At 37.7% G+C, this 64,712-nt stretch overlaps 1 protein-coding gene across 1 annotated transcript; it reads right to left on the reverse strand.

Moving 5' to 3' along the window:
* Positions 1-22,868: 22,868 nt before the first annotated feature.
* On the reverse strand, positions 22,869-60,619 carry HTR7 (5-hydroxytryptamine receptor 7). The gene is made up of 3 exons (XM_027460065.3): positions 59,594-60,619; positions 32,765-33,511; positions 22,869-23,488 (listed from the first exon to the last, which is right to left on the reverse strand). The coding sequence occupies exons 1-3, from the start codon at positions 60,118-60,120 to the stop codon at positions 23,452-23,454; spliced, it is 1,311 nt and encodes a 436-aa protein (XP_027315866.1). The 5' UTR covers positions 60,121-60,619; the 3' UTR covers positions 22,869-23,451.
* Between the last annotated feature and the right edge of the window lie 4,093 nt (positions 60,620-64,712).

Genomic DNA, 64,712 nt, shown 5'->3' on the forward strand with positions numbered 1-64,712 from the left:
CCATGCATCTGAATGGCTCTAAGGTAGAGGGACAGCCACATAATTCCTTGTCACTGGCTTTTCCACTACTCATTATTTTTACTTCACAAAGCAGGGATTAGAAAAGGTGGATGAACAGAGCAGGAGGGAAACAGCATTCATTGTGTATGAAATTTCCCAGTTATTTACAAGAAGAAAAAGGATGAGTTGTGAACACACATGATTCTCTATTCGCAAAATTGAACCTGTAGCATGTTGCATACTTACATGTACAGTCCTAGTAATGTAGCTTTATCAGATGGAAGCCTGCAATGTTTTCTGCTCTGAGATGCCATGTTTTGCCCATGGTAATCGTGCTGCAGAAGGGCCAGATTGTGCCTGAAATTGCTTTCTGACCAAAAGAGAGAGGACAGTTTAAAATAAAGCTTAATATTCTTCTGAAAGTTGTGTCAGCAACAGTTGGACTGTTTCCATCTGTATTTATTTGTTGCTGGATTAATTTTAGATGTGCTAAATATGGATTATGTATAAAATGCTGTTTTCCTGTTTCTGTTATAGCTGCAATGGGCTCCCCAGTAAATGGTGTTCTGGGAGTTTCATGGTCCAGCATGCAAACCTACTCTGACAGTGCTGCTAGCCCTGGGAGCAGGAAAGAAAGATGTATTGAAACCTAAAAAGTAACTATATGTTCATTGAAAAAGGATATTCATGGTTCTAAAGTATCAGTCGGCTGGAAACGGGGGAGCAGCCATGAGCACAGTCAGTCCCCGTTGGGTCCTCTGCTGTGCTTCATCCAGAGCTGGATGTTGCTAGTGATGTGCTGGGCATCGTTTCCTTCAGCAGGAGAGCTGAAATAATTGAGTTCCAGAATGTGATGAAGGTGAAAACAGCAAATCTAGTTTATTTTTTTATACTTTACCCCAACTATTTTCTGGTGGCTTTTCCATGGCTGTAGAAATAAACTGATGGCTGCATGATAAAGATTTATCTTCTGGTAACTGTGGTCTAGTTTTTCTGAGTTCCTCATCTGCTGCTCAATTAATTAGTGATGCTAAATCTCTTGCAATTTACACTGCTCAGTAATTACTTAATGACTAAAAAATACAGGCAAAATGGGAAACTAGGACTTTTTGTTTTCCTTTGATTGAAAAACTGGAAATCTTATTTTAAAAGAAAAGCACCCTTTGCTGATAATGTTCTTAGAAAGTTGTATAAATGAAGCTAAAGGAAGCAGGCCATCTTTTCAAACTTGGGACCTTTTCTAGCACTGCTCCATCCTTGAAAAATGTGCACTTGTGAAGAGTAAATACTACTGATTTTTTGAAGGCACTTAATTAAACTTTTATTATGCATCGCTGGTTTTGTTTTTAAAATCAGCCTTTAGTGTGTGGAACAAGAACAGTTTCAAGTGGTTGGTTAATCAGTGGACTAACATTGGTGTTTAAAATCTCTGTGCTAAAGCTGCAGGGTCAGATTCTTTTCCTAATGCTAATGGTATGCTCTGTCCTTCTCTTAGGCACCAATATAATTTTGTGTGTGCCTCTTTCTTTGTTTGTTTTACCATTCTCTGTTTCTGAACACAGAAGTAGAGAGAAAACACTCAGAAAGGAGTTTGTCCTTAAGAAGGTGAAGTATTCTTTGCTCCAGCTAATGCAACTCAGGCAATGGGTTTAGAGGAAGGATTTCTTTTCCACTTCTTTACTCCAACATGGAAAAAAATGAAGGCTTATATTACTTTCTAAAAGATTAAATGATGCTTTCTGCCTCTGCTGTAGCAAAACGACTGGAATGGAGAGCAGACCCCAAATGATGTAACCACTGACTTTTCCTGGTGGAAAGGGGACACAGCTGTTTGACTGTCACTGCCAGTACAGGCTACTTACCATGGAGACGTGTGCTCTTCCCTATTTCTGCTCCTTTGAATTAGTTACATCTTTGGGCCCTTTTCCAAACATAAATCTGCAACCCTTGTGTCCCTTCAGCATCACATCTATTGCAGGCAGGCCTTATTTTTCCACTTTAGCTTGTCAGTATGCTGGTGCTGTCAATCAAACCTGGTATTTCAGCATAAATCTTCAGTATTGTGCAGAATAATTGCAAGCAAGAGTTAAATTTTAGTACGCCTGATAAAATTTTTATTCTGTGCAACTTTATCCCTGTGTCTAAACTTTGTATTTCAAATGTAAATTCTAATTAAATGTTGGAAAAGAGAACTTACAGCCTGCATTGCAAGGTAACTATGCACTGAGCTGAATAACAATGAGAGGAGATAAACATTAAACTAGTTTCTTCAGTTAGCAATGCTTCCTATTAATGAATGCTAATGAGTCTCTTCAGACAGTAGCACCCACAGTTGCATTTATATGCATTTTGGGCAAAGTACATATCAAAGTGAGAGCCATATTTCTAATGGCAGGTAGAATAGTAATATTTGTTTTTCATTTGCCTTCTACAAGTTTTTAAAAGTGTTTTCTTCTATGGAGACTGTAAAGTTAGACCTGTGCCCCCTCACGAATCCTTGGCTACTGCTCTTACACAACACAGAAGGCCACTTGCCCTGCTGTGCTCTGTGGCAGCTTTATTAGGTGTGAGGGCTGTTTGCTTATGAAAGGCTATTGCAAGTTCAGACCCTACCGATTTGGGGTTATGCAGGATGAGGAAAAAAAAAAGTATGAACTATATGGTACTAGCCCTACAAATATTTGGAGTAGCCAATTGTCTGGCCAGAAATCCTAAGTACTTATGTTTGCAGAATTAAATGTGTTTATAGTGTAATGCTGAATATAATTCCTATGCTACATTGCAAAAATAGTTTTATAGGTTGCATTCCTCATAACAAGAATGCCTTATATCATTTATTTCCATACAAATGCTGATTACCATTTGGTTACATAAGGAATATTAGTGTATTTTTGGGAATACCCACTGTTTCTTGGATATGTGAGATTTTACCAAAAGCATTAATCTAGACTGGCTAAAATATTATGCCCAGAAGTCCAGTTAGAGAACGAATGTTGATTATGTAGGAGATCATGCCATCAGCTGTCTACTCAGTATGCTGAAGATTGTGACTTAGAAAAAGTAGAAACTATTTTATATAATTAGACTCTTTCAGGTAGAAAATCAGAAGTACAAATAGATGAAAAGTGAGCTAATGAAGATTAACAACTCTGTTCTTCCCCCACTTCTTTTTTCTGTCACATTAAAATTGTTTTCCCACCTCCTTGCTGAAGCTTTACTCTCTTTCCTAGGATATTGTTGCTTAGATCACAACTTAAATTTACTCTTGTTGAAAGGCCAGTGTATCAACCTCTGCACTGGGGCAGTGTCGTGAGTGTTTCAGCATTTGGCATTTGACCATTGAAGGAGTATCACTACTATTTCTTAGTAAGTGGACACAGAGTCCCTGGGAAGAAAAGGAGACACTGTTTTCACTGAGAATTGTTCACAGTTGTGCTCTCAGCTGCTCCTCACATTCCCCCAGGAGATCACTATAACAACCCCATCTTCTCCTTAAGCAGTAAATGACTGTTTTTCATCTCCACAAGTCTGTAGGTGAACTAAGTATAAGAGACTGTCAGGATGTTTTTAAGGCAGCAATTCTCGGGCAGAAAAAAAAATAATATCAGGAGAAAAATCATGAATTTCTTATGTGAAAGCATCCTAATGGTGAAGCTGATATGTGGTCAAGAAAGACAAAGGATGCTGTCTCAGGGTACTCAATTTCTTCTTGGATAGCTTACGTGCTAGAAGGATATAATGGGCAAAGATTCATAGGGGTAAAAGGGCAACCAACACCAGGATGAAATGAATCAGTGAAAATGGTTTCAGAGCCATTGTTTTAATTAGAGAGGAAACAGTTACTAGGGTCAAGTGTTTTTTTTTTGTTTGTTTGTTTGTTTTTTTAAGTAAGTTGCAGTAGCTTAAGTATAATATGTCTTGGAGGTGTGGCTGGAGTAATAAAAATAATACTGCATTCATGAGAGAGACACAGGTAAAGAAAACCAACAAAATCCAGGAAAAGTCACAAAGTTGAGAGGGATGGTTAAAGTTATGAATTAAGTGGAGAGTAATTAAGAAATTCCAGGACAATTATAATCAAGGATTTGTGACAACAGATTTTTTCCTCATCTGCAATGGTGCAGTTGGGTCACAAAATTCCCAAAGTTGATCATTTATGAAATGTAATCTCATTACCAGAAGAATTTTGTCTAAATCTGCACTTGTGACATATACAAATGAATTTACATCAGACATCTAAAGTCTGTTTGACTGAACTGATTGCCTATTAGTGAAATGTTAAGACTGCTGTGAGAAGAGTAGACCATAGTTTACAAAAAAAATAAACAAAAAGCAGTTTATCTGAAATATTTTAATGAAGGTTATTTAATTTCAGCACATGCAAGCTGATTTCAAACATATCTAATTGTGAAATATGTTTGGGAAAGGGATGATAGTAATGCATCACCTTGTCACCTTGATTAGAAATTATTTCTCTACAGGAAAGTTTTCCTAGCGGAAAGCAAAAATCAGTTTCCCAGTTATGGTTATTACATCCTGACAGATAGCTCTATCAGTGCAGAGTAAGTTATGTCACTTGATTAGCAAAGCATAAGGAAGTACTGAGAGTACTATATTTTAATCTAACACAAAGATATGGATCATAATAGAAGCAGCAGGACTGATCCTGCTTCTGTTGGCATCCAGGTAGTGTGACATCAGTCACTACAGCTTATTTTATGGAAGACGATAATCTGGCATGTTTTCTTTTACAGTAAGACTCAAATAGCACATACAATTATATACTTACACTCTTTATTGCATTTTGCATGACCAGTATCCAGCCTCCTTTATCAGCAAAGAAACCTCTTGCTTTCTCAAGGAACCCACATAATTTCATGTGCTTAACTTCATGGTCACTGCTGGTTGCTAGCTTGACGGTCACTCCTGCCCAAATGAGCTGTAGGCTGCCAAAGTTTAAATCTGCATGCAAGAGAAAATTTCTAGAAAAGCACCTGAATGGTGTTCCCTCTTGCTGAATACAGATGGAAGGCACAGGACATCCTGGAGTATTTGATGAGATCAGAGAAGCACCTTTTGCATGTCAGCTGAATAGGGCAAGTTGGAGAGAAGGAGGATTAGCTTTTAGATGTGTTCTTACTATAAAAAAAAAAAAAATAATAAATAATAATAATAATAATAATAATAATGTCTTCACCTGCCTGTGTTAACTCCTGTAGCAGTGTTATCTCTTAGCAATGCTGTTAATACTTGCATTTGTTTTTTACTGTAATGTGTTTTGACTTATGTTACATAAATACATTTGGGTTTTGAAATTTGGAAAAACCCACTGTCACAAACTCTTTTTGCATCTTACGTTTTCTGAGGGGTTTTTAACATCTTGCAGAGAGTGAAACGTTTCCTAACCAAAGGGAAATGAGACCCATGTATACTGTACCTTCTAAAATGAGAGCATGTATCTGCGTTTACCTGTGGATTGGATCCTACTTCTGATAGAAGTTCATTCTTCTTTTCTTTTATGATTTCTTTTACATCTTCCTGTTTGTGTATCTATTACTTCCTAATATTCACAGAATATTCTATACCTTTATCATTATCATGCTGTTAGAATTCAGGTATTTGTCTGAGTTCATATTTTTTCTTTATATTGTATTTTAAATTTTATATATTACTGGTGGTTAAACTACGTACAGGAATGTTGCTCAGAAGTTTGAGTGAAAAATGTAACAGTTTAAATTGCAGAAGGAAGTTTTTCTGGAGGTAACTGACATAATGAAAAAAAAAACAGAAAGGTGCAACAAATTTTTTCCTTATAATAAGGAAAAAATATAAAAATACATACATTTATAAAAATAAAAGTGCTTCTTGGACCAGAAATGGATTCCTAGTTACTTTTTGCTGTGTTAATGCAGGCGGAAATCCACAGTTATGGTCTCACATACAAATGTTTTTACATTTTTTTTTTAAGCCTTTGAAATAAGACGCTCAAAGAAAATATCAAAAAATAAGAAATTGTCTTAGATATAGCCATATTAATTCTCTTGTCTTTCCTCATTTGTCTAATAGGGCTTTGTTTCATCAAACCACTTGAGCTCCACTTAGTCTTATTGATTGCAATGAGAATGACACATGATTAAATGCGTGCTTATATGCTTTGCTTGCTAATGAGGCAATTAAACATATGCTGGAATAATTTACTGAAGAACAGTGTTCTTTTCCTCCTTCCTAAATATGGGAATGTCTGTGTACGATACAGATGTCATTCTTATACATAATATATCATACACACACATGCTGCACACACAACACTACTCAGGTGATCAGCTGGTAGAACAATAAATGCTTTTAGAAATTTCCCAGGACCAAGTTGTCTCTGGACTGGAGTTCTGCCTCACCAGACCTTTGCAGCATGAGCCTTTTGCACTTTCATGAAATGACGCATGCCAGACCCTCTAGAAAGGATAGTTTACTAAAGCTGCCTCTCTTGGTCAAGCCAAAAAACAATATTGGATACAAATTCAGAATACAGTTCTGTTGATCCGTAGGTTTTCTGGCAGTTGGAATGGACTATTATAATGGTGTCAAACTTTACCATGTTTGATAAGGTAATCATTTCTCATCTCATCTTCAGATAGGTTTATTTGAGGCCCAGTACCTGGAGGTATTCTGTAGTCCTGAGAAAATGTAGGAGATTCCTCTGGCAAGCCTGCTGTTTTCATTTTGGGAAGAGCTGCAATTTTATTTCAACTCCTTTCTTGCCTCCAAATCTCCAGGTTCCTGATACTCTGCATCAATTTTCACACCTTTTAAATCATTAATTTTGCCATGCTGGTTTCACTGTGTGACCATATTTTTCAGTCATATTCATCTAAGTGTCTGGTCTCTTTTCAGTTCAAATTGCATTTGTTTCCTTGCTTCCATCATGAGTTATACTCTTCTATGCACACTCTTTAATTTCAGGCCTCATTTGCTTTATCCCCATTGATCAATCATATGTGGTACCTAAGGTACCAGCTATAGCATATATATTGCCATCCAAAGGCCCTATAGCATTCATAATCAAGGATTTACTATACCCTGTAGTCTACCCTATTAATTGAATTAAGTAAGGAAGAACATTTGATATTTAATACTGTGCATTATCCTGCTCCATTTTACTCCAGGTATTGCTTATTTTTCAACAGTCATTCATAGTGGAGGGACCTGATGGATCTGTTCCACTAAGATTATATCCATGTAGACATGAAGTTGTGCCTTGGATTATAACCCCTTGGATATAATAGCCCTTGAAACAACAAAACATGGGTCATTGTATCTGAGGAGGGGGTTAAAGCTGCCCAGGAGGAGCACTAGCTGTACGACTGTGGTGGGTGAGCATGCTGGCGCAGCTTAATCATGGTGTCACTACCTGCCTTGCTGTGTGGGAATGCATCATTTTAGTTTGCATTGCTCAGTGTATTTACCATGAACATCTTCAAAATGAGCCATTTGATTCCACCCAGACTTTACTTAAGAAAAGTTTTTCTATAAACTGCTTGGTGTACTTATTGTTTGCAACCTCTATCTTTACCTGCTTTTCCCAGTCTGCCACTTCTGCACATCTAGCCACTCAGGAAGCACTGCACTTGAGCTGATGGTGAAGTTTGAATCTGGGATTGTCAGCACAAAAAGCCCCCAAATATGTGCTAAACTTGAAGCACTGAGATCCAAGGACACAAAAAGCTCAATACAAGAGAAGGTGAATGAGGATTTTGTTAGTGTGATGGCATGCTAGAAGAGCATTTGATGTGGTCACAGTTTTGGTCAAGAGCACTCCTTATGATTTAAAAAATAACAAAAGTACTAATTATACTTCAAGGCTCCAGGGGGTATTTACCTGTAGCTGACATTATGTATGCTGACAGGAAATTTAAGTACCAGTTGTTACTATTAGTTCTGCACCTTCATTAACAAATCAGAAATAGGTACCTTTGACTGAAGAATGGTTCCCTAATGTGATATAAAACACAGTGGAGTAAGAAAACAAAAAAGGAAGTGTTAACAAACTAGCCATTTCAAAAGCTGTTTTTCCAGAACACTATTCATTCCCAAAGAGAATAATTATGTAGCTTGCAGACAATTCAATTTGGTGTCATCCTTCAAAGTAGCTCATGTTATTGTTACATACCTACATTGAAGGTACTGTTTTAGTACTGACAGAAGTTAAAAAGCTTAAGCAAATGCCCATTTTGTTCAGTCATGCAGAAAACTCTGGAACATAGGCTTATCAGTTTGTGTGGCTCTGTATTGGAGTAACAGTGCAGAGCACTGAGGCAGGTTTTGATTTATCTCTGAATTTTCTGGTAAATTATGTACAAATTCCACATTTTTCCTGCTCTTAAAAATGGGGAGTTTCGGTCCCCAGCTACGTGGGGGATATTTCATGCAGACAAATGAGTTTAGCTTTAGTATAACCCTCATTTACAGACTACTGATTCCTTCGCTATATATAACTCAGTTAAATAGAGATAGTCTATAGTCAAATATATGACTCAGTTAAATAGATAACTTCAAAGTGGTGTTCTTTTATGGTAGCTGTATGATGTGAGGAAAAAAAAAAAACACTGTAGGGTGATCTGTCTTTTATCTTCAACAGACTATGAAGAGTTTGTTCTGATGCTGTTCTATCCTAAACAATGCTTGAAACAGAGTGACAGTGGAGCAAATCCTTTGCCTGAAGCCGGTAGTGTTAGGTAAGAACACGCAGTTACTTTGTGTGTTAATGTGGTAAATAAAATTTAAAAGAGCATAAAAAGCAAGCTATATAGACCAGATTACAAACTTAAAATTATGCTTCCCTTAAAACTAAATTATAATTGTATCAGTGACAGCCTATGTTCCATGTTCACTGCCACTTTGCATTACAGACGGCCAACTTGCTGATCAAGCTTAGTCTTGAACGACAAATCTGACATCACAGTGTTTTTAACTGCCAGGCCAGCTTCTGTTAAATACGGTTTCTCCCACAAATGCAGACAAAATGTTTTATTTTGAGTTTTCTAAGTTAAATACACTGTAAAAACAGGGAAGTTTCTTTTCCTTTTTAAGTCTATGGATAAAGCATGTGAAGAGTTGTTACCTCTAAATTCTGAAATAATGAAGGACAGAGAGACCAGGAAAATGTTAATTCAGCTCATTAAATACAGGTCCCATTACCATAGATTAATAAATCACTTAGTTTTTGAAGTGCAAAGCACTTCTAATCCATTCTCCTCTGTGTAACAAATCAATTATAAAATAGTATTTTTCTTCAAATTTATGAACTTTGTTTCCATTCCAAAGCAGTTTGACACACAACACTAGTTAAAACATCCTTAATCTTTAGGTCAGATCCATTAATCTTTAAATAGGAATGTCATTCACCTGTTCAAAACTTAAAGTTTAAGACTGAGTACATGTGCATTAATCTATATAACTTCTTGAATATCTATGCAAAGCAGCAAAGGCAAATATGAAGTTTAAAGTAAAGGCTGCAAATTAATATGTACTAATAATTTCTTACTCTTGAGACTTAAATTATTCCTTTATAACAAATGACAGAAAGTACAATACAAAGACTAAAATTGGTATTTTAAAGGTTTTTGCTTCCTAATTTAAATATTAAATAAATAGGTGTTTTAAAATAAAACGGTATAATGGTATTGTGCAATCACTAAAAATTGGTTTAATTGCCAGGTTTTAGAATCATTTTAAAGAGAGGGTGAACTTCCAAAATTTTATTTTTTTGTGCTGAGTCATTCTCATGGCAGACAACGAGGATGTGTAGGAGGGGAATCATTTTTGCAGATTGTTTTTTTGTGACCTCTCATAACCAGCATAATCTGGAACTTTCTGGTGGCTGCTAATATGATGTTCAGGATGTAAGGATGCAGTGAGTTTGCCGCTGTACTCAAGTATGCAGTCCACAGCATATTTTATCAGTCGCAGGCCAATCTCCTTGAACTATTTATGTGCTAGGAAAATAATTATAATGAAAAAACTGTCTGCTCTGGTTATCTCTTCCTGTAACAGGGAGAAAATGAATTCTGCAGCTTCTGTAAACAATGGCAGGAACAAGATTGCTTCATAGATCCTCTTGGATTCAAATTAGCCAGCTGGCAAACATGTTTGCATGGCACCAGCAACAGATACAGCTGTTTGTTTCTGCTACGGTCCGCAGAGGGTTGATGCACTCCAATTTCTTTCAAAGCTTTTGCTAGCTAGGAAGCAATATCCTTTAGTACAAATTAAAAAGATTCAGATATTCATCACATGTCATTTGAAGGACAGAGATACCCGTATGATTTTGTATCAAGTAATCCCAGGGTCATTTTCTCAAATAAATGCTTGATCTTCTCTGTGTTTTATCAGAACTAGTCAGTCTTTTCTACTATTTTGTTCAATGAACTACAGTTACAGACTGTAACTTGCAGATAAGAATTTGAAGCCTAAATTGAAAAAAAGTGTATCTGTGTGAGATGCAGTTTAGGAAACTATAGCAGATAAAGAGAAATATGTCTTTGGAGCTCATTCAGATAATTTTTCTTCTAGGTATTCATTTTGCAACCTGCTGTATTGTTTAACCAGCTGTTTAGGTAGGTCAGTTCATGGAAACTGAGAAAATCTGATCTCTTTACAGCCTCTTGTATGTGATGATATAAAAAAAAAAAAAAAAAAATCCTATTTCATCTTGTCAATTATCTGGAACGGTTCTAAAGGGAGGATTTTAAAGGGTATAGTGTTCCTTTGTGGCAAAAGAATAATTTTGAATAACATTTTAAATCTTGCTTTGATATAAAAGCTTTTATGTTTAACAGTCTGAAGATTTTTTCACCCAGAAAACTCATCCTGGAGGAGAAAAATAAGCAACCATGTTATAAAAGTGGCAGACAAGTCTCAAGTTTTCAATATTTTATTTTGATATTTTTGGAGATGTTACCCAGACTTACCATGCCAAATCAAAGCTTATATTCTGTGAAGCATTAATATATGATATGCAGCAGCTATTTTTCCAGCTTCAGTTATGCACTGTGAAAGCAATTATTGCCAGCTAAACTTATGTGGAGAGCTAGGAGCTGGGGATCAATTCACTAAGACAAATCCAAATACTGAAATTTACCTCATTTCTGGTACGAGTTCCAACTGCTGAGCACTACGATGCAGAACCTTCTTCATAAGACCTCACTGAAGCAAGTAATATCACATCAGTACTAATGTAACAACTGAATAAGTGTCTATAGTCTAAAGCCCTCCCTTGAGGTGATATTTTTCAGGATATGCTCAATGCATATTCATAGCACATGCTCAGTTTTTGATTAATAGGCAAAATATCAGTGCTTTCTTATTAAAGTTTTGTGAAGTTTGAGCCATCACTTAAATGCCAGAGAACTTCACTTTTGCATTTTGAGAATATATTTATGTATTGCGGGACAGTCTTTTTAGCATGCTGTGCTAAACAATCAGAACATGATTGTAACATCTCAGCCCTCTCTAAGCTGGGCCTCCTCTCTGGGTTCCCTCTTTGGGTTTATCTGGCCTGCTTTCTTCCTTGATGACCATCTATCTGCAGCAAATTTGCCTCCCACTCCAATCTGCCTTTTTTTAGTTAGGAAATCTTCCTTCCTGTGTTCTCGCAAAGTGTATAGGACAAAGAGATCCTAGTCTTGTTGAGGTAAAATTGAATTAATAAATAATCTTAAGTTAGATAATCTTTAAAATAAATGTGTGGTTTCTCTTACATGGCAAATGTTAACTTTTGATCAAGATAAAAGACACAGTAATTGAGCTATAGTGTAAAGGAAGATGTCCCAGCTTACGGGCTCTTGCTTTATAGCAAGTCGGTAGGACTGGATATTTGGGTTGATTTGAAAACAAGGACATTGAGAGAACAAGTTAAACACAGGAACAAGTTCAGATAAAAGGTTTCCAGGAGAGTCCTAAAAGATAGAGTTGAGAGTTTGATAAGAAATGTCAACGCTCTACAGGGTTAGAAGAAAACCTTGTAAAAACACATTGAGAAACATTACAAAGGAGGGAACTGTTAAGGCAAAGGCAAATTTCTGAGTGGAATAGATGCATTCATGTAAGGTGAAGTTATATGGGGAAAGGTATTTATTGTCAGCTGTTGGCATGCCCTGAGATGCAGAGTAATGTATTAAATAACAAATAGCTGCTGGTTACCTCAGCATAATTTTGCATAAATTAATTTTCTCAGTTCTTGAGTAATCCATAATGGATCAAAACTTCTGTATCCAGTTGGTAATTTATATGAAAAGCTAGTGGACATATAACATTAAAGTCTTTGAAAAGTAAATATGAACTCGGAGTTCAAACAGTGAGATGAACACTGAATTAAAGGCTTTAGGCAACTGACTTAAATATACACAACAGATGATTTTGGTTTTCATCTTATAGAAGTTGACTATATGCAAATAATTAGTAACAGTGGGGATTTATCTTTTTTAGCATAACTCCAAAATGCATCATAACAAAGGAGTTACTACTGTTGCTAATAGAAACATGTCTTCAAATATGTGAAAAATGAAAAATTGCAAATAAAGATTAAGTCACTCTCTGGTAAGTTACATAAATGAATATAATCATTCACTGTAAAACATCATTTTTAGCCCTATGCTAGTTGCACAATAGCTCTGCATACTTAATAATTTTTACCACATCTTAGTCAATCCTCAGAGAGAACAGTATATGTTTTCTCTTAGTTAATTAAAGCTGGTAATATAATATAATATCCATGACTTCATCCACATGTTTTTGCCAGCACACTGAAAATAGTTGTATCAAATCCAAAGTAGTGCTTAAGGCTTAACTTCTTAAGTTAATCTTTATGTCTGAAATGAATTGCCTATATTAGACACATAGGTTTCTTCTACAGAAAGAGGGGGAAGTCTGGGTTACTCAGAGTAGGGTTGGAAAGCAATAAAGCCCCCTTCAGATAACCAGTTTAACGCTCTGTGCTACATGCTTAATACTGCTTTTGGAACTGGGATATGCCTACTGTGTTTGGGGTTCATTCCTAGAGATGGCCTCTGTACCGTTTTCTTTCACAGATCTCAGTGAGGCTCTTTATTTACTTTGAAAGAGCAATTATATTCTGAGCATTTTATTAAAAAAAATAAAAATTTTATTGTTTACAACACTCACAAGAGACAGTCCTTACCTTAAGAGTTCCTTACCTTGAGGGTCCATACCCTGAGGGAGCTGTTCTTTAGCTGTTTATTGATAAAGACCCTATATACCAAGGTCTTCTGATTTGGTGTTAGAATGGTTTCCCCTGCTGCTCTGAAAATGATGCTCTTTTACAGGAAAACCATTTGAGATCTGTGGGCCAAATAGAATCTCTAGAGGCTTGATTCTGCAGGATGGGATGATGGAAAATCTGTCTGGGAAATTGTAAACTTAAGTACTGGCTTCAGCTCCCAGAATTTTGTCCACAACATTGATTGCACATTTACAGTACATCCACTGGGTAAAAACTAAAGTATAAACAAATATCTTAAATACTAGGATACGGAGTCAAGTATCCCTTCACATCCATTTGCTGCAGTTAACATTGAACTACTTTATACAAAGTGCCTTCAGTGGAAGGGGCAGACAATGCTTCTGTTGCTCTGTATGGCCTGGTGGCTGGAGTGCTCAGAGAGTAGGAAGTGTGGGTTTGATGTGGGTCTTGATGCTAGATTTTCCTGTGCTGAATAAGTGCTCTGACCACCTTACAAGAAACATAGATACTACAGCTGTCACAACTGTTTCTAAAAGAAGGTGACCAGATCTGCATCAGGTAGTGCTCATTGGATTGGTGACTTGGGCAAAGGTTGGTTTGTCCATACTGTGCGTCTCTGGCTCTGCAGCCCTCTGGCTCAGGAGGTGACCTCCTTGCCTTGCAGGAGCTTACAGCTAAACAGGGAAGTGGCTATTCAGAGAAATCTATGCTGTGGTGGCAGCCACGTGGGGCTTTTTGAGCATGGTTCTAGAAATATTTCTTCCAATCCCACAAACTTTTCTTTTACATTAAGTTTGGATGGAGATACCTTATTCCCATTCAAGAATTACTATCTACTGGTGATACGTGTGGCAAAAATGAAGCTTATTTTCACTTTGTTCTCCCAGTAATTGCAAAGCAAGCTTTTCTGTTCGTAGGTCTTGCTGGTTTGAAACAGGTAACAGCTATTCTGCTGTTTCTCTCTCTTCTTTCTCCTTGCCCTTACTGTCATTTCCAACAAACTGATCACTTTCCATCTCTTAATCTTCATAACATTTCATGTGAGAGGTAAGCTTATAGTTGGACTTTTTCCTCCAATGATTCATCTATAAATCATGATAATGAATAAAATAATTTTATTTAGCTAATTGCTACCCCATTGTAAGTTGTTATTAAAATTTAGTTTCCTACCAGCAATTACTCCTCAGAAATCATATTTTATTCAATCTGTAAATCTACTGTGCCATTCACAGTGCTATTATACCTGTGACATTGTAATGGCAAGAGTGAAAATCAAATCAACATTCTGCTGACAGAATAAGAGCAGTAAATGTCAAACTAATGAATATAGAGTAGGCATATGCAAATGGCCTAGGAGAGCAGAGAGGTTCTTGGCATTTCTCATTTTAAGCATATATCAGGCTAAGTTTCATCATGTGAAAGAAGCTTATGTGGTTCATCTGCCCTGGCTATAACTTCATATAAAATGATTTTGAGACGGGCTTCATATTCTTGCTAAAAATTAAGTGATGATTAATAGATGTCTAGCCTGGCAAGAATAAATAAAGGGCTGTGATAGCACAAGGATTCCTTTCTATTAAATGGCATAACAGCTAGACTCACAAGGACTGGAACTGGAAAGAGGCTTTGGGGCTCTGCTCCGTTTTGTCCAGCTACCTCCTCAGAGGGACCTGGATCAGTCCTTTAGCAAGCGGCATTTCTTCCAGAAGAGAGTGTTAATTACAATCAGGTGCTCCCTAGAAAAATATTTGGTGACCTGACTTGGCGAGTGAGTCTGTAGATCTTACTGAACTGTTACTCCCTGGGGTAACAGTAAGTCTGTGTTTTGGGGGCAGACATGCCCTGTGCCGTGCTCCAGTGCTGACTGGAGCAGAAGGTGTACTGGCATGGAACAGAAGACATGTTGTAGTGCTGCAGGAACAGTGAGTTGGAGGTGAAAACATGCACTTGAGTCTTCTAGTACACACACGTCTGTAGTGCACACATGCTTTCTAGCACACGTGCTTGTACACCTGGGTTCAGGTACAGGGCAATATTCCTAGACAGAGCATAGGTATAACCTGCATGTTTGTATTTCATTTGCTCTGGAATACTGAAAACATATCTTGACTTTTCAAATACTTCACTTTCACTGACTTTTCTCTGATGTTATTTCCTGTAGTGGTTTCTGTTGTGTTTGTGTCTTTCAAATTTCCTGAAGCTGGTAATTGAAACTTCAAGGTATATGTTTTGCTCAGAACTCAAATGGCTACACATAAGAATGATATTTTGAGAACAGTTTCAAAACACCCTGCCTTCTAAAAATCTCTTTTATGATTTGCTGCAAAAAGTAATCACAGGGTTGTCTCATTTATTGGTTTATTTTGATTCTACTGGAAATCACCTCTGATAATTTGAGTAAATACACAACTTAGATATGTGGTATTCTTAACAAAAGAATTTGGGTAGTTAGCAGTAAGAGGAGACATTGGTACAACAGGGCAAAAGGGGTGAAAATTATTGCATGAGCAAAACAAATATTGTGAAAGGTTGGAATATTGTTCTCTGTAGATTTCCTGAGATTAATGCCTTTTGTGCAATGAATAGGTCATCAGAGGCATAATTCAGATGTCAAGTATGTACTGTAAAGGTTTGGTTTTCCTAAAAGACATTTAGATTGAGAGGCCGTGTAACAGCATTTCCTAGCTCTGGGCCCTTCAAATTATCACTATCAGTAAAAACTCTGAAAGTGTAAATTATTGAACAAAAATTTTGAAGAAAAAAGGCTAAACTATACAGTATTCATATATGCATCTCTGCGAGGAAACTAATAAAATAAGTGTGAATGGAAGTGAGATACAAACATTATAAAATAGATATTTGTTTGTAGATTAAAATTAATTTGACTACACTAGCAAAGGCCATTGCATTTTTTAAATAAATGTTAGGTTATTAATTTTTAATAAACAAGACCAATGTTAGAGAATTTCCTATACAATAAGCTCTATGACTTCTTTAAATAGAGGTGGAAGGAAATCCAAATCCCTATTTATAATGAATAACATTTTTAAAAAGTTTTAGTCAAAATATCTTTTGTGGTCTGAGCAATCTTTTCTTGACTGGAAGACAGCTAATACTCAGGTGTTTCCAGCAAAGTCCTGGCTAGGAGGATTTGGTTGAGTGGCTGAGGACAGAGACAGCAATATAATATAAAGGATAAGAGCAGTATCAGACAGGGAGATGGAAGAAGGAAAAAGGAAGGAAGACTTGAAGAAGATAGGGTTGGAAAATTTTTTGCCTTTTTTTTTTTCTTTCCTTTTCCAATATGGCTTCTGTATTTTAACAGCATTTAAAAGAAGTCTGTAAGAGAGGGAGATGAGGTGTGGATGCCACTGAAGTATGACATGCAAGGTCGGCAGGACAGGGAACACAGGTGAAATGGACAGTAACATCAATGTAGCAAAGAGAGGAACAGGAGAAATGAACAGAGGAAGAAGGAATTGCTGAATTTCTTACCCTTCCCTTACAAGGCTTGAGTAGATGAAAGCAGCTTTTGATGTGACAAATCTTGACCTGCTCAACAGGGCCTGAGATGGTGTTCCTCATAGCAGTGCCTGTGCTGAGCAAACAACCTGTTCCTCAGGAAATTCACTCAAATATCCTTGCTCTTATTATTTCAGTTTAGTGCTATCTAACAAGTGTAGGTATCTCTCTTTAACATTTATTTTGATATGGTAAGGATTTAAAGTGTGTTGAGCTGAAAAAAACAGACATTTTTTGTAGATGAGAATGTCTTCCATGAATCTTAATTAAAATCACTTAAAGAAATGGATTCTCTGTTTTCTGTAGCAGTAATTCAAAGAAAGCACGACACAGGGATTAGTATTCAGTAGACTTCTTATTTTATTGTATAAAAGTAATTACCTTTTAAATACTATCCAAATTAACATTTTAATATCCCTCTGGGCCTTTACATTTTAGAAGCATAATATAACTCAGTACCTAATACAGAAGAACTCTATTTCCTCTTCTACTAAATTTGTCTCCTGTATAAATTTGAATCATTTTCAGAGTAAGCAGCAGTAATTCATCATCCCCCCCCCCCCCCGAATAAGACTTGCATTAGAACCGAAGACATTCAGCATTTCATCAGAGGCCACTTACAATTTGAGGAGCTTAATTTCTTTGTATCTGAATTCCTTGGTAAGGTACTTGTGGAAAACAGTCTCTTATGTTAACAGTCTTCTTATTATACTACATTTCATAAGGGAAAAATACATGACTAAAAATATACAGAGTTGCAGCTCAAGTCTGTGATGACTTTTATGTATGAAAAGCCCCATCTAACAGAAGTAACATATACAATTCAATTTTATGTGTTAAATTTTTAAGAATATCTGACTTTTCATATTATACATAGATATGTGGTTTTTTTTTCATACTTTCACGTAACATTTTCAGCAGTGCATCTTCTGATCATAAGAAAAACTTTCACCTTCTGTCATTGTGTTTATTTCATACTCAGGTCTGAAGGAAATTAATCCCGTTGTCATAAATAAAACCAGATAATTTAACAAGAACTTTAAACTAGAATCAGGTGGAATTGGAATCAGTAACAACTAGGAAAAGGCTTTATATTTGTAAAAGACAGATAAACCTAGACAAAAATAAATGAATAAAAAAAATAGGAGGGAGTTGAGATGTAGTAAGGGTACTGTAACCTTTTGAAGTAGTTTACTGGCTCACAAAGAAGTATCTGTTGACCCTGAGAATAGACCTGGAGAGCAGGACGTGCTGGGGCTCATAGTGAAAGATCAAGTGATTTGCTACTTACAGGGTAGTCATGCGACTGAAATGCCAATTAAAAAGAATATGGAGGCATTCAGGAAGGCCAGGCAGGGCAAAAAGAGACATTGCCTTGTATTTCAAAAAGGTAGACCCTTCCTGAGATGCAAAACAATTATTGCTGGTTACAGGTAATGGTTAAAGGGGAGAAAGAAGTTGGTGGCAATCAAGCCACCGAGGCAGCAGGGTGAGGTGGTTGAGGCTCTCTGTGAGCAGCTGCATCCACTGAAGTCCTGGGCTTGGTGGTGGTAGATTTTTCCTGATCAGACATTGCTTGGAAAGGAGGGCTTCAAGACACAGATTGTCTAGATCTTTTCTGAAAAACGTGGGTGAGATTCTTGACAGAAGACAAGGAATGCAGCTGAACAGGAGGCTCTTCTAGACCGGACTCTGACTAACAAGGAGGGACTGCCCATGAACACCAAGGCTAAACAAGCAACTGCTTTAAAGCTGTAATTACAGCAGCTGCTGGTATAAATTATACCTAGACCAAACCTGTATCTAGGGGTTGGCAGAATGAAAAACATGCATAAAACCAACCATAGATGTTTCCCTTGACCTATGCTTCTTGTACCTCAGGCACAACAACTCAGGCCTTGGCACTAGGGATGCTTAAGTTTTACTGCCTGCACTCTGCCCATGGAGAAATCCCATGTAAGAACACTTTAAAATAATATTTTTTTTAATTCCCTAAAGGTCTTCCATAAATGTTTCCTTGTTTCTTTTCCATGTGTAAAATCCAATCTCTCTGAAATCCAAGATTTCCTTTAGTAAGGTCCAGATAGCTCTCCAAGACCAACATCTTTCAGCTATGGTGTGAAGGCAGTTTCCCAAAATGGCATTGGTTTAGATGAGCTGTTTTCTCCAGCACCTCACTAGTCCTGGTGTAGTCCTCTCAACCTCACTGGTCTGGAAGAGTAGTGCTTAGCAGTAAAAAGTTTCTCCATAGCCACGGGAATTACCAACTAGCAGACCTTACTTTTATGGCAATCCAGAACAGATATTTTAGGTTGAAAGTAGATTTAATGTTCTGTCTCCTATAATTCCTATAATTTGTGTGATTCAAGATGCCAGAGGATCCTGATGTCAGGATGTGGAGACAGTCTACTAAAATAGCTGTGCCAATATGCATATATACATATATATAAATATATATATAAAAATAACACAATATACATTTTTTTTTGTTTGCTCTTTAAAAGCAGGAGGCTGAAAATTGTCTAATTTCAAAGAATTATGAAAAACGTTTGGGTGGAGCAGGGAATGTTGCAATGTGCATTTAGTTAAATTAGAGAAATGTGTATGTATGCATATGGGATGTGGGTAAAAAGCTGACTGATTGTGAAATATCAGGCTGAAAAACTGGGTTGCAAACTCAGCCATAGATGATGATAAGGAATAGTGGTAGTTTTTGCAGGAAAATGCAAAAATTTGCAAAATATGTATTTTTCAATTATTTGTAAAATGTGCAAGGTCTGCAAATTTCTGACCACAAAGTGGGCAATGTCTACTTAGTAAGCAAAACTACTTCAGAGTAGCCATATTGATTTTAGAGTTACCAGATGCATATTGAGGAAGCTTATAAGTAACTTAATCTTATCATTTCTCAGTGCAGGTAGGCATAACTCTATAAACATAAGAGTCTTTAGACAAAAATAATTAAAAGAAATGTATGAGACTAATATTGTAAATGCCTTCAGATTTTGAGACAATGCAGAGTTAAAATAAAATAAAATAACTCTGATGAGTTTAAGGGAGTTTAACTTGCAGTTAGGAGACTTTGACTACCTGCTTCACTACTCTTAAATTTTGCTTATGTTCTTTTTGGTCAGAGTTTTCCAGAGCAACCACCTATGTAGACATATAGCCATGACGTCTGGGACTGCTCGGTGAATTCAGGCAGCTGTAGGTCTTTGTGCTGAAGCAATGAAAAACCTAACTAGCTGCTTCTTGTTAAGCAGATTCTGCTGAGAATTAGAGGCAGTCAGTCCTGGCTTAATCTGGGATAGTGATAACCTCTCAAAAACATTCAAGTACAGTAACAGTGCTGATAACTACTCCAGAGAAGAGGAGAAGAAAGAGAGTGTTATAGGAAGGAAAAAATAGATTAACAAAAAACTGATATTGGAGGACTAGCTCACGAGACTCATGTTGTCTGAGAGGCAAGAGAATATAAACAGTAATGAGGCCTAAAAGATTGTCTGGGGTTAGATTATATCTAATAGTTATATTCCCATGCTCTTTAAAACTAATTAGTCTGTACTTTTCAGTAAATAAAGGTGTTTTGTTTTGTTTTGTTTTTCCCTAAGCATTGTCAATTTGTAAATTCTCATTTTTCTAAATAATCCTAAGGCTTGAAGGTTCTTCTATGCAATTTTTGTTTTTCTCTGAAGAAGTTATTTCCTTGTTCCTCATTTAGAAAGCTGGGGTGAGCCCCAGCTCACATTTTATTTATTAAAAATGACAAATTTGATAACTACCAGAAGACAGCTTTGTGACTATCACATCCCAGGACAAGATTCGTGACAGAGATAGAAAAGCATCTTCTGTAGATCCAGAACTGTGAGTCTGAGCCTTGTTTTCAGCTCTGTTCAGTCTGTTAAATTTATAGCTGGAGACTTGGATTATCAGTGTAAGGCAGGTGTGCGTATTGCTTTTGTACTACGGGTTACAGAAACTGTTGAAAGCTAAACTCATTATCCCTATAGACAATCTAATATCTTGACTTCGATTAGCCCTACTTTTCTAATCCTCTAAAATATTGCACACTTGACTTGCTAGTCTTGAATACATTCTTAGCCTTGAGTGACTCTCCTAGTTACTGTGTGGGTTTGTGCGTTGGTTTGAGAGAGGTGACAGACCTGACAGTTACAGTAGGAAAAAATGAGATTCATCTTGTATGACAAAGTATCAGTACTTTGTAGTTCCCAATGTTCTTTTGTGACTACCTGTCTGAAAACTCTTTGATGAAAAATTCTTTATGGGAAATAAATAAATAAATAATCAGACCATAACTTTATAGGTCCATCATACTAATACATTGTATTCTAGGACATTCTCATATTTTTAAATGTTTGTGTTAATTTAATAGATAATAAATGATAGTGATGCTTATTAGATGACAATCTATTTGCTTCCTTCTTTTCAAGAGGCAGTATGATTCTAAAATACAAGGGATGGATGTGTGTTGTTATATGTATATATTCACAGAGGTTTTTTTTATTGTTCTGCTTAAGAATCTACCTTCTCCTTATCCTATTAAGTCCAGTTATAATATTATTTGCCAGTGTAACTCCAACTTCAGCTTGGTTTCTTTGAATATATTCTCAAGTAATTCAATCAGAATTGGTCCATTAGTCATTGACAATAACTGTCCCATTTTCTGCTAAATACTTCGGGCTAACCAAGTAAAAAACATTGCTTTTTTATTCCCTTTAGGAAATAAATTATAAAAAACTCATTTCAAATGCAGAGTTCACAGTGGTTAGTTTTATCGATGGAGTAATGACAATAGTCTTGCTTACTGAAACTATGCTGTGTGTGCTCTTGTGTAATTACAAGAACTGGTTTGGGGTGTCAGCATAGTGAGCTCTCTGTCCCAGGTTTTATATAGGCTTAAAATGAATTAATTTCTTTCCATATTTAGCTTTTAGTCGTAAGTAATGAACTGACCTTTGTTGGTTTTCACAGTTTCTCCTTATCCAGATAACAATTTTGGACTTGTATATTAACTTAAAGAACAGAAATCAAAGTTGTAATGGCATGTATGGTCATAGAAGTATAGAACAGCTTGGGTTGAAAGAGACCTTAAAGATCATCTGGTTCCAACCCCTTTGCTGTGGGCAAGGATGCCACCCACTATGTCTGGTTGTTCAGGGCCTTGTCTAACCCAGTCTTGAACACCTCCAGGGATGGGGTAAAACCACTATTTTTTACCAGAGCTGTTTTTGGTTAAACTGCAAGTAGAAGATTAAATTGCCACAAATAATACAGCTATGAAATTAAGCTGAGTGCTTATACAGATGTAACTTAAAAAAAAGAGAGCCTTTAGGAATGATGTGTCCCACTGTACAGTGAATTATATAACCCCACATAATTTAGAAATTCTGAGGGAAAATGAATATGAGAAGCTCAAAAAAAAAAAAAAGTTATATTTAAGGATTCGTTGAATCAGTTTTCCATGGGACAGATGTTCATTAACACTTGCCTATTTATTTTTGTCAATTCAGAGGGTTTTATTTTAGCTGTAAAATAAACATACACAGAGATGTAAACTCATTTTGTTCTGTTGCTCCATGTTCCGCGCTTGGATAGAGGCAGATGCATTGACTGTTCATTTTGTAGCAACAGAGAAAACGTCACTTATATCATCTATCTGGGACCCTGGATTCCAGGATGAATATTTAAAGAGACATGTTTAAAAAAAAAAAAAAAAAAAAAATTAACACGCTTCATAATTGTCAGTCTTATCTAGCTAGCCAGTAAGATAAAAAGCAAAGTGCTATGGAAATTCTCCAGACTTTTTTTTTTTTTTTTTTTTGTAATTGAAATACCTATAACAATTATGCTTTTATTCTATTATTTGGCAGATCACAAAAATTACATTAAAACAAGCAATCCTACTTGTAAATTAACCATGGTGTAATGTGTGTGTTTTAATTCTGTCCTTTAACTTTTGCCACTGTGTAACTGGGAGGCAGCTTTTCTCCTTAGCAGAATAGGAACTAGACCAACAAGCCATGTTCACCTCACCAAGTAAACAGACATTCATGTATTACGATGGAACTCTTTTACAAAAATCAGTCCTTTATTGTTGCCTTTGTGGGTCCTGTTCCAGGTGCAGAGAATCTCTTTAACACAGGCTTTAAAAGCATCCATAGTGTTACCATGTGCTTGAAAATATCTTTTTGTAGTACAACAAAATACATTCGATATTACCGATGATCCCTGAATGTTAAAATCAAAGTTAGGATCAACAAGCATGGTAAACATAAATGAATCTTTTCTACATCATTTAATGCAGTGTAAATCTGCCCAGCACTTTGTCTTTGAATTTTATTTGCTTTTCTTTCCCACCCCACGTGCCAAACTTTTATTGCTGAAATGATTTGGCTTTCTCAGGCAAAAAACTCTTTTCTCTTTTATATAGCAGCACTTTTTTCCATAACAAACAAGATGTGACTACTTCCAATAGAAATGTATTTAATGTAATGTATTAAGCTCATTGAGTATTTTTAGTGCATTCCTATCAAAAGAAGATGAAGTACGTTTCATAAATCTATCCATTTCTTCAGAAGCCAACTTTTCATTTTCCTTCTTCCAGTTCTGGCTTGTCTTTTTTTCCTGGCTGCTTTCATGCAGGTCATGAGTCAGGACTCTTTTTCCCTGGAGAAATCAGAACTTCTCCTTTAAAAAAAATAATAAATAAAAGTGGATGAATTAGATGGGAAATGTCCTGGAGCAACTAAAAGTTTGTATTCCAGATGCCACTGAAACAAATGAAAACATTTCTTAAGAGAAAAATGGCTAATGAGGTAATTCTCAGAGGTCTAGTAAAAAGGAGGAAGCTAGGGGAAAGTGGAGGATTTTTGCTGTTTTGCAGTCCTTTGTAATCCTCTTGTTTTGGATTGCTGTGAGAACTGAGGAAGTTCCAGTTTTACAGTTTGGTGGCCGAAACCCCAAGTGGCTGCTGCAAAAGCATCAGAAAATGCAGCTCTTTTCCCTGTGAGCCCCTCACCTGACCCAGCCTCCCAATCCCTGGCTGCAGCAAAGATCTGCGTGGTGTCACTGCTCACACCTCACACACCAGAGAGAAAGAAAGGAGCCAGAGCAGTAATGAAGATTTCTTCCTTAGTTTCATAAAATCATCTATAGACAAATAGTTACTGCAAAAACTTTGCACAGAATATTCTGCTTAGCTGTCATGCTATTGTATTTTGTCCTCCCTATAACATTATTCAGTCTGTAATTAGGGCCAACTCCTGCCTCTCCTCCCAATTTTGGTGAGGGGAAGAGCCAATCCCTATACGTTAACAAGGCTGAAATTTTCTAACAAACATTTGTGAGATTAGAAGATTTTGGGTGCACCCTAAAACAGTTCTGTCTGTCTGTAGTGAACAGCAAGGTACTTTTTTGTCTTGTTATAGCCTCCCTGTTGAAATTATTGGATTATTCACATCAGCAAATGTACTGGGAATAGGGATTTTACAGACAAACCTGCCCTTTCACTCATTATCTTATTACATGAAAACATATCATGGAAAAAATGTATCCAAATTAAAGGGAGGCAGGCAGGTAGGAACTTCTGAGAACTAACAAGGTAATTATTTCCAATGTTAACACTAGTCATATAGGAAATCAAGGACTTTTTGAAGCATTAAATTTAGCTAGTTATAGATGTTTTAAAATCCAAAATAAAATTCTGGACTTTAATGGCATTTTCTAAGGCAAATTGCATGGCTTTTTATTTTCTGTTCATGTACTGTGTTCATTGAATGAATAAATTTTAAGACAATGCATGGACAAAAGATGATGTGTTAGTTCATTACTGGACCTGAAAGTTTGTTTTTATCATTCTTTTATCTCCAGACTGTATTGGTGCTGCTCATCTTTGTTGTTTTCTGCACTACCAGAAGATTATTTCAAAAAAAAAAAAAAAAAAAAAAAAAAGAAAAGCCATTAAAAAAATATATATATATATTCTACAGTATTAACTTTATCTGATTGAACTGCTGATTATTTTTTTAAATTTATAGTTTATCATTGTGATTTTTAATTTATTTATGATTTATATATATATAAAGCACCTGTCATCCTATTGATAAACACTCTTTGAACCATTCTGATGGCAGCAGTAAGAACAGGTACTGGTCTGTCAGTACCTCTGCACTTCTGCTTCCAAGTAATTAAGAAAAAAAAAGTTTTACTCATACCATGATTTTCACACTACTTGCTGTATCTGTGCCTTATTTGAAAAGGGAAATATAATTACAGCATTTTTGACAAATAAATTGTATAAGCTAAGAAAAACTGTAAATATTCTGTAAGGAGCAGTTAGGCTCTCTGCATGTCAGCAACCAAATATCAAAAAGGTTTCAAGTTCTCTATGCTTGTTTGGATCCCATGTTATCCTTTAATTATCTCTGTTATTCCTTCTTTGAGGATAAATATTTTTACTTCTTTAATGTGTTATCTTGGAGAAGTTATTTGTACCTGGAATATAGAAGGTGTATATCCTATCAAGATATACATGTATAATAGCATAATCCTCACAGCAAACCCACACAAACATAAAATTATTTTACTAGACTGCAAAATTACAGCAACTTGCACCAGCATTCCTTTGTGACGGTCTCTGGTAAGTAAATGTCCAAAGAAATCAGTCACTACAATTTTGAGTAAGTAGCTCTTACTCAGTTTGGAAACACTTACCATTAAGATACTAATTTCTGTGTTTCTGTAAAGCAGCTGTAACATTTTGTCATTATGCTGTTTAAGTGTCATGATAACCAAAATGTCACTGCTGTTTTTTTACTTATCAGCTGGGGGCTGTTTTGGTTTTGCAACTGTTGTCGTGAAGTAGATGTTCACTTAATTGGCCTGATTTTATCTTTTCCTTGCAACCATCTTCAGGACAGTAGATTTGCCTGATGAATCTCTGCCATTATATCAGAGACCTGCAGAAACCTTGGCTAGATCAGCCAAGGATGTGAAATTTTCTGAAACACAAATGAGTTTATCCAATTGCATTCTGAAAAAACATGGATTTCCAGAAGGGCTGAATGGGGATACTACACTGTCCTTCTCTTCTCTTGTAGAAAGTTTTTTTTTTTAAAAAAAAAAAAAGAAAAAAAAAAGCATAATGTAAACACATTTTTCTGGAACTAACAAGACCACACAACTACTAAATTAATGAAATATTGTTGGTTTTGACTGAGTAGATAGAAAACTACAAGCAAAATATTTATTCAGTCTGGTATGTTGGTTTATGAAAGTGCATTGGTCTCTCACTTCTGAAAACAATGATACATCTGCAAGCACTTTTTTGCTGAACTAACTTGACTAGCTCTATGTGAAAGTTCACAAATAACAGAAACAATCGTTTTAATCAGTAAAGTCATAAAGCCTACAAATCATCAAAATATTATCCCTTCCAGTAACTACATATGAATATCTCAAAGAAATCATAGTATCTCAATATGTTGTGGGTTTTGGTTGCTTGGTTTGCTTTGTTTTTTTGATCTGTAGCAATGAAAAATTAACAATAAAGCTAACTTATCTGGGAATCATAAACATATTTCAGATTTCAGTGACTAAAAGCTATTCTGCCCTATTGCAAATATTGCAGTATGAGAATGGGTTTTGGCAGTGCAACAGGGCAGCTGAAGGGGTGCCAGAATAGTGAGTGTGGAGGATGACAGGCTTATTTGGCAAAATTTTAGAAAGCAGGTATAGAAAATGACATTAACTCACTTCAAGTTCATGCCAAGCCCACTCTTCAGTGGCAATAACTACTTAAGAGATTAAAATCAGTAAAGATGGATAAATTTGTATTTCTTGCACATTATAAGGGTTGCTCTTTTACTGCAGTGTTTCTTAGGCTATATCTGTGTGTGTGTAGTTGTATTTCAATTATTTTTTTTTAATATGCCTGAGTCCTCCACTGTGGTGGGTTTTATGTTTTTTGTTTGAAGAAAAATCTGTCTTCTCCCCTCCTGTCAGCTTAATTTTTTTAAATAGGGGGGTGAATGTCTTCTATTCTGGGATACTAATAATTTTGCATATTAAGACTATTCCCGTGGAATTTCTCCTTTCTCTCTCCCTGTGAAACATTGTTTTAAATGACAACAAATTCTTTAGCAAGCTGTGAAGATGATTTGACAGGAAATTGATCTTGCACATTTTATGAGAATGTTATACTTTGAGTAGTTTCTCCTGAAGGACAATAAAGATTATGTAGAAGCTAAGTTGGTAGCAAGAGGAAAGCAATATGGCTTTGCTTCAAAAAAACTTCCAGTTCTGTGCCTACAGCATCTCAATCAGTGATCCCCAAACTTACCTCACTGCTGCTCTCCCAGAGATGCTGTGCTGACCCCAGTGTTTGGAGCAGGGGCTGCCAGGAAATCCGTTTTCCTTTGCCTGTCATAAAGCACTCTGTGTGTGTCCTGTCATAAAGCACTCTGTGTGTGTGTGTGTGTGTGAATGGACTGCAATATTTACAATAATAATTTGATAAATAATTCCTTTTTTGCCTCATTGTAGAAGATTTATTTCACCATTTAACATCTTTCTGCAGGTGGTGCAAGGTAGTAAAACATCTGAACAGATAGTGGAAAAAAAACATGTTTTTCTTTTCATGAAATGGAACTGTGAAGCAGTAGGCATAAAATAATGAGATATTGTGAATTCCCAATTTTTATGACTCTGGTATTTCTATTTTTACATGGTAAACTCTGACTAAACAGAGGAGTTCCGTGATCAGTGCCAGTACTCTACCACAGTGTTAAACCTACACACAGGTATGCAGTGGGAGCTGGGAGAAAATGTTAGGAATGAGTCTTCTACCCCAGCCAGTCTCCTTCAAAAGAAAAGTACCAAGTGACCAAGGGCAATATAGTTTGTATCGACACCACAATAAATCCTTGAGTTTTATTCGAAATAGGAGGAAAAATACCACGGGGAATACTATAATGTGCTTTTACTGTGTGTATCCCCTGCAGATTACCTGCTGCTCCTAAGAGAGCAAGTGCTTTGCAGGGGATTTGCCGTAACTTGGCAAAGACAGCTCTCAGCAGGAATGGCCATGTACAAATACAGTCACACTTAAGAACCTCTGAGCAACAGTTACTGATTTGACACTGGCTAAGTAACTCTACTTTTTTTCTAAAGAAACAGAGATGGAGGTGGGCAGTGAAGGTTAAAAAACAAGGCAAACCCTTCACAGAACCATTATACCAAATTCTATGCAAAGGAACTTTTCTGTTCAAAAGAACTTTTCAAAAAGTCTAAAGCCCTTACTGTAAGCTGCTTTGTGCCCTGTTTATTGAGGAAAAATGGTATAAATATAGTGCATCTGAGCAGGATGTGACTAGAGGGGTTGCAATGGGCTTCTGGTAAAGAACCACCAAGACATTGGCTGCCATCCTGCTGGTGTGAGGTTAGTGTAGAAAGGCTGTGTCAGGTGAAGGCAGCACTTCCAGGGATCCCTTCACCTGGGAGCCATTGAGAACCAATGCTACATTTATGGGTAAATTCTAGACTGGCAGTTGCTGGGCAAGGGTTATCTTTTCATGCCCTGCTTATAATGTTTATGTTTACTTTTAGGCTGTGTTTATATTCAGTAAAATGTGTTTGCAGTACTGAAAACTAGGCTCAGGGAGGGATCTGCAGCACAGCTGTGTCTAAACCCCCCTTTTAGGGAACTGGCTCGCTCAATGGCTGCTCTTGAGGATCTTCACATACCACCGTATTGTTGAACAAAGGAGGCATACAAAGCAAAGAAGTTCTGACTGGCATTTCCCTGTGTCGATGTCTAGGTACTTCTGCAGCAATTGAAGATTTTGGGGCTGTAGCTGAGGAGCATGCCTGATCCTGAGTGGACACTTGTGCTGTTTGAAGAAGTGAGGTAGGTGCTTTCTGGCATCAGCTGCACAGTAGAAGTGCTGTCTGCTTCCTAACTTTTTCAGGTCCTAACACAGGCTTTGGTGATTACTCCGAAATTTCTGCTTGAGCAGTAACCAGTATCAACTTGTTTCTCTCAGCGTTTAGGCATGGTATAGCTGAGTGGTCATTCCCGGAGCCAGTATGGCTGGCCACATTTCCCCAGAAATATCATCCAGAGAGATCCCAAATGAAGAAAGCCCTAACCTAACAGTGTGTTGTGGTGATTTCTTTCCTGCTTGAACAAGGAGGGGTAAATTCCTACTCGAGAGCTATGCAGGAATTAAAAAGGCAAAGCAGCCTCCTGAGATCATGGAAAACAGACACAAGTACAATGTGAGAATGAAATAGGAACAACTGTTTCAAAAATTTATCATTCTAGTAAACAGAAGCAAAATTCAATCTCATCTTCTTGACACCATCACGACCTAGAAATCACATAGTAGTAGCTAGAAATCAATTTTGGAACTACTGGCCGGTAGAAAGATGGTCTGGGACATACAGCAATATGACTAAGCTTTCTAATCAGAAATGATGAATGTGGGTACTGTAACTAATAACAAATGCTGCACTGAGTTTCCACAGACAGAAAATCCAGCTGGGGCAAGGCCAGTTCTGCACTATAGCTAATAGGCAAACCCATTCTCTACAATAGTTTTCTCCAGGCTTTCTTGTTTCCCTGACTGCTGTCCTGTGGACCAGCTTGAACCTTTCGTGTTGAGCAGTACACAAAGGGACAGCTACCTTCATAGAAAACCTGAGGCTGTGCAATATTTCAAGTCTTTCAAACTCTGTAGTTAACATGGGATTTCTCACATCTCAGGCTACAGCTTAAGGATGGGACAGATGAAATTTTCCATTACTCCCAGGTGTGGGGTTATAGAGTTAGCTGTCACAGTTGTCCACATTCTTCTCTGACTACAGTTTATAGAGTTGGACAATATGCACTATGTCTTAAAAGTAATTTTTGGCTTAGATTTCATTGCTTTTACATTGGAACAGATGTTACTAAAGTTGATATTCACTTCATGATGGTATTAAAAACAAACAAAACCCAATAAAACACTTTTTGAACTCCAGAGCAACACTGAACTTAAGAGCCCAGATTCCCTTTAAGTAGTGTGGTTAAAACATTCTTCTCACTGGGATTGTACAGTCAAATGTTATGTTTGTGTCCTTATCCTCAAAAGTCAGATTAATAGCATATCATCTAATTAAAGAAAGTACTACTACTAAAGTTGGGTATTTTGCTGCAGTTCTGTTTATTTATGTTTTTAAAAAGTAAAATGTCTTGTTCTTGAGCCCAAGCAATTATTTCCTTATGTGTCTCATTTGAGCCTCTTTCACTTACAATTCTGTCTGGAAGCTTTCTCCTTCTCCATGTTACCCACGTGCTTGAGAAATACAACATTGTTGCAATCTTCTCAACTTTTTTACTTTTTCCACCGAATACTTTTTCTTTCTAAACACACCCAGATGAAAGATGGATGTTTATCTCTAAAAACTTCAAGGACTGACATAGCCCAAAACAATTCTTGTTCTTTCCCAGGATCTTGTTACCTGAAACAGATGGTGGAAGAGAAGAGGAGTCCTGCAGGACACTTTCTCTGAGGAAAGCAATTGCCTTTAGTGACAGTTGAGCAAATGTCAATTTTTGATTCATAAGACACTTCTATATTTCAGGAAAAATATCTTATTTGGAGCAACTACAACTTAGACTTTCCCACTTTCCCACAGAATGATAACAGCTGAAACTTATGCTCAGAATTCCTAAATCAGCCTCAGATTTTTAAAATTCCACTTAAAATCTTCACAGATACTTTTGTTTCTATATTCTTCAAAATATCTTCATATAGGAAAAGAAAATAAAAGAAAGCAAGTGAAAACTTCTCACTCATGGTAGGAACTAAAAAACAACAACAAATGCTTCTCTGATAGGTAACAAAGTCAGAAATATCCATAATTTCATGCTGAATATGGAAAATATGCTTGAATTAACATGATCCCTACTCTCTACTACAAAGCTTGTGGACATTCTTAGCAAATTTTTTTTATTATTTTTTTTGTCCACTTTTAAATATTTCAGAAGGAACTAAAGTCAGAATGTTTAAAATTAATTTGAAACTTTTTTTACAAAAACTTTCTGATCCTGGGATATAGCATATATTTTACTGTTAGAAAATTGTTATGCTTTTCTAAAAATGAGGCCAAAATATAAATTGACTCGATATATCCTGATGTAGAAATTCATCTAAAATGGCTTAAGTTTATTTCAGTGTGTACAGCTCAGTGTGTCGATCCAGGTCTTATTTATTTTGTAACCTCTGCTTACAAGCTCAAGTGTTTGCAGTGATCTCTGCATGCTTTGAACAAGGACTCTGGCACAAATCTCCCACTACTAAAATTAATTCACTGATGTAAATCCCGACTAAGTCATTTTGGCTTAAAGAGACACTTGAGAAAGTGGGGACAGAAGGTAACCTAAAGTGTGATTTGCCACTGAGGTGTTTTGATAATGAGCATTGTCTCCTCTGCAATGCCCAGATGTCTGAAAACCCAGTTTCTGAAAAATACACCCTGTGCTTCCTCTGCAACATGGCATGCAGTGCAATCTCTCTGTCCATAGGAAACATCTTGTTTTTATATTTTGTTATAAGCTTCTTATTATCTTATTACATTAATATATCACAAAATTACTACATTCATATTAATATATTACTATAATGCATAAAATAATTAATGCATTTGTTATTGCTGATATATAAAATTATCATTATAATATTTGATCGTGTTCCACCGAGGGAAGAGATTTGTTAACAATATCAGGAGAAGTAGAATCACACAGTTGCAATGGTGGAGGGAAATAACAAGAACGAAAAATCATAAATGTTCTTGATTCTTACACAAATCATAAATGTTCTTGATTCTTACACAAGGCAAGGTTTTAAACCATTTTAAGCAGAAGTGATGACCAACATCAGTTTGTAAGAATAAAGTCCAGGTGTCTCTAAATGTCATCTTCTTACTGACTTCAGAAAGGAAAGAAACCCCAAGAAGCTAGAAGAGCTTCAAAATAGGCATAAAATTAACTCCTCTGTTGGAACAAGGACTAGCCATTTATCAACAGAAACCAAGCCCTGAGTGTAGACAGTCTCCATATAGATTAGATAAAGGCTCAACTGATAAAACCAAGAGAATTTAAGGAAGAAAAGATGGACAAAGACCAGAGAGCTCCTGAAACAAACGATTATCAGGCATTTGTTCTATTAGCAATATAGGGTGAGATCTTTACCTGCTGTAATTACCATAGAAGCAATGCAACTAATTGTGCTGCATGGCGGCAGTAGCTGTAGTCCATGTAAATTTACTCAATCTTATATTCACATTCTAAGTGTAATGCATTTTTTCCATGCCTTAGTTGCTGTGCAAAGGCAACAAATGATCTTCATGAAGTACTTTCTTCCCAGGCAATCCAGTAAATTAACACTTAATGGACATCTGTTTTTTATAACAAATATTTCTAAGCATTATAACTTCTCTGATTCAGCTTCACCTTAGACGGTTTATTTTTATGATAACAAAGAGGAAAGAAATGAATTATACTGAACTTTTCACCATTCACTGGTCTTTATTACAACAAAATTCTCTAGGATACAAGCTGCATCCAACATTCAGAGCTACTAAAAGTTTTGTGGGGCCAGGAGCCAAGGGAATGGGTTGGTCTGAGCAACTTTGCTCTTTCCTCACTAGCAGCTCAAAGATCCTGCACTACATTTTATGCTCCTCTGTCTGTTATCTAGCACTTCAGTTCTTCTCCCCTGTGACCAAATTCTTTAGATTGTCATCTTGTTTCTCCAGTCTTGCTAGAACTGGGGGGCTGTACAGGAATTAACCTTACAACCCTCCAGTGTCTTGGTGACTATTAAATGTGCTCAAGAAATCTGTTTCTTCCCATAGCTCTTTCAAATCAAAGCTAATGCAACAAAACAATAAATTACCATAGGAAAGGATAAGTGACCTTACAGAACAAATTCTGGCTTTTCTGCAAGCTTCAGAGCTTCATGCATTCCTGCAGCCGATAGTTTCCGGTTGATATTTCTATATCTGCATTGCAGGAGGTTGCGGTAAGTTGTCCTCAGGTCCCGATTGAAGAAGGCATATATAAAAGGGTTAATGAGGGAGTTTGCGTAACCCAACCATAGAAATGTTCTTTCAACCCACAGTGGGATACAGCTGCACGCTGTACCACAGATAAAGGGCCTGGCAGTTGAGAGGAGAAAAAACGGCAGCCAGCACACGGTGAAAGCCCCAACAATAATTCCAAGTGTAGTGGCAGCTTTCTGTTCTCTCTTAAAGATGGAAATGTTTTTCTTGTCGTTCTTCAGGAGTCGTGAAAAGTTAGTACATTCTTCAGATTCTTTGTGCAGTTTTACAGCTCCATTCATAGAAATCCCTTCCACTTCTTCTGGCCGGGGAAAACCAGCAAACTTGTGTTTGGCAGCACTCCTCTTAGCAGCTTTGTAAATCTGATAGTACATGAAAAGCATCACTGACATTGGGATATAAAATGCAACTGCTGTGGAGTAAATTGTGTAGCCAAAGTCTTGACTGATCAAACAAACCTTTTCATCATTTACATTTTTGGCCCAACCAAAGAGCGGGGGTATGGTGATGGAGGCAGATAGGAGCCATACACACAGGATCATTTTAGCCATACACTTCCCGTTCTGCCTTACAGGATACGTGAGAGGTCTTGTTATTCCCAGGTACCTAGAACAACAACGTAGAGTTTTTATATAATGCAGTGGTTAACTAATAAAAATAATTTCTCATAGTCTGCTATTAAATATAATATCTTTAGCTAAGGTTTCTGGTTTTACATTTTTCAATGCATGTATTTCAAACTTGAAAATTCGTGTATATACCTTTCACTTTAAGATTTATGGTGCTGGTATTTTGTATAAAAGTTCTTTCCTAGAGGGAAATCTCTAGCCACAAAGGACTGGGATTTTAATGCAGTTGTGCAATCTTCATGCAGATAATTAATTTTTTGGTTATTAAGGAAATTCTGAAACCCAAGTTTTATTCAGCTAACTTATGCAATCTTGGTGTATAGACAAGTACATATAGTATATTTTTTCAGTGGATGTTTAAGTTCAAAGAAGCATGCATTCATCTTCATTCCTCTTACACGTTCATCACTTTTGAAGATCCCTGCCACTAACCTGAGATGATGAGTTGTCTTTCTTAGTTTCACATTTCAGACAGGCACTACAAACTGTAAACTTATGTCAAGAGTAGATTATTTCAATACTACAATAATTCTTTTTAATGTCATTTAATTAGAAATGACATTTATTCGATATCCTAACTCCTACCAAACAAAATAACAATCTATCACGGTGTCAGTTCAGGAAGACCTGTGATAAAAAAAAACAGTTTTACCAGAAGCTAAGTTTAGAATGGTAAATAATCATAAACAGACAAGAAACATGTTTACAACGTATCAAGTTTTCATAGAAAAAATGAAGTCTGCTGACAACTTCCACATTTCCAAAGCTATGAGAGATTATACCGCTTTTTTCTTTTTGTTTGTTTGTTTCTTCCTAGTAAAACATTTATCACTATTGCCTCATATAGCTGAACAGCAAGATCCTAAGCTTGTTTGCTCTCAACTACAGAAGATCTCCTTATCTTCTCTCTAATGATGGGAGCTTCTCTTAGATGGCATTGGACGTTTGGTGGCTTTTGTTGTTGTAGTTGTTGTTTGTTTGTTTCCACCTAATATTTATACTTAAAATTTGGTTTTTGCTCAGCTGGAACTTAACTTCCTGTTAACTTCTCAAATGGTTCTTTTGTTCCCTCCCTCACTCCCCCCCCCTCCCCCCCAAAGGAAGAATTTTGAGAAAAAGCAACGTGATTCACATCGCTACCTACTTATAAAAGACATGGTTTCACATCAGCTTTCAGAACATGGCTTGGGTTTCAAGAGGTACCAGCATTCAATTATACAGTGAAGGTTTTGGAAGGTTATAAACAAGAAATATGATAATATGAGTATATTCATTTTTATCTGAGATTTTTTTCCTTTCCCTATTCACCCAGCAAATCAAAATACAAGTATTTTCCCAGCTCTGCAGAATGCTGCAATGTTGATTTTACTGCAATGCAGTAAATTATGGCCAGTGCTGCTGCTTTCAACAAGAACCCAGGTATGCTACAGTATTGGAAATAAAAGGATGCATCATTTCATGATGTAGTAGGTTTCTGTTCTGATGAGTACCAACAACCACTGTCAACAACGTCACTGACATTTATATTACTGATATGGCAAGTTTTATACAAAGGACAAACTGGTTTATTTTGTCCTATTCTTGAAAGCAAACACAAGCGAAAGACAGCAGTCCTCTATTGTGCCAAAGAAGTTGTGCCTGGTGGTGCTGTGAGCTAGGAGTATTAAAATTGGCTGGAATTAAGGCACTAGGATGTATGAACATGGATCACAGTATTAGAAAAGGTTGTTTCTTGTCCACCTCATCATCATCTTTAGAACATAACCATTACCCCAGTGACAAGGGCCTTGGGCATACTATAGATGTCACAGAGATTTCTATTTTACACAATAGTAGCCAAAACTGGTTGCACTGCTAAGGAGGGAGACTTTTCCAAATTGAAGAAAGAGGAAAGTTGCTCAAACCAACCCATTCCTTCTGGGACAGCAGTGACACACCCTTAAAATTTGTCTGAGCATAGCGTGACTTAGCTACAAAAGAGCTAAATGCACCGTTTGTGCAGAAAGCTTCCATATCACTTACAGTGTATTGCTTAAAAAATAAAAAAAAATAATAAAAAAAAAAGTTGAAAAACTATTACTCAATTTCTCATTAAAAATAACATGATTACGAGGTGAGCTTCATTATGTAGCCAGAATAGTTAAATTAGATTTCTGTGAAAATCAGATCTGTGGGCTACATACGCTGAATGCCTAGTGAGGTATCAGAATATAACAAAAAGAATTAATGAAAGCAAAAGTATACTGAAAAGACTTAAAATTTATTGGTTTTGCCCTGGCACCACTTTTTTGGGGAAGCTATCTGAGCTTCAAAAATGCTATTTGAAATTAAAATACATTAATTAACATAAAAATATACCAGTATCCTTTCTGCCTTATTCATTTTGGTAAATGTAGTATGACGGGAAAAAAGTCAGCAGGCATAAATGAAGGAACTTTATCTTTTTATCTCTATATGAAATCTATTACCCTTGAAAACTTACTTGCAACTTCAAAATAATGTAAATCATTGTTGGTGTCTAATACACTAGAGAGTGTCCAAGACTTAATATATTCATGAGTTTCAAAAATGTGTCAAATTCATTGCAAAAATATACTTTGTAATGTTTAATCTTTAATTACTACCTTCCAAAATGACTAGAGGTAAATCAGCTGAATTTACTGTATCATTCCAAAAATACGTAACATCTTGAGGCATTAATGCTGGGAAAGATTGAAGTCAAATTCCCCAAAAAGCCTATTTCATGTATCTCAGACATCCACATGTCTGAAAGAACTGTCTTGGACTTGCTATTCTGAGATTTGTTCCTTTTCCATGCCATAGATGTTTGTTTTGATCTTGGCAGGAAAGAATTCATGCCTCAGTTCTCAGTGGTAAGAAAAGGGCAATGCAATTTGCTATTCTTCCTCTGTGGACTTTCCTGAATACACAGCTATGCCAGACAGGGCTTCTTTACCACCTATTCGTATTACACCCAGCACAGTGGGGACTAAATCTAGGTTATTCCCCAAAAGCTCCCTATTGCAGGCACCTGGCCTTTACTTCTCACTCTGCATTGTCTGATGCTGTGTGCAGCACACCCAAGTGCAGGATCCTGCCCCAAACCACTATGGGATCACTGTTATAAGCACAACACATGGTCTGGTCACAGCCCTGCTGCCTCTCCAGAAAGGTGTGAATGAAAGAGTGAATGGAGGGAAAAGAGCACAGAGAGCCTAGATACTAGCATCTAGAGCATACAACAACAGAAAGATGATGGGAAATTTTCTTGTACTACATCACTGAAATCTGGAAGACAATCCCTTGCTCAAATAGCTCAAAGTAAGAACAGAGAATGTAGACCAAACAGAGGGAAATAGTGAGGAGCAGAGTAAATTTGTTTTTAAAATAATGTGTAAACCTATGAGCACATCCCCAATTCTGGACTAATTTCTTTTGATTTCTTCTCTTTCCTATTGGAGGAATAGAAACTGCTTCCTGTGCTGCAGTCTTGTTCAGGTGTGAGGCATGAGGGGTGCCCAGTCCTGGGGAGGAATAATCACTTGCCATCCCCTTTCTGCTCATACATAGGTGTGAAGAGTTTCCTTCTCCTTGGAGTGCTATCATCGACTATTGTGAACAGCCACCATTTGCCACATTTACAATAGCAACAATGCAAAAGTTAAATGAATAAATCAACGAATAAATCTTTTTTTTTTTTTTTTTTTTTTTTCCCTTTCCCTTAATAAAGATCCGGCTCCCCCTGACCTAGTGTTCTTTTCCAGTACCTCTAAATTGTTACAGACAATAATAAAACCAGTACAACTGTATAGGAGAGCATTCAAGGTTTTCTGTTTGGTTTTGTTTTGTTTTCTGTCTTTTTGATGTTGATGTATTACAATGATCTATTAGAAACGTTTTTGTCCCACAGGGCTAACACAGTCTGCATTGTCACTTGAACTGCAGATCACACAGGCATTTGTTATGAGTGTGCTCAGTATGCTAAATACTACAGAAGGCGTTGGGCTGTAGCTTGCATGGAGGGTAGGCAGTGTATCACAGAACAGGAATCCACAGACCCTGGTTCCCATCGCTGGCACATCATTTTATCTTACTGTGACTCTTTGTATTCCTTCTTCCCATCCGTGCTTTGCTTAGCTATTTGCTTGTTGTGATGGCTGTCATATTCTACTGCTGGCACAATGATTATCAGGACAAGAACTGGACTGCTACTGTGTGCCACTTGATGTTACTAGATATTGGAAAAAAAAAAGGCAAAAAAAACCCAACAACACCCTACAGGCTCAATACAATTTCTTTTATTGTAAATAAGTTTACTTTATTCTCTAACCTAGAAAACTGTAAAAAATAGTTTGCTTTTTCTCCACTACTGTGAAGTGAGTTCACATAGGCATCTCCTCCTCATCAAAAAAATTTCCATGAAGATATTTCTCATCATCTGCTTGTGAGTAACTCTCCATTTGTGACTGAAGCAATTCCATAGACACAGAAGAAGATACAAATTCTTTCTCCAAAAATAAAAAAGCAGCAGTGCCAGGCATGGTAGCATTTCAGGTTAACCAAGCATGACTTTTTTTTTTTGGTGTTTTTTTTTTTTCCAGCAGAAAATTCTTTTTTTTTTTTTTTTTTTTTTTTTTTTTTTTTGTTTCCACCTGAGAAAGCTAAATATCTGTTATATTTAGGCTGTAAAATGGAAATTTGTTCATAGCTAGACTGGAAATTTTGAGATAGGTCTATTCCCCCCACCTTCTAAATTATGAATAAAGCAAACTGAGACAAACTGAAACTTAACAGCTACATCAACTTCAACAACAGAAAGAAAATAGTATTAGGATGGTCCAATTTACCTCTGTTATTTGTCTGTGACGATAGTCAGAGTTACAGAAAAATAAACAGCTAAGAGCATTAAAACTGTTTGAAAGCCTCCTGCACAACCCAATAGTAAATTGAATGAACCATGACATGGGGATTGCTTATGCTTTTTTTTGAAGCACACGCGTATAATTCCTTTGTCTCTCGTCTCCATGTGCTTTATAAGTAGATAGAATTTGATTTTAATTAGTTCACGTTTGTTTCTAAGACTTTATCTGTCTGGTTACTCTTTATCGCTGACCTTATCTATCACTTGGTTATTCCTGAATCAGTTTAGCATCTGCCACGGTCTGACATTGCTTTCATGAAGCAGATCAGATTACCATGGAACAGAACTGGAAAAGCTATAGTGAAAATTATACAGATGTGTATTACAGCTATTTCTATCAGGAATCTGATACTGTTCTATTATCACTTTACTATTTGAGTTGGAGTTGAGCTTAAGCTAGGGTTTTCTGTTCTATGTATTGAAGCTTTTTAGCTTCAATACATAGTTCTCTGTATTTGCTTCTTTGCCAACCCACAGCTATACAGTCCTGTCTAATGATTTGCCTGCCATAATAACTTATTCTGAAGAATGATGCAAATCTTCTGCTCTTCCTTCAGTGGCTGTGGTTCTCTCATGATCTTCCACAATTTTTCTGTTCAATTCAGTGCAACATTAAGAGATACTTAGCAAGAATAGAAGAAAAATGGCATTCCTAAAAGCTATCAAGCGTTCAGAACCATCCCTATACCAATCTATCTAGAATTATTTTTTTTGCTTATATTTTGATATATTAAAAGACAAAATAAATATAAAAATAGCATACTGAAACAGTGGCCAAATCTATTATTTTTATTATGGTTACACTGACCATCCTAACAGAATTTGTCTTCTTTTCAGAACTACTGTGTACCCACTGAATAGGAAATGCTTTGTCCCACAGAACTGCATTTAAACAAATAAGCTATACAAACTGATCAGAGAAATATTATTCTTATCACATATTTAAGTAATTGAGATGGAAGCAAAGGGGCAAAAACACAAAAAGACTTAAGTGGTGACACATAGGAATTAAAGTGCATGACTATGCACTTTATGTTATGGTTTATGTTATGATATGAAAAGTGACCTTGTTAATTATTATATGATGGCCTTGATACCTGCCTTTCTGCAATAGAAGCTGGCCTCATAATCACTTCACGATAACTGCCAGTTTATTGTTACAGAAGAGGAATATATTTCAGAAATATATAGTAACAGAAGTACTCTTCTTCACAGAAGTTACTGATTCCATTGCATACATGACAGCTTTCAGAGTATGTATTAGATCACTTTAAAATGTAGACATTAAGTATCGTGCAGTTTCAGAGTGAGACAACAGAACTAAGAAAATCAAACCATTAGTGAGGGCAAAAAAAAGACTTTGTTCAACTTCTTCTGTGCTCCATCTGGCTAAACATTGCATCTTTTTTATGCAGTGAATTAGCACATAGTCTATAAAAAGCCTCAGCACAGTCTCCAGATTCCACTTAATTGCATTTGCTATAAATGGTTGAGGTCCTAATTTCTCCTTTGTAGTCAACGTTGAATGCTGTAACATGAAAGACCTTAAATGTATGTAGTGGTATCTATTATGTTAGAAGCTACTCTTCATGTTTCAAGTTCAACATTATTGATACTATTGAAATAGTGATACTTGAATTGTGATGTTTGGAATAATTGTAATGAAATAGTTGCTATGCTTTCAGCAAGGTTAACATGTTCTATTATTTCTCCTTTTGCTTTCAATTAAATATATTTCCTATAAATAACTTATCGTTACAAAAGAAAGACATCCCTACTGTTGGAGTGGGTATATGTTAAATACAGTATTGTGCTTTTATTGTTCATAGTAAATGTTCTGATGATCTTTCTTTTCCTCAAAAATTATTGCTTATTCTTGATGGGACTCAAGAAGCATATGTTTTCTGGCAGTGGAAAAAGATTGAGTCAATCAAAACTCTTCATTCTAAAGGAATAGAATTTCCCTAGTAGAAGATTATGTTCTCCTCTCTTACCTTTCTCTCAGTTTTCCTGTACCTTCATGGACTCCCTTCCCCCTGTATCAGACATTTTAATATTTATTTTAATTCATTCTTTTATTCCACTGATTCTATTTTTATTTCACTTTCTTGCTCTGCTTTATTTATATTCCTTTCTTAGTTCTGTATATTTCCTTCTTAATTTTTGCCTACTCATCTCAGACTTCTGTTCCACAGAAGTCTGCTGTCATTCTAACCAATTTGTAACAGCCGTATTTCCAGAAAGATATTTGCAATGTCTTTCCATTCAGTCTTTCTCATCTTAGTCATAATTTCTATAACCATATTCCTCTTTCACTTCAGACCTCAGAAAATTTCTTTTAGCTGTTCTAACCTTTTGCCTCTCATTTTCCCACTGCATGATTGTCGAAGTATTTGTCACCAGCTACTGCCTTGTTCTTAGCTACATGGCAAAACAGTTTGGTAGCCTTTGGTTTTACTCTGCAAATGATATGCTGGATGAAAGAAAAGGCCCCAAAAAACTGTTGCTGATTTTTTTTTACATATATATTTTTTTTGCAATGCATCCTAAATATTAGATAACACATATTTCCTGGCCAGTATTATACAATTACACAAATAAATGTATTATAGAGTAAACCTTAAGGGATCACCTGTTTTCAGCAAATATTCTTGTTTAACATGGTATGTGTGTATTTTCCTTTCTTGTATCTTCACCGATGATGTAAAGATAGGAGAGATAAGAAGGGAAACGGGTTTCATCCCTCACTAGCCTCCTAGAATCTAAATGTATTTAAAAACTGAAGAGGATTGGAAAAGAAATACTTTGAATGAAGTTGCACAGTGTAATGGAAGATTTCCTATTTTTAAATGTTTACAAAGTGTCTACATTCTATCTTTGTGGGTTTCTTCATCTCTGTTCTTCTGCATATATATGCGGTTTGCTTAGTAATTGCAATAGGGTTAATTATAATTATATAGCTCAAAAGCACTTCCCACCCCACTCCTCGATAGATAATCTGTAACACTTTAAAAGTTCTCTAAATATGGTCAAGTCACACATGGGTAGAATCCATTTTTCCATATACTGTTCAACTATTTGCAAAGTTGAGGGAAAATAAATATTTTCATGCTTTTCTAGAAGAAACAGCATAACTGTGTCATGGGGGACACTTTGCCCACTTCTGCCCTTTCTCCCCTGCCAGAGTTCCCTTTTAATTTTATTTTATTTTTTAACATTCAATATTTACCTCCAGTAACAAGCAAGTAATAGTGGAAGAAGAAGTGAAAAGGGAGTCAAAAGGCTCTTCTTAATTTTTAATTCCTTACCAAGAGTGAAAAATTATATAATCAAAATACACAGTAAAGTAAAATTTACAACATACTATCTGAGAAGACTAGACCAGGGAAAGCTTTGTTCTAGGAAAGAATTAAAGGGAAAATACACTCTCATTTTTTCCTGTCTGGTTGTGTTGCAATGTTCACGTCAGATTGGGTGTACAGCAAAATAGAAGTTCAGGCTGGAATAAAGCTGGGGAAAGGGATTGTATCTCATATAGCCTTATGAAAAAGGTAGAAAAGAACTAGTTAAATCTGAAAAGGTAAAATGGGTCTGAGGATGACAAGTAACTGATTTGCTGTGACTGGAGAGGGCAGCTCTGTCAGTCAGCTTGAGGAGTAGCAGAAGAGATCTTGAGCATGAATGCATATGATTCAAAAGCTGCTGAGGAGGGATGAGGTTTGACTTGAAATGTTTCTTAATGGTGTTACATGGGGCTCAAGAAGGGGGAAAAGCCAGAGATGGGCTGGGATTTATTTGTGTTTGTTCTCTTATCAGTTTAGAGAATCTGAATCAGCAAGTGAATGGATGGGATGAAGGACCAGACCACTGGTTACTGGTAAGATACTGGCAGAGAAACGATGTGGCTCTATTCTTTTTTTTATTGCAATAAAGAAATTGGGGAGGAATGTTTTAGGACTAGAAGTTATCTTTATGATGGCCTTTAGTTTCTGAGAAGTTAATTTCATACCCTGATCCTTATACCCAACCATTTCTATATCCTGCGCAATAAACTTCACTGTGTTCTTGCAATTAGACACAGTCTGTCAGAAGATGGGCATTAGCCATGATCTTTTGCTGAATGCCTATATGATTAGAGGATCTAAATCTTTACATAATCTATCTGCTCATTGGCCTGAGCCATTTATATAACTGAAAGCAAGCTTCAAGTTCCTGAACTTAATTTAATCCTATGGGCTAACTAATATAGGAAAAACATGATAGCTGGATGTCATCAGGATAACCCAAGTTGCCCAGCTGATAGGCAGAAACACTCCAGACAGCTGATATTGGGAATAGCTGCTGTTAGGAAAAGTTTTATTTGCTGCTTTGCCCTTGCTGTGGGGGAGAATTACTTTAAGCAAAGATGTGGTTTCTTGAAGTATCAGCTGAGATGTAATGTGTATTCTGTTAAACAGGCAGTTCCTGAGCAAAAGAAAATAGAGGAATGGAAAAGAACAAAATCTACAGATTAGAAACTGAAAAAGATACCAAACCAATATTTTCCTTTTCTGGGTTATCCCCATCTTACTTCTCCCATCCCTCAGGCCCAGGACCTTCATCAAAGCCAATGAAGATTTCAGGTTCTTGCCAGAGTTTATCCTACTTCTAACATAATTCCCCTCCTCCCCCTTACTGACTTCAGAGGATTTGATTCTCCAGCTCACAATGTAGTAACAGAGCACACATCTCGTTCCCCCTCATATTCTGACTGGTGTTGCCTGTGGTAAAGACAAGCACTCGTGATTCCAGGCTAGCCTGCTGGCTTCAGCCAGGCCACAGGAGATGTGCCAGGAGACAACCACCAGACGTGCCTCAGCCTTCAGACTACCCTGTTCTGTGCAAACATTCAAGTAGACTGTAATAAAAACACCAATGTGTTTTCTCTCAGTTTTGTACTCTGACAGTCAGACACCAATACAAACATCCCTTAGGTGAGCAATGAAGCAGTCTGAGGCCTACAGTGTCTGCAACGTGTTTTGGCCAACATGTCAGTCTAATGTAATCTCCTCCCACAGATACACAGGAATATACATACACAAACACACACACCAGATGACCCCTTTGCATATGGCAGCAAGTGGGTCCCAAAATGTATGTGCTACACAAAAAGTGGAAAGCCTAGGAAGCTCTAGGAGGGCCTTCAGAAAAGGTGCTGAAGTGCCTCTGGTCAGCACACGTGATGCTGCCTGTGTGGATACAGCTGGGGCAACCTGGAAACTTTCTCAGGACTAGTGGTGGAGACATACATTTGGGATGGGACACCAGGCCTTTAAATTGTTCTCGGGAGGAAGTTGTCCAGGATGTCCAGTTCAACACTACAAAAATGACAAACACAGAACTCCCCAGTTCCTGCATCCAGCTGGGTGCTCTGGCTGTTCCCTGAGCACCATACTGACACAAGACGCAGGCATCCTACACACATTGCTTTTTGCAGGAGAAGGCCTAAACACACAGGAAGAGAGATACAGAGAGCTCTGTTCTGAGTGATCGGGGAGCCTGAATATCAGGGATTGCCCTGATACCAGGCCTTCAGTCTACATGCAGTTTAATTGACCTGCCCAGAACCACAAATGAGCCTATAGACCCTTATGACAGGGTCACTGCAAGCCTCGGTTAGTGCTTTAATTGCATAACCATTTTTTAATATTTTTTTGCTTGAGGTAAGCTAACAGGTATCTTCAACTAAATGTGTGGGGGCTTGATTTCAGACCGATGAAAACTGTATTTTTTAAAAAAAGAAAATGCTTATCAGACTCCCATAATGTAAAAATGGCTAAGGTGATTTTCTCCAGCTTCACTACATGAGTCACACTTGGGTTGACACTAAACATCAGCTTAAAAGGAATTATTTTGAAAGTTATAATGGTGTTTCAAAATGAAAGCCTCCTACAACTTTAACTAGAAAATTCTGACTGATCTCTTTAGTACAATTAAATGAAGCATTTCAGAACCTTTCATAGTATAAGTAAGTGATGAATGAAATGAAAAATCATAGCCCATTGAACTGATAATACCACTATATTAAACCAAAGTATCTTCAGGGAATAGTTTTATTTAAATGTGATGATATTTATGTCCTCTCTCTTCCTTCCTTGAATACAAACAATTTAAGCATAATATTTTCAGACAAAGCACTTAAGGAACAACCCCTTCTTCCCTCCTCCCCCTTCTCTCTCTTCCTGTCTCAGTAGAGACAGGAAAAATTCTGGAAGGACATGGTCCAAATACTCCTCTTTGCTTCTCCATGACAGTGATTTTGCAACAGCCCTACTGAACCGTGATATAGTCATTATGGGTGAATCTAAATACAGAATTGATCTACTTGGACATTTTTGGCTTTGGCCATTGTAGTATTTGCCTGAAGACAAGTTTGAATATGTCAAAAATTACAGCAGGATTTTGCTATATTCATTTGGGCCAGATAAGTACAAGTCTGAAATGTTCACCTCAAGTTTAAATTTTTTACCAAAGCTCAGCAGGGAAGAAAAACACAGAATACCAATAGATCATGTTACACAGGAAAATCTAAGTTGAAAGCACAAAGCATCATGTATAGAATTTGTATAGTGTATAGATTTCTCTATAGTATCAGCTGTGGAAATGTCAGACATGGGTACCTACTGTTCCTAGAAAGTGGGCACCATGGGTTTTAATTCCAGCCCTTTCTTGAAAAATACTTTTAAAATATTGTCATTAGAGTTTAGTGTAAAACATACTCTTCAGTAATGTAGCCCTCTCACAAAGGAACTCTCAATGCACATAGGTCCGAAAGCAAGAAGAAAACCCACTAAGAGAATAAAAGTGGGAAATGGCAACTCTGGGACTGTGACTGAGGTACTAAAGCAGCAAAAGTATCAAAGTAATTCAGTTTCATAAAAAAGTCCAACAACAAAAAGTCACTGTATCTCCTCACACGAAGGTATATTCTGGCTGACTAACTTGGATCAGTGATTCTCTAGTTGTGAGTAGCAGCAAGCAAAGCTTGCTTGTACTCAGTCAATTAAAAGAAAGGAAGAAAGGAAGGAAAGAAGAAAGAAACCATGAACCATGAAAGAAAAGATGAACCAACCAAAAAGAAAACCATGAGATAGGGAGTTTGTGATAAATTTCCAAATTCTGAGCAATTCAATCATTTCAGGTACCACTCTAATCAAAACACTAGGAGAATAAGCTACTTCTGCTCAAGTCACATTCTTACAGGTACCTAGCCGTGATTTGTGAAAAATTAAAAGAGTCATACTGTGTTTTATGAAAGCTTTAAAATCAGCCTTCTTTCTGAGTTTATGAAAGCTTTAAAATCAGCCTTCTTTCTGAGTTCTAAGAAGGAAAAATCCAAAGTTTACTTTTATTATTATTTGTTTGTTTGTTTTTAATCCTAAGTGCACTGGTTAGTTATGCACTGGTGGCTGACTCTTGCTTTTCACATTTAAGCAAACAAACTGAACCAGCATGTTCTGAAACATAAGAAAACTTCAGAAGATAATTCCAATTGTGTTAGTTTCAAAAAAAAAAAAGTAGAAAAATCATCCCAACTACATAAAATATTTTGATAACAGAATGTGTTGTGTTTATGTGGCAAGGTTTTGGTAGTGGAGGGCTGCAGGGGTGGCCTCTTTGAGCAGAGCCCAGCAGCTGCCCCATGTCAGATCAGAGCCAGCTCCAGCTGCTCCAAAAAGGGACCCACTGCTGGGAAAAGGGAGCCAAGCCAGAGAGCAATACTGGTTGGGCCTCTGGGAGGGAAGACTGAAGAAAGAGAAAGAACTGCTGTGCTACAGGAGCTAGGAGAGAGGAGTGCTTGGGTGCAGGAGGTAGAAGATGGTTGATGGAGAAGGGAGGGGGGGAAGAAGGTGGTTTTTTTAGTTTGTTTTTAGTGTCTCAGTGTTCTAGTCCACTAATGATAGGCAATAAATTACATTAATCTCCCTATGCTGAGTCTGTTTTGCCCATGAGAATAATTGGTGAGTGATCTCCCTGTCCTTATCTTAACCCTCAAGTCTTTCCTACTGTATTTTCTTCCCCTTTTTCTTTGAGGAGGAGTGAGAGAGCAGTTGTGGTGGAGCTCAGCTGCCCAGCAGGGTAAAAACACCACCCAGAACAATCTATTCTGATCTACTACAACTCTGTTTTTTTAAAGATGCAGACTCTGGAGTTGCTTCTCTTCTACATCAGTAAAAACATGTCTCACTTCCTAATGTGAATAGGGTCCTATCATAAAAAGTAATCATACATGGTTTTGTAAGGAGAAGCAGTGGGATGGAGAGAGCACAACTTGAGGGGAAGGTATTAAGGAAGGACGGCAAAAAGTTAGATCAAGTTGTGTATCTGCAGCTTGAGAACTTTTTAGAAAACAGTCCTTTCCAACAGAAACTTGTGCAGTGGGGACTTACCAGAAGATAATAAGGTGATTCCTTCACTCTAAGTCAGTCAAATAGCTATTTGTTTGTTATTAGCAGTATATTGCCTGCTAAGTTTGTGGTACAGAATGAGGTTATCATATCTCATCATCTTTCATGTCAGTGAGTGTGAGGTCTAGTACATCTACCACATCTCCCAGTCATACCTCATTTATTTCCTTAACACTTGTTTAAATGAATTTATTTACAACATGACTATACACCAGATCCGAAGTTTTTCCTTCACTGCAACACAGTTTTTCCTTCACTGCAACACTCCTGCTTCTTGTCATTTCCTTTGAAAATATCTCATCCTGTGATATTTTGGAACTTCATTCCAATAAATAAATTGATCAGATCAAGCTGTCCTCTATAAACTGGAAGATTTCTGTAGGAATTTAACATAATCTTATAAGCATTTATTCCCCTTGCAATCACTCAGCATTCTCAAGTCTACATCCCCAGATGCCCTTCAACTGAAGGAAAAGGTTAAAGGGAAGAAACATCTAGCGATGAAAGCTAACTGCAGCAAAACCTGAACTGTGGTGGGTAAAATTGTATGTTTAGCCCTTCTCAGCCACAGGATTTAATAGTTTATTTGCTATAATATTTATTCATTTCCATCTAGTGGGTTTGAGAATGAAGAAAGTAGCTAACTTGTACTCCACTCCAACAAACATTGAAACTTCTGGGTCTTGCTCAGACCTGCCAGACTGCAGATTCATGTAGCCAGCATTTTCCAGCTTGCTGCTTCAGTAGAATTTTATCTAGATCCAGAAGTTTCTACTTCCCATTTCAGACATCACTAGGTCTACTTTTGTGAAGACAGTTCCAAATAGGCTTAGACTTCTCTAAGTAGGAAACCTAAGAAAAATTTAAGTCAGGATTAAGTGTCCTTTTTGTCTCATTGAATAAGGGTCTGCATACAAAAGGCTTCCAGTACAGCATATCATTTTCCTTCAGCAACATCATTCATATTTTTCATCATTTTTAATATCATGCAAAATCTGCAACATTAAATATTTTAATATAGAGAACAAATTCTAACACAATAGAAACTGCTACTAACCAACTTCACAGGCATACAGGATAAATCTTTTGCTTTTCTCCTGTTGAGAAAAGGGGCTTCTGACCCTCTACACTTGGGCCTTTTGTACAGAATGACAAATTTGAGGCCAAATTCAACTACTGGTTATACACAAATAATCATTTCTGCAGCTCAGGGTGTGTGTAGAGTCACAATTCTTTTAAAATACCCTTTCATATTCCCCAGAATTTAGAGCTATACCTTTATGCCAAAACACAAATAGGTACAGCTGATGATAGGCCACGTCCCCCTCCTAAGTCTTTAAAACTAGTGGGATTTAGAGAGTATCAAGGATCGCATTCATTTTACAGATGCTGCAACATACAGGAAAACAGTGAAAGATGTAGAATCAGCAGAAGGAAGCCCTTCTTCTCCCCGCTCAGTGAGTACATCTTTCTTGCATTTCTCAGCAACAGGTTGGTAACACTAAGGTTCTTCTGAGATGTGGTGGTATCAGCTGTGTGTAGAAAAAGACTAAAATACCCAAGATTTATTGCTGTGCCTATGGTTTCCAGTAATCTCAGTTCTAATTGCTAGACTAATATCCTCAAACATGTCTTTGAATTTAGGAGATGAGCTTTGTTATCAGCATGGGATGAATCACCACAGATGAGCCTGTGCAGTTCTCAGGTAGCTCACCAAGAACTATAGGTGTTTGGGATATTTGATAAGATGTTCCCTTCAGCACCTAGGCAGCAGTGCAGAGACTTAATGTGAAGTAACAGTTTTTAGAAATGTTAAGCCTCCTTTTATATTTAGTTCACAGGCAAATGGTCCACCATGCCATTTTAGTTTGGATTATTTTGGAGGGGAAAACAAAACAAAACAAAACACTTGTGTTCTGCTAATGACCAAACTCAGGAAGCAAAAATAGCTTTTTAATATGGGACAATAGACTCTTGAGAGACTACAATTAGCATTGTTGATAAAACTGCTTGTGCTTGTCTCCAAATGCATATTCTTAAGGTAAAAGAGAAACTAAAGTACATAACAAGCAAAAATAAAGTCTTTAGAGCTGGAGCTGTATTATTTTTAGATCAAAACATCTTATTAGACTACTAAAGAAAAGCTTGCATCTTGCCAGCAGCTGCTTTGGGCCACGTGTTGTTTCCAAGTAATTTGTGGCCAGACAACAGACACTGACTTTGTTCAGTGATTTAATATTTCAAATATTAGTTAAATGTCTACTTCTACAGCAAATAAACAAAATTTAGCAACCCACATGAAGAACTGCTTACAGAAAGTTATTCTGGCAAATGGTCTGTGTATATGAAATATTTCATGACAATCACAACATGTTTTTATGGTTTGTATTCATGATGACAGTTATGTTGCAAATTATACAATAAGTTTAGATAATTGCTTGTACTTCTGTTAACTGTGCTCATTCCTTCCATTCCCACCTCCTAATTTTTATGTCTATCACCAATTTCTAAATACTGGTTACTGGAGTAAATCTCTTAAGCCAGTATTCTTTAGTTTGATTCACAAATCCCTACATTTCTAGGGTAGCTCCACATTTCCTAGCTCTAACTAGGAAGAACACACTACAGACAGGCTTTTCTTTCTTTCTGTTTTATTTTTTTTGTAGTCACATTGTGTGTCTGTCTCCAAAGATCTGCAAGCCTAATGTTGAAATACATTGTCCCTAGTTTCTAATGCATCTCTAATGAAAAGCAGTTAAATTTTAAATAAAGTACATAAGAAAGCTCTGTATCTGGGATTCAATTTCTCTTGCAGTGGCAAGAGGCCGTATCTCTGACTGAAGGTACTTAAAACACAGCTCATGAGAAATGATGATTCCAGTGCCAGCAAGGTTACAGATCAGTATTCTTCAGTGGGAATAAAAGCAGCAGAACTGCATCGAAGGTTACTGGGAGGAGGCCTCTTGATGGCCTACATCTTCTACAATAATAATTTCTCCCCAAAAGACTGAAGAATTTTCAACTCACAAAGGCCAAAATTAATTTAAATGAAAATTAGCAATTTAATGTATTTCAATATGGAAAACTCATCATATGGTGAGTTAGAAGTAAGAAAGTTTGTATGCAATTATCCCACAAGAACCATCCCCTTGCAGGCAAGCCTTTGCTTCTGGTTCTATTTTTACCCAAGTCAGTGAGTGTATGAGATACAGCAAACTTTTCCTTTGTTCCCTGAGCAGTTTTCCTACCACCTTTAAGACGTGGCTAACTGCTGCTTGCTCCTTTCTTTGGATTCCCCAGCTTGCCATCCCCTGCAGACCTACAGCTTCCAGTGCGAGAAAGTGTTATCCTTCCACATGGCTCCACCACCATTCCCCGTGGTCTCCTTAAAGGAACATCAAAAAAATGTAACAGAAATGGACAAGCAACTTTCCTTGTGGTTATATTTTTAATCTACACTTCCACAAGCTACAAAACTTGATTTCAAGTTATTGACAGTACCTAAAAACACCCATTTCCTTGATATGTCTCAGGAAAAAACTTTGTTGCCAGCTTTTTCATCAAGAAACAATGTACCTCTAAGAATAGATTTCACCCTGGTTTCTCATTACTTTTTTTTTTAAGTTATTTTTGTAATGTCCCTCCTTGCTTTTGTCTTCTATACAAATCATGACCATTTTGCTGTATATATAGGAAATAATTGTAAACAATTATGTTAACCCCCTCTGTGATCTCTTGTGCTGGCTCACAATTTGGTAGCAGAAGCCAGCATAAGGACTGAAAGAACATCTGTAGAAGAACTCAGTACTGCATGGATTTCCTTGCACATCTCTGTTTGGCGTGATACTGGAACAGCTGGCACTAGTAGAATTTTAATTCTTGTCTCCATCTTGCCCCCCCAAAATGTGTTTACTGTTAGACTTGAATCACTACCTGATTTGTGTATATGCTAATATTTATGGAACCACCCTTATGTATCAGATAATCGAGATGTTCTGTATAAAGCCTCCTGATTGAATGGCAAAGTAGGAGAGGAAAATCAAAGCTGCTACATTCATTCTTTAATTTTGTTATATTACTTCAAACAAATTGAAAATAAGTTTCACTCAGATGCATATCTTGTAGTGAAGTCAACAAAAGTGAACAGCATGTGAGTAGTGGCAAAGAGCTATGAAAGTCCTTGTAGCTTTAACTCTATAACTGAAAATGTTTACTCTTATCTTTGCAAAAGTTTCAGTTTTGTGCATCCACACTCAATATTTGCAAATGATTTAAATTTGTCACATCATTTTCATCTTCCATTGTTACTTATGACCAAGACCAGCAAATTTTAAAATTGGGATAACATATGGGATTACATATGGGTTGCAGTAATATCCTTAGGCTCATTTCAGAGGAGTTTTCATGATCACAAGGACTGAAAGGTAACTTCTGCATGTTTTGGGATGACAAAGTTGTCAATTTTTTGCCAAGTCTAGCTTTTTATATATTTAGGAAAGCTGTAACAAGCGATACCTATTACGACAGCAAATATTTGCCTCAAATTTGTGATCTAGCTCCAATATTAACTCAAGCTTCAAATTAAGCAGGCAGAACCAATGTGTGTTATTAGCATTTCTAGCTAAATTGATGCTCAGACTCATTTAGAAGCAGCTTGCTGACTCCCCCCTCTTCTCTGCACAATCTCTCCTCCTGTCTCCCTAGAAATACAGTTTAGATGTGAAGCATTCCCACTGCATTACCAGCAGCAACCTCTTTGTGAAATTCTGCAATGATGCTATGAGGAATCAAGCGTCTCAGTGTCACTGAGTAGACCTGGAACAAGAGAACTTGCCAGCCTGTGTGTGTCAAGTTTGGCAAGAGTAGAACAATCCTTTAGAAGTAGTTGGCTATGAAGTGCGATGTGAAAAGCTGACACTTGTGAGCTTTCCAGCCATAAGAAGTTATCCTCACCTAACACAAGTGACCATTTGGAAAAATTGCACTGAGCACTGATTTATGGCGCTTGTATTTTGTAAAATCAGGTACCAGAATTGGTAATTTCACTCCCCAGTCTTTATTGTATGATAACTGCATCTTGGCAGACTCAGCTGTTTCTCCAGCACTTCTATGTTCATGCAAAAACTGCAATGGGCAGATCTTTCTTCATATTTCCTATTCTACACAGAAAGGACCAGATCTTTCAGATCCTTATGTGATACGCTGAGAGGAAAAAAAAAAAAAGGTTTTGTAGTGGAAAGACAGAGATATGTCATAGACATATGTACAATACCAACTGCAGATTAAATGGGATGTTCTGTTTCAAAAGTTGTCACAATCGTTTTTATAAAACATTTCAAACTCAAAAACAGTATTAAAAATAATACTGGATCTCTTTTAAAGAAATAAGATATTTCCTTTATGTAATTTACAAGGCTTTTTATAAATAAAAAATATTTTTTCAGAGAAAATTATTCCATAAAAAATCAAAGAATATTCCTTGACTAATTTCTGCTCCTTTAGAAGGCTGTGAAAGCATGTTACCAGTAGTGCAGTAGTAGAATAGCTTCAAACACAGTGCAATAACCACAAATACCTGATTGTTTCATTCTATAGTATTTATTCAGTTTGAGAAAAAACACTGTAGGCAAATATAGTTTGATATCAGTGTACAGAGGTTATACTATGCTATAATACCATTCTGATATGTATTTGTATTTTTGTGATTTATATTAGGAGATATTTCTGAAAGCCCCCTTCAAAAACTGAAGGGAGTGCTTCTAGCATTTTATTATTCCTGTGAATCTTGAAGCGAATCCAATCTCACTCATGGAAACTCTTTTTGTGACCTTGACAGGAAAAATCACTTTTCAAATGTCTCCCGAATGCCCTGCTTGGCAAAATGTGAATTAATATTCCCTTATCTCTGATTGTCAGGCTCCTATGAAATGTGGGGATGAAATCACAATAATTAGAAACCCCCAAATCACTTCTGAAAACTCAGCCAGTGTTAAGCCCTGGTAAGAGCAAGCAGAAGATAGTTTCATATGTGGGGTAAGAACTTTTTTTACTACCACTTGTTTTGGTAGTAAACAGACCTCCACTTTATTCCTGAGTTGTTAACTCTTTACAAAATGGCCCATCTCTTAGAATTCTGTTATAATGCCTTTTATTTGCTACCTCCTATTCTTATAGTGCATAACTAAGCCTAGCTATGAGGCATAATATCTGTACAAAGACATAACAAAGCAACTCCTATGGCCAAGAACAGATTACAGTGTAAGTAACTCATCTCTTGCAGGCTGCCTGCACGACATAGGAAAAGACACCCGAAGATGCCACAAAAAGGTACCTAAAGTAGTTTGATCATGTTAGCACAGCACAACATACCAGCTTCATTCACTCTCTTGGAACTGGCTGTCAGTGAGAGGTACACATTGCACTACCATAAACTTCTTAAAAACACATTCAACTTCCAATTCTATTTCTTCATCTCAGGATTTGTGAGCAAGAATTAATGTTGTACCTCTTCTCAATGTAAATATAAAACAGATTACAAAACTGTTTAGCAACAAACACTTTATGAAAAGAAACTAGAACAACTTGAACATCCAAGGTGACTAAATTAGCAAAACTACATGGAAAGGAATAAAAAAAAAAAAAGCCTTTTTTTTTTTTTTTTTTTTTTTTTTTTTCTGAAATAGTGTATGGAAATACTGCCCGTATCTTTTGTGAGCTAGACAAGTTATTTACAGACTCAGAAAGAGTACAGTTGTTTATTGGGTTGACCAATGGAAGAAATGGATCTTGTGATGGTGATAGTATTTAGGAATTTGCTGCCATATTTATTGATCACAAAACTTTATTCTGCAATATAGACCTCAACTCTATCACATACAATTCCTTTTTTTTTTTTTTTTCCTCAATGTCTCAGTTATTTATATGTGAATGGAAGCTTTCTGCTTTTCTCAAGCTTTCAGTGACATCAGACCTCTGCTGCTTGCAAGGTGTGGGGATCTTAACCTTGCAAAGATACAAAGGAACACACTTCACATTTAAGTCAGTGAAAGTTAGAAGATTCACTACCTATAGACTGTGTCTGAAGAAAAACCTTACGACTCACGACTTTTGTATCCTATATACATCCCATACCAAGGTTCTCTAAATGTAGTGTAAAGTAGGGTGCCTCAGAATGGGAATCAGCCAGAGCCAAACTCCAAGCAGGGATCACAGAGCCAGCTGGTGCTAGCCCATAGGGTCTACCAGGACAGTCATCAACTAAAGCAATGATAAAAGTTCTTGGACTATACTTTGTTCAAGACTGTACACTGAACAAATTCTCCTGGACCTGACGGCACTGAATGTGGGTGTTAATATCTACTCTCGATCCAAAATACATTATGGATTTTTTGATATCTAGCTGTGCATACATCTACATATAGATTCTAAAGAAACCAAGCAGAGCTAGCAGCACAGACTGCAGCCTTTTCCACCCATGCCCTAAGGGCAAAAGAGTTTCATTTCGAACAGGAAGCCACACAGGGCTCTTAGGGGCCATTAGACTTAGGAAATTGCTGACAGGGTTTTCAGGTCACATTATCAGTTTTGGATGTGGGCAGAATTTAGACACCTGGATGTAATTTTAAGTGCTGAAGTCTGTATTTGAATTTAGTCCCGAGTTCTTCCTCTGAGGCACTGGGCCTCTTCAGTTCCCAGGCATGCACCAAGGAACCGTGAAATGGGTAAGCATCTAGGGAGGGACATCCTCTAAGGTGAAGCATAAGCATTCGTACTTATTTTGGGCATTGTAAAAGGTATCACACAGGGAGGGGTAAGAAAACTGTTCCTTGTGTATAAAAAGCTCAGGAACAACAAAAAGCTCCACTATTGTGCCATTTGCATAAGAATTGAAAATCCTCATCAATTTAATGCCAGTCTGGAATACTCATGAATTGCTGGATGAGATGCAGACTGGAAAAGTTCCCCCAAAAATGTTTCATTACTTATGTGGGTGTGGGGAAAGTGTTATAATTCTTCAGCTATAGTTATGTTACTTTATTACTTTCTAAGCCAAAGAGTTATTTTTAAATTGAATTAAAAATTGCTACTTATGCAGTTATTCAGTGGATAGTCTCCAAAACAGGATTTCTGTAGCTATCTTGGGTCAGAAGAACGTGATGAATCAGCAGGCAAACAACACCAGTTTAAATTCAATTAATTCCCTTTCCATGTTCATTCACCCACTGAAATAGTTTGCATCTTTCCCTTGTAATTGACTCGCAACATTCAGACACTCTTAAATGTAAAGGAATCTAATTGTGGTATATTTTATTTATTTCAGAGCCAGCAAAGTGGACCTTCAGGAGAAAAAAAAAAAAAAAAGCTAATAAGAAATGTTTAAAGTAGGTTACGGAGGCACGATTCATTGAGGCACAATTATCTTACCAAAGTCTCTCTGCTACCTTTCTCCAGCGCTACCTCTCATATCATGAAAATAGTGAGGGTAATATTGATTATCCAGGTATCAAGCTGTCATGCCTGTTTGATCCTTACAAAATTTGGAAAGGTAGAAATATGCTGGTCTCCCTGTCATGTCTGTTTTTACTTCTGACAGACCTGTCCATAAGCAGATAGCTTCCTCCCAAAGTGAGGGCTTAAATAAGGTAGAGATAACTCAAAAATAACATGTTCATCTCAGGTCACCCTAATAAAGAAGGGTTTTGTGTTGTGAAATAGAAGGAAAGATATGAACTGAAAAAAGCATAATGGTCCAAAATTTGCATCGTTACAGACATTACCTCATGATTGCCACAAAATTTAGTTCTTTGTAGATAACAAAAATGACTTGTTCAGACTAGCATGTGCACCCTGTACAAAGCTGGAGCTCTGCATTTTAGCATACTAGCATATACTTTGCAGTCTTAACATTTGTACAACTTAGAGTAGAAGCAACTTAAAAAGTACAAGCAGTTCTATTCAGACTCTTTAAAATGATTTTTTTTGATTTTTTGAGTTTTTGTTTGAATCTCACATCCTTGTCCTCAAGAGCACTATTCTTGAATTAAGCCAGCCCTTAGACATTTGGTGTTTATATGCAAATTTCAAATGTCAATTTAAAAACGCAGTATGTATGTATCCTATTTGGGAACCTGTGTTTAGACATAGAGTAGCGAGGATGAAAAACTTAATGTTGATGCCTATCCCTGGAGTCAGACGTTTCATGTTTTGGGTCACTCTACTATTGCTGTAAAAGAACATGTTAATCTCCCATTTGCTGTTCTGGAGGCCTCTCTATAAGACAACTGTCTACAAACATGAGTGAAGCATTTTGCTAACACTTTTAGAGCCATGCTGTTTTCTTTAGAGCCATGCTGTTTTCTCTAGCTAATCTTACACATAGAAATAAATAAATAAAGGGAAACAACAGGGAAAGGAAAAGAAAGAGGCATAATATGAGACGTTTCTGGATTATTTCTGGCAGTAACACACTCCTTTGGAACAGACTGCCCAGGATGTGTGCAGTCAGGAAAAAAATGTGTTGTTTTTTTTTTTTCCCCCAACAGAATAAAACCAGTCCATTGGCAGACTCCGTGATAATCCACATCTCTAAGAGCTTTCCAACTGATAGAGAAATCTAGCTGAAAAATGCATCCACCATTGAGGGCTGTGCAGCAAAATTTCTCACACTTTGTGCAGTAGGCCTGCCAGCTGCTGGCATTCAGTGACACGAGCCAAATAGCATATATCTGTACAAGAGAAACAAATCAAAAAGCCTCCTGAATTTACTCACTTTATCCTGTTTGGAAGGGCTTCAAGCTTCTTTTTTTACAAGCTATATTTGTTTGTCTATCAAACCACACTACCTCTCCCTAAAAACCTTGCCTAACAGTTTGTAGTGACCCCCCCCCTCCTTTTTTTTTTTTGAAAGATTAATTCAATAGTAACATTTTTTTCAGCTATTTACCTTGATAAAGGTATATCTGATATCTCTTTCAGGAAGATCTTAGAAGTTTAACAATGACAATGCAAGAACATCTAACTTATCTGCTGTCTCTGCCCTGCCTGCAACAGCTGCAGCTTTCCCTTCAGGAGAGACTTTACTAGATGACAAATGCTTCCAAAACTATCCTAAAGAGCCAGGTGGCAGTCCAGTGCATAATTATTCTCAAAAAAATGTTCAGTTTTACCCTATCTTAATCATTCTCCCTTAGCAAATGTGACAACAGGACCACTTAATTGTGCTACAAGAAGTGTATCTGATGGCACCCAGGACAGTGGCCAAGTTGAAAGATGGTGATGTCATTCACTCCTGACCTGCTTCTGGATTTTCTGGTTGGTGTCATATTTGTATTCTTTGCACTGGCATTATAAGGGCTCTATCACCAGAGATCTTCTCCTCCTAGAAAATATAAAACATGCAAGTGTTTGCACCAAACCCATGGAAAAGGGTCCTTGAGAATACAGTCCTTGTGAAAATGGCCTGAACCTCTAATGCACTATATACACATACACAGGAGATTTGCAGACTCCTGTACCATATACAATACTTCATCTAGAAGAATTCATTTTTTTCAGAGGTATGTTTCCATCACTGAATAATTAAAGCTTTCCTTACTACACAAATGTAAACAACTCTATGTAAGCTAGAGCCATTAAATCAATCCAACAGTGGTGATATTTCATCGTTCACATTTAATTTTCATCATCTCTTTGGTCTGCACATTTTCAACATACACACTTTTCAAAGATAAGTTAACATCTCATGTTAATCGTTGGTCTGTCTGAGCAGTGTTATGACACTATAAGATTATTTATTTTTAAATTGCGTTGCAAATCATGGAGTTTTTAAATTCTTTATTGCCAAGTGGTAAAGACATTTTGCTAATTAATTGCTAGCTTGCCTCCTCTTTACAACATCACCTATCTTAACTACATAATGGATTTGGGTAGCAAAGGTTAAAGCATCATGATTGACATAATTTTGACTTCAAATAGGGAGTTGACAACAGTATAATGAATGATGAAGAGACTGTGATCAATAAGCGTTCAGTAATAGAAGCAGGAATTTGCAAACACTAGAAGAGAATAATTCTGTTTTAAAACAGTACTTGTTAATGAAAAGCAGTAATACATAATAGGTTATATTCTGTTCTAAATATAGAGCTGTATCTCTTGTAATTATTTGTTTGGGGGAAAGTGAGAGACCTGATCATTACTGTGACCAGTCCAGGCTCAGCATACAGCAGTGATCTCAGATGTTAAGCTAAGCAATGAAAAAGCATAAAATGGAATTATTCCAATGCTACTATATCACACATCCTTAATTGGATAAGAAAGCTTAATTGTGTTAACCTGTCTTAAAAAGGTTATTAGAAATAGAGATGGAGAGCTCAGACATTAATCTCAAGAATGATCAAAGAATGAAAATATGCTGAGAGTGTGGAAAAATGAAATGAGCTATCTTAAAAGTTACTGGGATAGAAAAACAGAATAATGTTGGGAAGGAACATAAGCTTACTCGTATTTTCTTACAATACTAGAATTAAGTTAAAAGATGGGAACAAAAGATTTCAAGGCAATAACAAAATCCTTTGATACTCAAAGTTAGTATGTAGATTTCATTGCTACAAAGTGCTTCGCAGCATTAGGTAACTGCTAGCCATTACAGAATTCACAAAACAGAAAGCATTCAGGGCAGGAAATGCTTATAAAGAAATGAAGTTTTGAAAGTTTTGAAATGAATATAAACTGTGATGATCCTTGGCAGGAAACAGACCTTCCCACAATAACCAAAGGCTGTTTCTTTGCAGAAACCTAATGCAGAGTTGTATCTAAAAACTTTCTGCACTAGTCAGCCGGGGCTGGATATTGGACTCTGATAAACTCTTACAACCTAGTTCAAAAGTTCTTCAGTTTCTGCTAGTTGTGTTGAGTTGTAAGGAAAACAGTCTCCCTCGAGATGCTAAAATGACTGGTATAGGATTTAGGCTGTGGAAGAGGGAAGTTACAGGCTGCATCTGATTTTAGAGTGGGACCTGCATGGAATAAAGGAACCTGTTAGCCGAGAGCAAAATACGAGATTTGACGTATGGCTATCAGAAATGCCTAAGTTCTTCTTGCAGTCTGTATACTCCCTTTTGCTCCAGTGCCTGCCTGGAGCTGCTTTTGGAAGACATGAAACACCAGTGAGGACAGCTTCATAGTGGTGGTTTCCTTTTTTTTTTTTTTTTTTTTTTTAAGGGGATTGCAGATACATATACAAAAATGCAAATACATGAGAGCTATTTTTCCTTCGATCGTGTGGTTATTTGGCCAAAACAGTTCTGTTAGTTGAAACTGACCTCATCTCAGGGAGTACTAAAATAACAGTAAAAACCTGATAAGCTGCAAGTCCTGAGCCTTCTCTGCTCTGGTGAAACTCCACTGAACTCAGGCTGCTTGTGCTGGCACTAGCTTTAGAAGCAGCCCAACCCTAGCCATACCACGAAGGAGTTTAAGAGGTATCCTGCACATTTCTCAGCCTCTGCAAAGACCCACCAAGTTAGGCAGGGGGTACTGGGGCGTGTGGACGGTGCTGGCAGCAGGCAGCACCCGCTGCTCTGATGGAGCCCTGAGGGTGCAAGGGGACTCAGAGCTTGTGACCTGCCCCTGGCGTGGCAGCAGGGCCACCAGGGTGTCAGAAGGGACTGGCAGTGGTCCCACACCTGCTCACCTGTCAATGCTGATCACGCAGAGGGTCATGATGGAGGCTGTGCAGCACATGACGTCCATGGCGATGAAGACGTTGCAGAAGAGGCGCCCGAAGATCCACTCGCCGCCGATGAGGTCGGTCACGCTGACGAAGGGCATGACGGCCAGGGCAACCGAGAGGTCGGCCAGGGCCAGCGAGACGATGAGATAGTTGGAGGGCTGCCGCAGCTTCTTCACGAAGCAGACGGAGATGACCACCAGGCAGTTGCCGGCCACGGTCAGCAGGGTGATGAGGGAGAGGACGGCCCCGATGACGACCTTCTCCACGTTGCCGTAGCTCAGGATCTGCTCCCCGCACTGCGAGTCGTTGGCGGCCGCGGGGCCGGTGGGGGGCAGCTCCGACGGGGCGCCCGCCGGGCCCAGCTTGGCCAGGCTGCGGGGCGGCCAGGAGCCGGCGATCATCCTCCCGCCGCCCAGCGCCCGCGGCTCCTCGCCGCCCAGGGGCCGGAGCTCACCGGAGAGGCGGCCGCTGCCGAGGGCGATGACCATGGCGGCGGGAGCTGCCCATGGAGCCCCCCAGCCCACCCCACCACACCCCACCCCACCTCTCCCCACCCCGCCTGGCCGGCTCTCCCCGCCGCCCGGCCGGCTCGGGCTCCTCCTCGGGCGCCGCCCGCCCCCTCGCCCCGGCGGGGCCCGGCCCTCAGCGCCCCCCGGAGCGGCCGCTCTCGCCCACGGCGCCCCCCGGCAGGACGGGCGGCGGGCACGGCGCCATCGCCCCCGGCCCGGCGAGGGGATGGAGGGAAGGAGCGATGGGGGCGGCCGCCGCCCGCTGCCTCTCGCGGCGTGCTCTGCTCCGACGGCGGCTGGCAGCGGAGCCGGAGCCGCTCCGCCCTCCTCCGCTCCCTCCCCCGCCGCGGGACCCCGGCCTCGGGGGTGGGGAAGCGGCCGCCCCCAGCCCGCTTCCACCTGCCGGCGGCGGGAGGGCAGCGGGGAGGCGGCTCCCGGCTCCCCGCAGCCCGGCCGGGGCGCTGAGGTGCCTGGGCGGCCCCCGCCGGCAGGAGCCGGGCTGCTGCTCCGAGAGGGCTCCTGCCAGCCGGCCCCCGGGTGTCTGTCAGCATGGGGGTCGGCGGGGTTTGGAGCTCGTCCTTCTCACTGTACTACTGTCAGTTCCATTTCCCATGTCCTCTTTTTTTTTTTTTATTAATTCAATGCGCTGTGTTCAACTGACTCACTGCCTCACGTGTAATCCTTTCTGCAAAGTTAAACAAACAAACAGGAGCATCGCTTTGAAGTAGCTGCTTTTGTGGCAGGGATTCCTGGAACTCACGCCCTGGCCCGCTCCTGGGACTCAGCAGCTTTCTCTGCTCTTCAGGTCACAGCCTTGCCTCCAGGCGGAGGGAGGACCAGCCGTCCCAACTGGCAGCTGCCCACGGGATGCCAACAGAAGGTTGCTCTTCTTGGTACGGTGACATGCTGGGCAGCAAGTTTTAAAAACAGGAAACATCTGCTCCTGAGTGCCCCCTTGTAGTCCTAAAGTGAACCAGATGAAATAGAGGAAATGAAAGTGGGAGCGTTGACCCCGGATGGATCAGTAACCACTGACCAATTTCAGCGATATCTGACGAGGCGAGGCGAGGTCCTGCACCAGGCAGAGGGAAGAACTGTACGTGTGGCCCTATCCTAAGAGGGACTGCAGCATGAGCTCATGTCATTCAGGCATAAAAATCTGCTTTAAAGAAGGACCTAAAAAGTACTCAGCTGCCCGAACAAAGGTTATTTGACACTCCTAGGCACTGGTGAAGAATAGATCCATAGCAAGTGAGGCCTCTATACTTGGCTGACAGAATGTCTTGTTTTTAATGAAATCTTCCCTTCTGTCAGCATCACCAGATTCCTGGAACCAGGCTTTGCGTCATGCGTGGCTGTGCATTGGCCCAGCTCCCCTGTGAGGAGGACTTTGGGGCTGGGGTCAGGTGTGAGGAGCATAGGCACAGCCTTCTGAGGCCAGCACATCCACCAGGTGGGGAGCAACACTCTGGAGTGCAGTTGCTTGCTTTCCCTTCCACCCCCACACCTTGATTTGAGGATGATAATAAAATAGGCAACTTTCACGTTGTAAGTATGGGAGCTAGTTGGGCAGCTCTTTGACCATTATCAAGCTGAAAGTGTTTTCCTGTTCAGACACTTATTTTGATATATTTTTGTGTTACTTGCCTCATTGTATCCACTCACAATAAAAGCCCTCCTTGTTTAACCACACAGGAAGTATCGGTGAACTGTGAGATGCAGATGACTTACCCACCAGGGTGATAAACCCATGCCTTTGTCCCTCCTCCCCAGCAAAGCAAATATTAAGAAGAAAAAGAATCTTTACAAGTGGTAAGGGTACCTAAAAATAAGTTAAAGCATTGAGGCAAAATGTGGAGAAAGGGGAGTATTTCCTCATTGTGCAAATACATTTTTCTAAAATAGTGTCTGAAGTACAGTAAAGGAGATAGGAACTGAGTAAATTTTGTTCAAAATAGATCCATATCATAAAAGCTGATAACATTGTTCAGTTTAATACTAACTGTAAAGGCAATTTTTCAGTTGCTTAAAATGTCACTAAGGCAGAGCAAATTATAATCTGGTGCTTCCTGGAAATGTGTTGACACAATTCATTAAATCAGTCATTCTTCTTGACAGCTTTTCAATACATTTCTGGAACGTGACTCTGTAAGTGTACCCAGTGGATTATATGCAGGATCATTTGCATGTTACACTTACCCATTTCAACCTACAAGGAGGATTTTAGCCTCATCTTTTGTTCTGTGCCTTAAATTCCCATACAATTCGTTAGAAGTTAATCACCTGGTTTCTTTCTTTTCTCAAAGGCTATATGTTACCCTTCTTTGCATTTACTCTCTTGATCTTATCTTTCAAGAGACAAGCCAATTTAAGTCAAAGGGATGACATGCAAACATGCTATTACAGAGTTTTTTTTTTTTTTTTTTTTTTTTTTTTTTTTTTTTTTTTTTTGTGTGTGTGTGTGTGTGTGTGTGTGTACTTTATAGAGGAAATGCAAAAGCTTGGCAAGATGAAGCAGCTGATACATCCCTAAAATCTTTTCCTTGAAAGTGTTTCACTGGGACACACCTGGAAAAATGTTCCAGTTTCCAGGGCTGGGCTCAGTCTGGTGAGGTGCTTTCCCTGGGGGTTTCAGAGGCTTTCATATCCCCAGAGCCTGTGAAAGCAGAAAGTGTACATCATTTCATGGGACCACATCTATTCTATGCATTTAAAGGCTATCAGACATGAAGTTAGGGGTTGATCCTTCCAAGTGAACATCCCGCTTTTGTCTTCAGTGACTCCATTTACAAATTCTGACTGCTGTTCCAGACAGCATATGGAAATTAAACCTAAGATTAGCTCATTGGGTGTCAAGAATAACAAGTTGACATTTGTGATACCCCTCTTCCACCCCATGATATTACCTTTTCACCTGACATTGGGCTTCAAAAAATATCATCAAATCAGTTTCATGGCTGAGCTTACTAACATTTTGTCCTTTAAGTAATTTATTTTCTTTCTCTATAAAAGCCTCTTCATATTTCTGTGTACCTCTGACTGTGCTACGACCCTTGTCCCTCATTGTTCATGCCCCTGTTGAAGTTAAATTATTTTGGTCACACCTGCTAATATACTTCATTGCATATCTCATCTTTGATATTTCATTCTTGTTATATAGAAATGTTCCAAATTTAAATAAATAAATAAAAATAAATAAATAAATAAATAAATTAGAAAAAAAAATAGAAAGGGCAAGGGAAGCTTTTTCTTTGATTTTTTTTGCCCTCCAAAAATAGTTGACTTTTTTTTTTTTTTTCCCCTCTTTGAGAGATAGTGTTGATCCCAGAACATCAGAATTTGTGATCCATACTATGTATAAAATATATCAGTGGGTTTTGGTATCAATTCTTTGCCTCCGTGTTAGCAAAGTAAGGTAAGATGGACAGTCAGAGGAAGAAAGCAAACAAAATGTCACCAGCACATGTTGATTTGGTATGTCCATTCTGTTTCTATGAAAGTGTTTATGTTGAAAGAACTTGCACTCAATCCTGGATGCTTCATCCCTTTCCTGAGGACTTAATTCTTGCAGAGTCCATTGAAACAGCAGGTGTTTGCTAACTTACAGCCCTCTGACTGAAATGGGTCCAGGACTGCAGCATGAGAAACTTCACCAGCAGAAGAAAAACCACTGACAGCCCAGCACAGTAACTCTTTCCCCTCCACAGCCATGCCCAGAGCTGTGCTTATCTTAACATAAAATCTTAAAGATACTGCTATATTTTCATTCTTAAATGATTTAATTTTGGATACATGGCAAGAAGGTACAACAACATGAGCATGAAATCTTCCAGGGTCCCTTCCAATCCCTAACATTCTGTGATTCTGTGAAATATAATAAACAGGAAAATTTTCTTGCTATTTTTCCTTTATTTATCTCTTTTTTGTCCTTCCTTGCCTGAGCTAGTCTATATTCATAAGCTGTTGTTTTCATTTATCTCTTGTAAATTTTTTTCATTCGTTTTCATCTTCTTTTCTTGGAAACCAATATAAGTGTGGTGAGGACCTGCTGTTGGGAATAATAAATAAAGTATAGGTATATGTTTCTTCTGCCTTGGGGAAACGTTGTCAAAATATTTAGAATATTTTATCACAGATTGGGTAGAAATCCATGGACAAATATTATTGAAACCTTGATTTTTATTCCCAGCATGTAGTTTAGCAAATAACACTCTTGTCCAACTTCTAGCAAAGATGTTGCAGCTGCAGTTTCTTTTCTGTCCTTTCTTGCCTTTGTGAAAATAAATCATCACTACTCTGTGGCAGTAAAACAGAGAGGTAACCATTCACATCTTTGGTGTTTCTTATCATTGTCAAAATAAATACTCACATCTGTGCAAGTTAAATAAATGTGAAATGATGTCTTCCTTCTTTGGAACCAGCAAATATGAACAAAAGCAAGCTGTCGTCTCAAAAGAAAACAAACAATTAAGATGAAATTTATACTAGAAATTTCTTTATCATGCAGAAAAACAGAGCTCTCATCCCTGAAAATTCATTCTGCAGCTTTATGAAGGAAACTGTTAAGGTTA

This window comes from Anas platyrhynchos, chromosome 6 (genome assembly GCF_047663525.1).
Source record: "Anas platyrhynchos isolate ZD024472 breed Pekin duck chromosome 6, IASCAAS_PekinDuck_T2T, whole genome shotgun sequence".
Classification (NCBI taxonomy): domain Eukaryota; kingdom Metazoa; phylum Chordata; class Aves; order Anseriformes; family Anatidae; genus Anas; species Anas platyrhynchos.

Excerpts from the sequence above, each read along its gene's own strand:
- HTR7 (XM_027460065.3), bottom strand. The coding sequence starts at position 60,120 with ATGGTCATCGCCCTCGGCAGCGGCCGCCTCTCCGGTGAGCTCCGGCCC. Across the intron at positions 33,512-59,593 it reads TGCGTGATCAGCATTGACAG|GTACCTGGGAATAACAAGAC; the intron begins GTGAGCAGGTGT and ends TTGTTGTTCTAG. Across the intron at positions 23,489-32,764 it reads GAAAAGCCAGAATTTGTTCT|GAGAAGTTCTGATTTCTCCA; the intron begins GTAAGGTCACTT and ends TTTTTTTTAAAG.